Source organism: Protopterus annectens, chromosome 2.part1, assembly GCF_019279795.1.
Source record: "Protopterus annectens isolate FY-2018-M chromosome 2.part1, PAN1.0, whole genome shotgun sequence".
NCBI classification, from domain to species: domain Eukaryota; kingdom Metazoa; phylum Chordata; order Ceratodontiformes; family Protopteridae; genus Protopterus; species Protopterus annectens.
In genome coordinates, this window is record NC_056729.1 from 1,573,397,152 (window position 1) to 1,573,469,240 (window position 72,089).

A 72,089-nucleotide genomic window follows, 5' to 3' on the forward strand; every position below is an offset into this window, starting at 1 on the left:
TATGTTACATTGTCTAGCAATAAATGCAATTTCTGCCCTTATATTGACTCTTCAGGAACATTTAAGCAGCCGGATAGTGGTAAAATGTTTACATTTAAAGTTAGAGCTAATTGTGAGTCATTGAATGTAGTCTATTTGGCTGTCTGCAATAATTGTTCCATATTCTATAAAGGAAAACAAATACAAGATTCAGGGTTAGGATCATGGAGCATGTGAATAAAATCAAGAAATAGTGGCAACACCACTAATGCACTATCTAAGCATGTTATTGCAATTGATTCTACACACACTTTTAGGTTCTTGGCAAATGAAGTAGTTGAGCTGAATGAACGCGGTGGTGACATTGAGAATTTGACTGAAATCTCTGAAATTAGGTGGATTATTAGATTAAGAACAGATGTAGGCAAAGGTTTGAATGGCAAAGTCCCATTAAAACCTATTCTCAGAACCAGGGCACTGCGTAGATAGTATATTTATGTTTATTTATTTAACTTTTTGAGATGGTTTTGTAGTTATATGTTATGTAGATTTTTATGTATATAAATATTACATTACATAGGAGTATGTATACATTATTTATATGTTTTTATATAGAATTACGATATTGTCTCTTTAAATGAGTTTGCATATGTTAAAAATGCAATTTTGTTACCAAGGCATTTAATTATTGTGTTCTATGATTGGATGAGACATTTGATTCTTATATATATTTATTATGTGATTCAATACTGTTTTTAATGTGTAAAGAAGCAGCACTTTGGATGCTGTGAAAGCACTTATGTTCATAGGTTCATAGGTAGGTACTAGGCTATTGGCCCTAGGGCCTATATAAGCCTAGCCAAAAATGTATCCTGGCTTTCGCCACCCAAGAAAATTATTTTCCTGTGCCCCTGTCGAGCAGAGCCACAGAAGTGATCCCCGGGGTGAATTTCCTATCTCCCATCCAATCATCAAGATTTTTCTTGAAGAGTGCTAATGAGGAGCTCTGTTTGACATAGATAGGTAGTCTGTTCCAGAGTATGAGAAGTCTCTGGGACAGGAATCTATCCCTCCAGCATGTACTGTTTATTGTGGTGACAAGATTTAGGTCCCTAGAGTGTGTAGCTCGGAGGGATTGGGATTTCTTTAAGTGGAGCATGTCCAACAGCTCTGGATTTGACATAACTTTGTATGTTAGGCAGAGATCGCCTCTGAGTAGGCAATACGCAACGGAGTAAAGCTGGAGTTTTTTGAGACGGTTCATGAGGGCATCTGTTTGAGGCCAGTAATCCTCTTTGTGAGGTATTTCTGTGGCCTTTCCAGTTGTTGTAGATGTCTTGTGAGGTGCATACCAAAAGGGGTGTTGTACTCTATAATGGGTCTAATGAGTGATGGGTAGAGGGAATGTCTATTAAAAGTTTTTATTTTATGACCTGTGACTATTTTATTGGATTACTGCATTATGTGTTTTTGGAAATTTGTCATCATGCTAAGTGAACCATTCATCCTTTCTGCTACTATTTGTGTTTAAAAATAGCATTTAGCTTTAAGAAAAAACATATATGGAGGAAGACGTCAAAACATCAGCACACACTCAGGAGGTTAATAATACTTTTCTATATGTCATTTTCTCCAACTCATGTGTAAATTTTCAAACAGGAGCATGCATGCAGATTTTATTCTTTAGCCTGTAGTGAAACGTAGGAGAAACTGTTCAGCAACAAAGAAACGGACCACACTGCATTAGTGAAAGTGAGTACACATAGGAGATATAGTTTAGTTAAAGTACAAACAGAGAATGGCGGTCACAGTGTGTGTGTGTGTGTGTGTGTGTGTGTGTGTGTGTGTGTGTGTGTGTGTGTGTGTGTATATGTTTTTGTATGTGTATGTGTGTAAACCCCCATTTAGCGGCAATGTCTAGTTAAGTGATTTTGTTCAGACTCAAACCTTAAGCCGTAACTATTGGGAGGCAAGAGCCTTAATCCTCCAAACAACTATCAAGTGTCCTTTAACATTTTATTTTTTTTTTGTAAATCACTGAGGATTACAGTCCGTCAATGTCAGTCACAGAGTTTCTGAGTTGTGATTCACAAAATATATGTTGATATAATCCTTGGCATCCTCGTTCTGTTGAATGTCGACAGCATGTTTATTATTTAATTGTGAATAAGTCTATAAGTTTCATGTTAATATTATAACTATGAATACATTTTTAATTTAGTGTGTTTTGGCAGGCACACGTGTGAAATGCGGTATGTTTGGGCTACAACAGTTTCTTTAGCACTTAATACAGATGAGTATGAGCTGTTAAAGAGCTGCTTTCTGTAGTTCATGGTTTGAGTCCCTCAACCTTTATTTGTCTTCTATGTGACTCTACCAAGTTACGCCACCAGACCAATAATTGAGTACAATGCTTCCTTTGCATGTACTTCACCAGATACCTGTGGCAATTGGAGAGTCCACTGAGGTTTATCACCAAGAAATTACAAGGTACAAAAAACAAGTCTTAAATGGAAAGACAGAAAGCCCTGTCACTGTATTCTGTCTCCTACTGGTTGCTAAAGGGTGACCTGTGTCTGGCTTACAGGGAAGTCTCTGATCCAGACCTGATGGAAATGCTACACATTCGTAAATCAAACTGTACAAGGGTTACTCGCTCCAGGGATCTTAACATGGCCTCTGACATGAACAGGTCATGCTGGAGAGATAGACACATCTCCTAGAAACTGCCACTTCTCTGGAACAAGCTTCCATTTCACATGAAACAGAGCCCTTCCCTGACCCTTTTTTAGGGCGGAGGAATTATCAGAGGAACAACAATCGGAACAGGCCGAAGTAGATACCAATTTCGGACTTCCACTCACAAACTCTGATAAACCTAGAATTTTAAAAAATAAAAAGGGTGACTTTACTGTTTACAATTTTTCTTGTTTGGACATTGAACAAGATTTAATTGAATTACTTGCTCATGGGTTAAATTTTGTACCCGATCAGAAAATATGTTTGTCAAAACTTCTGATCGAATTTAAGTGCTTTGTGAGAAACCTTAACCTTAAAGCAATGTTTAAGGGACTCCCTAATACGCAAAATGCACCGTTTAAACTACTTAGTAGTTTCAATCCACCCCTGCATCCCATCCTTAACACCTTTGAGTATGTGTGTGAATTAGACTTTAGGGAATTGATTGGGAAAATCCAGTGGTTCAACAACTCTAGTAACATTACACTAGAACAAAGAAAAAGTTTGAACAACTTAAGGAACTTACCCATCAGAGTAATGAAACCAGACAAGGGTGGGGGTTTAGTCATTCTTGATAAAGATGACTATCAGGGTAGGATGTTTAAAGTATTGAATTCTCCTGCTTACGAACCATCATCCCTAAATGAAACATCAGGGCAATATACTAAAATCAAAGGGTACTTCAGGGACTTGTTCATTGAGGGAAGGATAAATATTGACACGTTTAACTTTATTAACATTTCGTTCCCAAAAATCCCTGTCATGTTTGGGATTCCCAAAATTCATAAGAACTTGGAGGACCCACCCATGCGTGCCCTTGTTGACGGGAGAAGTTCTATCACCCACCCTTGTTCCAAAGTTGTTGACCATATCCTTGGAAAATATCTGAAGTTACTACCACAAATTTGCAAGGATTCCTGGTCTTTCCTTCAAGCTATAAATGATGTTCCCTACTCACCCTCCAATAACTTCCTTACAATTGATGTGGTTGACTTATATACGTCTATACCACATCAAGAAGCATTGGAATGGGTCGAGCTCATGCTAATACATCTTAATGCTTTGAGGGATGAAATTGAAGTAGTCACCCTATTATTGGACATCATTCTATCCTCAAATTTCTTTATTTTCAATAACTGCTACTACTTGCAGAAAAGGGGAATAGCCATGGGCTCACCCTGTGGTGGCAGTGTAGCCAACTTAGTGGTCGCCTATTGGGAAATGAACGTCCTCTTCAAGAACCCCACATTTAAAAATGTTAACAAATTTTATACTCGGTTCTTGGATGATGTGTTCATCCTTATTCAAGGCGACCACCACATAGCTACCAAGCTGGTTGAAGAGATGAATGAGTCCTGCACCTTCTTAAAATTCACCCATAATTTTTCTACTAGCGAAATAGATTATTTAGATGTTAAACTTAGAAAGGACCCTTCTAACAGTGGCATCTTTTCTAGTATCTATAGGAAGCATACTTATTGCAATGCCTTCCTACATTTCACCAGCAGTCACCCATGGAAACAAAAGAGATCGATTGTTAAAGGGCAACTTGTCAGGGCCACTCGCATGTGTAACACTTCTATGGCTTTCGAGGAGGAGTGTCTTACCCTCAAAAATATGTTTTTAAATAGGGGTTACCCGGGTGAATTGATTGACAGTTTGATTGATGAAGTGTCAACAAAAAGGGCTTCTGGATTTTACAAACCCCTTCTTGAGGGAGTCAACTTGAACACCTCACAGACCCTTGACTTGTCTGACCCACTCTTGGATGTTTCATTAAACAGTGCCCTCCCTTGTAATACTGACGAGCCCTTACAATACTATAATGATAAAGTGGCTAGGTTCATTTTCACATATGGAAACCACGCTAGTTCAGTGTGTTCCATCATTAGAAAAAATTGGCAGTTTATTTCAAATAATGCATACTTACTTGAAGCTTTGGGCACCTACCCTTTATTTGTATATAAAAGGGGCAAAAATCTTAAGGACCTATTACAAACTTGGGATACACAAAATATTACATCTAGACAAATGGGTACTTTTAGTTGTGGCACATGCAACCAATGTAGATTAATGAAGGCAGGGAACTCCTTTACCATCGGAGATGTAAAATACTTTATTAAATATAGAATCTCCTGTGAGACAAGGTCCGTAGTGTATATTGCTTTTTGCAATTGCTGCAAGGCATATTATGTTGGTAAAACTGACCGTAGACTACGTGACAGGGTTTACCAACATGATTATGCCATAAAAAAGCAGAAAGTTGACAATGCCCTTTCTAAACATGTTTTTGACAACCCTGGGCACAGCTTCTGCTTTATGGGTATTGACTTGACACACTTAGGAATAAGAGGTGGCCCCCAACCTTTACTCCTTGAAATAAAAGAGTTGGAATGGCAACTGTTACTGAATGCCTTTGCTCCACCGGGCTTAAATGAAGCATGTAATATTTCGGTAATATTAAAATTTAAAAGTTATCTTAGACCTTGATAGTAAGGTCTTTAGTTGCTTGAAATATACATGTTTTTTATTCTTTGGGTGTAAGATTAATAATTTAACAATTTACTGACCTTGCCTTTGTCTAGATAATTTTAATAATTTTAATAATTTTAATAGTTTTTAAAAAATACTTTTTAAAAAATACTTTTAAAAATTTTCTAAATAAATTCTTTTAGATATGATGGGCTAAACGACGTTATGTTAGTACTGGCTTCTTTTAGTTAGATTGGCTCAACTTATTGTACTATTTAATATGTTTTTGATTATTTGTTCTGTAAATTTTACAACATAGCCATACGACTTGGTTATATTTAGTAGACGGGGTCTTAGTCCTTACTTTGGCTTTGTTCATGTACAGTTTGTTTTCAAAGTGTATAACGCCAGGTAATTTATTTTTATGTTCGGATCCTGGCGGTTCCTTTAATTGAATATATAACAAGCCTCATTTGTAAAGGATATGATGTCATTAGATGCTGTGTTGAATTGTTATAAAGCATTAATTTGCTTTGCTTCATTTTAAATTGTCTGAGGAAGCTACTAGTTCTTAATAGTGGCGAAAACGTTTTGAATAAAGTACGTTTACTTTATTTTGGTGCTCTGTGCTACATTCCTTTTTTTGCGTTTACCAGTTTGTTCATTTCCTTCTGTTATTACTATAAAAAGTAGAGACACAAACTACATCCTTTCTTAAACCAAGAAATATTGTCCCATTCCAACCAGTGATCCTAATATAAGGAAAAGAGTAGTCAAGAAGCCCAGTTTCTTGTTCAAGAACAAAAAAAATCTCTTAAATGTTTGTTATGCTACCCTAGGGAATAGGCTAAAGACTTTACCATTGGACAATGCGTATGTTACATTGTCTAGCAATAAATGCAATTTCTGCCCTTATATTGACTCTTCAGGAACATTTAAGCAGCCGGATAGTGGTAAAATGTTTACATTTAAAGTTAGAGCTAATTGTGAGTCATTGAATGTAGTCTATTTGGCTGTCTGCAATAATTGTTCCATATTCTATAAAGGAAAACAAATACAAGATTCAGGGTTAGGATCATGGAGCATGTGAATAAAATCAAGAAATAGTGGCAACACCACTAATGCACTATCTAAGCATGTTATTGCAATTGATTCTACACACACTTTTAGGTTCTTGGCAAATGAAGTAGTTGAGCTGAATGAACGCGGTGGTGACATTAAGAATTTGACTGAAATCTCTGAAATTAGGTGGATTATTAGATTAAGAACAGATGTAGGCAAAGGTTTGAATGGCAAAGTCCCATTAAAACCTATTCTCAGAACCAGGGCACTGCGTAGATAGTATATTTATGTTTATTTATTTAACTTTTTGAGATGGTTTTTGTAGTTATATGTTATGTAGATTTTTATGTATATAAATATTACATTACATAGGAGTATGTATACATTATTTATATGTTTTTATATAGAATTACGATATTGTCTCTTTAAATGAGTTTGCATATGTTAAAAATGCAATTTTGTTACCAAGGCATTTAATTATTGTGTTCTATGATTGGATGAGACATTTGATTCTTATATATATTTATTATGTGATTCAATACTGTTTTTAATGTGTAAAGAAGCAGCACTTTGGATGCTGTGAAAGCACTTATGTTCATAGGTTCATAGGTAGGTACTAGGCTATTGGCCCTAGGGCCTATATAAGCCTAGCCAAAAATGTACCCTGGCTTTCGCCACCCAAGAAAATTATTTTCCTGTGCCCCTGTCGAGCAGAGCCACAGAAGTGATCCCCGGGGTGAATTTCCTATCTCCCATCCAATCATCAAGATTTTTCTTGAAGAGTGCTAATGAGGAGCTCTGTTTGACATAGATAGGTAGTCTGTTCCAGAGTATGAGAAGTCTCTGGGACAGGAATCTATCCCTCCAGCATGTACTGTTTATTGTGGTGACAAGATTTAGGTCCCTAGAGTGTGTAGCTCGGAGGGATTGGGATTTCTTTAAGTGGAGCATGTCCAACAGCTCTGGATTTGACATAACTTTGTATGTTAGGCAGAGATCGCCTCTGAGTAGGCAATACGCAACGGAGTAAAGCTGGAGTTTTTTGAGACGGTCTGCGTAGGGCATCTGTTTGAGGCCAGTAATCCTCTTTGTGAGGTATTTCTGTGGCCTTTCCAGTTGTTGTAGATGTCTTGTGAGGTGCATACCAAAAGGGGTGTTGTACTCTATAATGGGTCTAATGAGTGATGGGTAGAGGGGAATGTCTATTAAAAGTTTTTATTTTATGACCTGTGACTATTTTATTGGATTACTGCATTATGTGTTTTTGGAAATTTGTCATCATGCTAAGTGAACCATTCATCCTTTCTGCTACTATTTGTGTTTAAAAAAATAGCATTTAGCTTTAAGAAAAAACATATATGGAGGAAGACGTCAAAACATCAGCACACACTCAGGAGGTTAATAATACTTTTCTATATGTCATTTTCTCCAACTCATGTGTAAATTTTCAAACAGGAGCATGCATGCAGATTTTATTCTTTAGCCTGTAGTGAAACGTAGGAGAAACTGTTCAGCAACAAAGAAACGGACCACACTGCATTAGTGAAAGTGAGTACACATAGGAGATATAGTTTAGTTAAAGTACAAACAGAGAATGGCGGTCACAGTGTGTGTGTGTGTGTGTGTGTGTGTGTGTGTGTGTGTGTGTGTGTGTGTGTGTGTGTGTGTGTGTGTGTGTATATGTTTTTGTATGTGTATGTGTGTAAACCCCCATTTAGCGGCAAGGTCTAGTTAAGTGATTTTGTTCAGACTCAAACCTTAAGCCGTAACTATTGGGAGGCAAGAGCCTTAATCCTCCAAACAACTATCAAGTGTCCTTTAACATTTTATTTTTTTTTTGTAAATCACTGAGGATTACAGTCCGTCAATGTCAGTCACAGAGTTTCTGAGTTGTGATTCACAAAATATATGTTGATATAATCCTTGGCATCCTCGTTCTTTTGAATGTCGACAGCATGTTTATTATTTAATTGTGAATAAGTCTATAAGTTTCATGTTAATATTATAACTATGAATACATTTTTAATTTAGTGTGTTTTGGCAGGCACACGTGTGAAATGTGGTATGTTTGGGCTACAACAGTTTCTTTAGCACTTAATACAGATGAGTATGAGCTGTTAAAGAGCTGCTTTCTGTAGTTCATGGTTTGAGTCCCTCAACCTTTATTTGTCTTCTATGTGACTCTACCAAGTTACGCCACCAGACCAATAATTGAGTACAATGCTTCCTTTTGCATGTACTTCACCAGATACCTGTGGCAATTGGAGAGTCCACTGAGGTTTATCACCAAGAAATTACAAGGTACAAAAAACAAGTCTTAAATGGAAAGACAGAAAGCCCTGTCACTGTATTCTGTCTCCTACTGGTTGCTAAAGGGTGACCTGTGTCTGGCTTACAGGGAAGTCTCTGATCCAGACCTGATGGAAATGCTACACATTCGTAAATCAAACTGTACAAGGGTTACTCGCTCCAGGGATCTTAACATGGCCTCTGACATGAACAGGTCATGCTGGAGAGATAGACACATCTCCTAGAAACTGCCACTTCTCTGGAACAAGCTTCCATTTCACATGAAACAGAGCCCTTCCCTGACCCTCTTCAAATGGAAGCTAGATCAATGGATGGGTGACCACAAATTCACTGCTGGGGTGGCACCTATGCCCCTGCTGGACAGGGTAAATCATTATTAACTATCATAGACTCTTACCTCTGTGAACTTTACTCACCTAACCACCAACAACTGGGGCAACTCTGGAAAATATGGCCAGGTTTATAAGGGCCTTAGGGCCTTTAGCCTACTAACCTTCTATGAACCTGTGAATCTATGAGCGACAGGAGAAAGGCAAGAGGAATTGAGGATATCCAGCAAAGATCATGCCTTACTGTCAGAGAAAGTAAAAGAGTGTCATTGAATCAACGGAGTTGGCAACAGATGACATGACACCCCAACACCATGTAGAAAATGTGAAAAAGGGAGATGATGATGATGATATACGTCATGATCAGAACATTGGATGAGTTATTAAAAGTATGAGAAAGTGTATATGGGTATTGAGGCAGACCATATATGAAAAGAGTAAAGTATCAGAATTTAGCTGGAGAGATATGTGATAAATTGGAACAACAAGATTCATAATATTTGAAGAATGAAAGGGAAAGGTATGGAAATAAGGTGGAAATTCAGCAAGCAAGCAAGCAGCAAAATTTTAAAATACAAAAAGTATTCCCTTTTTTGTCAAAATTGTAAAAAAAAGAAGTAATGAGAAAGTTGGTGAACAGAATGGAAGAGAAGTTGCTGAAGCAAGATAAAGTGAAGGGGGAAGCAGAAGAAGATGTTAAGTTGCATGGAATGAAGAGAAGAATGGTTGAAAATAAATGTTAAACGTGATGATTCAGATTTCATTTTGGGAATGGATATTGCACTGGATGAATTATAGGTACTGATGGCAATGGCAAAATGTAAACCAATACCTAAAGTAGGCGTGTGGGTTACAGTGAATATACAAATATGACAATGGATAAAAAGAAAGTTTCATTTCAAATATTGAGCAAATGGAGGCAAAAAGGTATAACAGAGAAGGAAATCAACTGTCCAGATTTTCACACAATGTCCATATTTTTGCCTTATATTTTTGGCCTATTTTTCATAAAATCTTTGGTTTTCTGGAAAATTATTGACGATTGAAGTCACTAAATAATGAGAAACATTTGAGTTTTAGACTTCACTGTGGCAGGGCTAGCCACCCGGCAGTGTAAACTTTGGCTCTAGATAATTGTCACTGTTGAAGTGACACATTGACCCCATGTGCAGAAATGGGAAAAGGGGGTTGTGGATGGATGGATCAATGCATGGATGGATGGATGGATGGATGGATGGATGGATGGATAATGATGTTATGGGGTGGACACCTAACTAGTTCTATGACAGAACCCATGCAGTTACAGTCTCATATGCCACTTCTGAAAGCAAAAAAAAAGTTACTAGTGTGTACCAAAGTGCTCAGTGTTGTTCCTGCTCTATTTGGTAGCTACTTCTCAGACCTCCAGTCCAACTCTCCTGACCTATGGTTATCTATATTTGTAGAAGACTGAAAAGTGGGAATTATTATTCATGCTTCCACTGACCCACAATTGCTCCAACAAGGTTTAAAATGTGTCAACTTTTGGTGCAAAGCCAAAGTTCTCAAATAAAATGGTAAAATTTAGTATAATTAATCTGGGGAAAAAATATTTCTCATACCATATAGGTAACACATCAGTTCTGAGATTGTCATAAGGGCTCTGGACACTTTTGTTGATAAATTCCTTCAAAAGTTTGGAAAGCCTTCTGTCTGGCTAATCTCCTTTTCAAAGAAGCCTTAATTCCCCTTTACTCATATATCATCGGAACCATTAATGAATACAATACCGTTCCCCCATTTTTGGGCAAACTTTATTGCACAAAACATATTTCCATATCACTTCTGTAGTGCACATTATCCCCACCAGAGGCTGGCCTGCTTTTGTTTATAGCTTTAACTACAGTCCACATTATTCTTTTTTTCAGTGGACACAGCCCAAAACTGGTGTTTACATTTGACAATTTAAGTTAACTTCATAAAGTATATTACACTCATGTTCAATCCTCATGCATGGCACCATATCTCATCAGCTATTGGTTGCTTCATTTCATATCTATCCCTATGATCCACCCCTCCCTGATTTCCTCTTGGGTTCACTCTCTCCTTCTTCCTGGTATGATTTTCACTTCTGTATTATTCTAACTTTTTCTATTGCCTTTTCATTTTTCCTTCCCCTCATTTCATCATGCTTGTCAGTTTCAGCCATCTTGTGCCCATTTTCAGGAATCTCTGGTGTACTTCTTGCTCTCATATTGTTTTTTTCCACTTCCAGTTTTAAGTGATTATGATTTTACCTTCTATACTCAGTAGACTTACACTGTTCTTTTTTATCATTTCCAGATGTTGTCCTCTTTCTTTATGGCTGATATATGGAATTCCCAAGTATGTTCTGCTTCCTTTTGAAATTTGTCTCCCCAAATCATCTGTGTTTTCTTTTAGGCTTCTTGTGCCTACCCACAGTCCCAGAACATGTGCATCATTCCTGCTTCTTCCTCCTGACACCTTCATTATCTATGATAGTCCTGTTCTCCTTTACCAATCTCTTGGGGTTAGATGCCACCTGTGCAGTATTCTCAGGGTTTGAACTCCCGTTCCAAGTACTTTCTTCTTGTGCCTCACTGCCTGTATTGTCTTCTACAAGTATCCTGCAAGTATTTTCCATCCTTCCTCCCTCACCTATTTCTTATTCTCTCATCTTTGACCTTGTCCCTTCTTTCCCCAAGTCCTTCATAAATATGTTTTGCTCTTAATTCCCTTACCTCTTCTATTTCCTCTAGGATGTTAACCTCTCTCCTTTTCCCCTCCCTTCCTGCTTGTTCCTTTCTCTTGTTGCCCTCTGTGTATTCTTTTTCCAGGTCTCTGTGAATTCCATGTAGTTCCACCATCGGGCCTCTGGTATTCTGTATTTCTGTATTAATTACTCCTTTGTTTTACATCTTTCCCTGACATCTTTTTCTTTGCTTACCAAATCTTTCTCTAGAGCTATTCCTCCAGATTTCTTCCCTTTTCTTCCCCGTCTTTGCCCTCCAACCTTCTGTTGCCCATAGTTGTTTGGGTTCCCTTCATCTCATTTCATGCATATCAGATCTTTTAGTGTGGCTTCATTCATGTCTTTTATTAAGCTTCTCAATGTCTCCCTCTCCCATTCGGTCTTTTGTGTAACCTTCTTCTCATCTGTTTCTATTCAGTAAATGATGTTACGGCAGTGCATATTTTGGGATATGTTGGAGCCCCTACTCACTCTTTTCCTTTTCATTCTCATTTTTGCTGTACTCACTCATTTTCCCTTATTAGAGCCAGTCCACTGTTTCATTTTACATTTATTGTATCCTTTTATCTCTGGGGTCTGTTTGTATGTTGGGTAGTTGGTTGGGGATTATTAGCAGTATTATCATCCTTGCTGCATTAATGTCTCTAGAAATGCATATGTCTTCTCTGCCCCCCTCTGGAGAGTATCTATTACCTTTTTTCCAACTTCTTATAGGTTTTTCCTATTGTCTCTGTCACTGTATTCCCACATGGATCCCTAAGTACTTGGGGACCTTTGCCTCTTTTATCTCACCTATTCCCCATTTCCCATTCCCTTTTCCTAATATTGTTACCACTATCTTTTTGGTAAAAAACACGACCACAAAAAATCCACTATACCAGAACCAAGGGAGGCAACACTAATACACCAGTAACAAAAATAATCTCCTGTGTTGTCCCACGAAGTCAGGGCAAATGACCGCCATACTACAAACGTAAACTTCACTCCAAAACTTGTGCAAACAAGATCCGTTTATATTCAACATCCACTGATAGACTGTTAGCATTAGCAACGGGACTTTTTAAGAACAGCCATAAAAAACTAAAACATTCCTTATATACAAAACCAATCACCTTGTTAATTCAATTAATTAAACTTTTAAAGCGACCAGTGCATACATAATTGAACCAATTTACCAAAAAAATCAAATTTCTTGACATTTTACATAAAAATACTTATCAAACATTAAAATGAATCATAAAACCAGAAAAACTTTATGTAATACTTATCAAACATCAAAATAAATCATAAAACCAGAAAAACGTTATGTAATAAAACCATTAATTATAAAAACATTATGTGACTAAAACCTGTATATATGAATATGCATATATAAATATGTTAATAATCCCAACATTGCCATAAGCACATACTACATAGTATTAACATACTGTGTGACATTATTAAACAAATATATACTACATAAAACACTAAGGTACCGCTCCTGTACCTATGCAGAGCATAAAACACTATCATAATTTTAACACTCACTTTTTATGTATTGGTAGTAGGGACATATTGTCATTAATCCCAGGGACATTAACTGCATTCAACCTAATTTGCCATTGTAATTCCGTCAGCTCTAAGTTCATTTCCCACCACCCACCTCTGGGGTGTTTAGGGACCACCTCCAATATACCAAATTTAAAATCTAGAAAAATTTGGGCATTCAATACTATGTCTAAATAAGGCATTGCTAGTATTTGCTTTCTCTATGACATACACATGCTCATATATTCTTTTTCAAAATTGTCTTTCTTTCTTACCGACTTAATAATACTCACATCCCACACATATTCCAATGTAAACAATGCCTCTAGTATTACAATTGCCCTTTTGTAGTTTTATTTCAAATGGTATGCCTTGTAGAATTAAAGTACTTTCCTTAAGTATGAACTGACATTGATTACAAGCTCCACAGCAAGTTGTCCCCTTAATAGGTGCAATATCTCTTAACTAAATTCTGCTCAAACAATGATTTACAATTTCTGTCTGTTTTGAATATAAATTTTGGTTCACCACCAACATATTTCATAACTTCCACATTCCCCTTAAATATTATCCAATGTTTCTCTATTTCCTTTATATCCTTCCTATTTGAAGCATAAGGGATCACCATCCCCACTTTTCTATACTGTCCTCCATTTTCACCATTGTTCCCCATCCTTAATACTTCTCTAATACCCAAAAGGGGCTAAAACTTTGTCCCCTCAACCACCTTTCAATTCTCTACTTATGTCAGCTATTAATTTCTTCGGGTATCCCCTTTCTATAAACATTGAACTAATTTTACTCATTTCCATTTAAAACAATTCCAACTCAGAGCACATACGTGCCACCCTGACCAACTGCCCCTTATATATGTTTCATTTTGTATACCCAGGGTAACAACTATGGAAATCTAAGAAATTGTTAAAAAATGTCTCCTTTCTATATATTGTTGTTGTAAATTTCTTCCTCTTATTATACTAAGGGTGGTATCCAAATAATGAATAATCTCATCATTGAAATTACCCATAAATTTTAGAAATGATGGAACATTGTTAATATATTCTAAGAATGACTCATTATTCTCTTCATTACTCCTCCAAATTATAAGGATGTCATCCAGGAACCGAAAATAACATCCATTTTTCGGAAAAATCGCACTTAAATATATATTTAGCCTCCTATGCATATAAAACTAAGTTTGCGAATATGGGTGCACAACTTGCACCCATAGCTACTCCCTTTAGTTGTTTAAAATAAACCCCTTCAAAAGTAAAATAGTTATTACTTCCATGGCCAAAATGACAAATTTAATCAAAGTTTCATCCAAACTAGTCAGGTTACGAATTCCTTCTTCAAACAATTGTAGTCCTTCCTGATGGGGGATAGATATAAATAAGTCAATAATATCAAGTGTTGCAAAACCCACTTGTTCACTATACCAACCTTGTTCGATTTTAGACAAAAGGTCCCAAGAGTCCTTAAGCATGTAGTCTATCGGTGCTATGGCATTTTTAACAATCCTATCAATAAAACCCCCCCAATGAATACATAGGACCTTTTTGCGCTGATATCATTACTCTAAAAATGTGGTTGGTCTACATTTTTATGAACCTTAGGTATGCCAAAAGCCACCGGAATTAATATATGTTCACTTTTTAAAAACTCATACAATTCTTCCAAAATTACTTATTGAAACAAAGAATCTTCTAACAATAATTGAATTTTTCTGTCTGCTATATGTATTTTGTTCTTGGAGACTTCATGATATTTATCAGTGTCATAAAAAATCTCCAATAGACAATTTATGTAATCCATTTTATTAAATAATACACCCCCCCCCCTTGTCAGGCTTCATCACTCTTATTTCATTGTTGTTATGAAACATTTTAATAAGATCACTTTCATCTTTAGTTATATTATAATGTTTCTTTAACTTCTTACTATTATTGTTGTTATACATTAAAGAATATAAGTCCAATGAGCATGCCCCTTCAAATGCAGATATTGTTGGGTGCATAGGGGGTTAAAACAACTTTTCTTCTTAAAACTGACCCCAGAATTCAAAATTCTTTCAATATTTTGATCCTTAAAAACACTCTTAAATTTAGTTTCCTAGTGAGCAGCTCCAATGATGTTACGGCAATGCATATTTTGGGATATGTTGGAGCTCCTACCCACTCTTTTCCTGTTCATTCTAATTTTTGCTGTACTCACTTTTTTTCTCTTATTAGAGCCAGTCCACTGTGTCATTTTGCATTTATTGTAGCCTTTTATCTCTAGGGTCTGTTTGTATGTTGGGTAGTTGGTTGGGGATTATTAGCAGTATTATCATTCTTGCTGCATTAATGTCTCTATAAATGCATATGTCTTCTCCTCCCCCCTCTGGAGAGTATCTGTTACCTTTTTAACCAACTTCTTATAAGTTTTTCCTATTGTATCTGTCACTGTATTCCCACATGGAGCCCTAAGTACTTGGGGACCTTTGCCTCTTTTTATCTCACCTATTCTCCATTTCCCATTCCCTTTTCCTAATATTGTTACCACTGTTTTTTTGTTGTTGCACCTGAGTCTTTCTACTTCCTTTAATGTCCTGAATGTCTATCTATAGTTTCCATTGGTGCAACCACATCTTCTGACATTCACATGCAGCCATCTGCAGATAACACAAATTGAGATTGTATCCCCTTCTTTTCTTCAAGTGTTTATAATCTGTATCTGACTTTCACTTCCAGTTCCTCAATCACAGTTTTAACAGGCCTGGGGATAGTGGACACACCTGTTGGGTCTCCCTCTCAACCACTGTCTCCTCAGATAATCCTCCATTTATCAGCATTTCATTTTCTGGTTCTTGGTATATGACCTATATCTATCATATGAAATTTTCCCCTACTTCTCACCTCACCATATCAAATGTCTTCTGCACTTCTGCACGTCAAAGAACATAGTCCCCCCTTCCCTTCATACTTCTTTTCCTCCCTGTATATAAATTCCAGCAGGTCCCACTTTTGTTGCCTTCCTTCTCTTCACAAAGCCAATTTGCCCAGTTTGTATTTTTTTGGCAATAGTTCATTCTAGTCTTCCTACCAATATCTTTGTCAAAATCTTGGTATCTACATTAATCAAAGAGATAGGCCTATAATTTTTCATTTTTCCATTTTCCCTCCACTTTTAGGTATCATGGTTATCTTGGCCTTCTTCATACTTCTACATGTTTTACCCGAGTCATGTATTCTCTTGTATTCCTTCCCCCCACATTTATCGAACTCTAGGGGAGATACAACAGGGCCTCTGCCTTTCCTCTCTTTCATCTTCTATATGGCTTTCCTTATACATCCTCCAGTATATACCCTTCTGCATTCTTTCCCCAGTTCCATTCTGAGACTTCTGTATCTTCTTGTCATTTGTAGTGCACCTATCTGGTTAATTTCCTTGCGCCAACTCTACTATCCAGCAGTAGTCCCTCTAGTACCCTTGCTGAATGTCTTACTTCATGATAATTGCACTCTCCAATTTCATTCTTATTGCTTTTTCTCTGATCTGCAGTGTTTTTGTTCTACTCTCATTTCTTCAGCCTTCCTTTTGTACCATATCTAGCTGTCTCTCACCAGCTCCACAATCACCTTTCCTTTTTTCCTTCTCTTCTTTCTTTCTGCATTCATCAGTTTTCCTTTGATAGGGACCTTAACCTCATCCCACTAATGTTCTTCCAGTTTGTCCCTGTCTTTCATACTGACTCCTTCATGAGTCCTTGATGTGGTTTTGTCCTCTTTCTCCTTCCATTTAGGGCTAGGCCCACCTACACCCCCTTCCCATTGTGTTATCTTCCTGCAAATTCCCTTAAGTCTTGATGCTACATGGTCTGATATGTGACTCTCCTGCATTTGGATCTCTTCCATTATTTTCATTACATTTTACTTCCTTAAAAACCCTGTCCAAACAATTTGTCTGTACCAAAATGTTTCTTAATGCAGGTGTAGTGCTTCTCATTTGGGTACCTTTCCCACCATATCTCCAGCCAACCTCCATCTTTCATTCCTTGGACTAGTTCTTGACTCATCTTTTTGTTATATTTCCCCTTTCTATACAACCTGTCTTCAGCAGTTCTATCTAGACATTGTAGTCCTCCCTTTTATCTCTATTCTGACTTGTCTTCTTTGTGCCCAGTTAGCATAAAAAGTCTGAAAATCCTTCTTCACCCCATTTTGGTGCATATCTGTTTCCTATTGCCCTGTGTATACCTTCCACCCTTCCCTACCAGAAGATCCATCTATCTATCCCACTTTTTATCACTTTTCTGCAGTTGTCTAAAGCCCTCGATAAAATGAATTTCAAAGTCCCCTCTTTCCTCCCTCTGCCTTGCTGTCCAGTCCTCCGCGTGGGTAGGCATTACACAGTATCTTCTTCCCACCTCTGATTTTCAGTTTTGTTTTTTTAACAGAACAATGTTTCCATCCTCCCATACTCTTTAACTTTTTCCTGCATTCTCTTTCTTCTGACAGAATTCAATGAACACTAGTGTTCTACATGATTAATTACTGTATATTCATCTTGATGTTTTTGCCCACTGAATTGCCAGTTGCTGACATTCGGCATATTCCTTTATCTGTGCCTACAATCTCAGCTGGCTATTGTGCTTTTTGACAGCTGCCTATAGTCAGACCTCCTCTCCCCATCTCTGCCTCTTGACCCCTGCCTTTTAGGACTTACATGTGCATGGATATAGCCTAGACATGGGCCTCTTATGACTTCCTTTTGTTCCCTTCCAGTGTCCCTCATGCTAAGATTGCATGCCAAGACAGTACTGATGTCACAATGCTTTTATATTACATCCTTCCCATTCATTGGGTTCCCTTCCCCACTGCTGCTCATCATTCCAATGTGCCAGCTTCATTTGTGTGATAGGCCAATATTGTTATTATCATTATTATTATGATTATTATTATTATTATTATAATTATCTTTTTGCAGTTTTGCAGTTGTTTACTATCCTACCTATATACCATTATTACTTTATTTCACATTTATATCTGGTTCCCTTTCAAGGTGCTCAAATGTTACATCAGTAATTATTATTTATTTTTTCTAAAACTTCGACATTAGGTTTTTGTTTACTGCAGTTTGTTATACATCAAGAAATTATTTACTAAAATATATCACTTACATTGGAGGCTTGCCCATTGCTCCTTTTGACTGTTTTACACATCACAGTCCCAGGAACTGATTCGGTTCAACCCATTGTTTGTAAAGTTTTGATGTTGTGTTCTCTGGGGTGTGTTGCATAAGGTAAGGATCTGTTTCATTTAGGTTCATAGGTTCATAGGTTCATACTAGGCTATCTGCCCTAGGGCATTTATAAGCCTAGCCAGAGTGTGTATGGCTTTCGCCACCCATTTTAAATTAATTTTGCTATGCCCTTTTTTGAGGTTAGTATACTGTGCCTCTGTCTAACAGTGACACAGAAGTGATACCCGGGGTAAATCTACGATCTCCCATCCACTCATCAAGATTCCTCTTGAAGAGAGTCAATGAGGGACTCTGCCTAACCTGGACTGGGATTTTATTCCAGAGTGAAGGGAACCTCTGGGTTATGAATCTGTCCCTCCAGCATGTCCTATTTATTTCAGTGCTGAGGTTCAAGTCTCTCGAGCGCGTAGCTCGATGGGATTTGGATTTTCTGAGGTGCAGCATGTCCATTAATTTCGGGTTGGACATGGCTTTATACGTCAGGCACAGATCGCCTCTGAGCAGGCGGTATGCCACTGAGTAGAGCTGGCGTTTCTTTAACCGGGCAGCATATGGCATCTGTTTGAGCCCTTTGATCCTCTTGGTGAGGTACTTTTGGGGTCTTTCCAGTTGCTGCAGGTGTCTGGTAAGGTACATCCCAAAAGGGGCATTGTACTCAATTATGGGCCTGATGAGGGATGAGTAAAGAGGCACGATGACCTCCCCTGATCTAGATGTGAATCCCTTCATGATTAGGTGGGCTATCTAACCACTTTGTCCACGTGGTTGTCAAATGAGAGATTGCTATCAACTTGGGTCCCCAGGTCCCTAATTACTTCTTCTGTACTTAATGGATAACCACCTATGTGGTAATTTGTGGGCACTTTGTTTTTGCCAAAGGGGATGACTATACACTTTTTGGCGTTTAGCTTGAGGCCATGGCTCTGGCACCAGTTGTCTGTTTCTATGAGGCCCTTTTGGAGGATGTTTGTGTCGGCTGGAGAGTCGATTATGGCACCCAGTTTGCAGTCATCTGCGAACTTGGTCAGCCGCAGTCCTTCCGTGTTGGCCTGTACCTCCGAGAAATATATACCGAACAAGAGAGGTCCCAGGCTGAGCCTTGTGGGATGCCACTTGTAACTGGTTTGGAGTCTGACATGGCTCCAGCAATTCTAACCATGTGGGTTCTGTCCTTGAGCCAGTTTGCAACCCATCTAGTGACATAGGGGTTTATATTTAAGCTGGTGAGCTTATCTATAATGCCCGAGTGGGGTATTGTATCGAAGGCTTTTGCGAGGTCCAGGTAGGCTGTGTGGACCACCTTCCCCTCGTCAATGGCCTTGGTGACTGTTTCAAAGAAATCAACCAGGTTTAAGAGGCAGGATCTGCCCTTAACAAAGCCGAACTGGGTAGGATCCAGTGTCTGTAGGTCCCCAATATCTTTATTTATGAGGTCCATGATGATCCTTTCCATAGCTTTGCAGACCAAGCTAGTCAGGCTTATGGAGCGATAGTTTCCAGGATCCGTTGAGGCACCACTTTTGTGGAGTGGGACCACTGTTGCTGTACGCCACTCTTTGGATACATATCCTGTAGTAAGGCTGAGATTGAACAGTCTGCCACTCTTTAATTCACGTAAAAAATGAAACCACAAACCACGAACAAACTGGATCAAAAACGAACAATACCAATGGCAATACTTGGAGTCTGTCTACTGAGAAAATCTTTATTGTGTTAGCGCTTTCATGCACATCACTGTGTGCACTTCTTCAGACACATATTCTGTTGAAAAAACATATTTTATAAATTAACCAATTAAAGCAAATTGATATCATGTAATTACAATTAAACCATGAAAAAACATTTAAAAGAACATTTAAAAGGACAGCTACTATGTTAAAACATACTTGGAATACAAAATATTAAAATAACTAACCTAGAAAGTCATGTAATATAATATTACAATTCCTATATTAAACCTGTTATTACGTTATGCCTAGATATATTATACTAACATGTTTTCTAAAAAAGAAGAATTATATTATGTATACGTAAATAAATAAATAAATAAATATGTATAGATGCACTAATAAATATACCTTTATATTCTTAAGTATATATATAAATAAATTCATACATCTAGCGCTCCAGTGCTTTAAGTTTTAATAAACATTTGATAGAGCAAGCGTTGTTAATGCCTGGATAAATGTGAGCATTAGTTTTTAACTGCCACATTAATTCTTGTTCCTCTAACTTTAAGTGCCAAGGACCACCTCTAGGGTTTCTTGTTACTGACTGAGCAACAACAAATTTGAAATGATGTGTGTTATACTCTAAAATATGTTTTGCTAAGGCATTGGTGTTTACATTTTTGGAAATAGCATAATTATGCTCATAAATCCGTTGTTTTAACTGGCGCTCGGTCTTGCCAAAATAAAAAGCAGGGCATTTTTGACACAAAGCAACGTAAACTACCCCTTGACTCTCACAATTGTATTTGTTGTGAATGGCATATTTTATGCCATTGACAACAAAAAAATTCCCAGTATGAATATACTGACAATAATGGCATCTACCACATTTGTGCATGCCTTTATGGTGTCTAAATTGTTTTAGTGGTGCTTCAAATAATGATTTTAAATTAATACCTCTTTTAAATACAATTATAGGTCTGTCCCCTAAAACCTTGCTGAGAGACTGCTGTTGCGAAATAATGTTCCAATTATAATTTAAAATGTCTCTAAAACATGCCGACATATCATTAAATTGAGTTATAAAACTGGTAACATACCTATTGTCACTAGTGTTAACCAAAATGGGCTGAACAATGTTGCTAGAATGGGACCTCTCATGATTAATTAATAAAGGGCCTAAGGTACCATTACATCGTTTGGTCATAACTTCCCTTCTAATGCTTTGGAACAACTTAAATGGATATCCACGATTTAAAAACATGATTTTTAAATTATTACATTCCTGTTCAAAATCATTTTCATCTGAACACATCCTAGATGCCCTGACCAATTGACCTTTGATAATGCCTTTTTTCTGAAAAAAAGGATGGTTACTAGAAAAATGGAGAAATGAATTACTATAAAAAGGTTTTCTATAGATCAGGGATCTAAACCTGTAATTCAACACGTCTTTATACAAGTGAATGTCCAAAAAACGGATATTGTCTTCATCGTATTGAAATGTGAATTCCAGGAATGAAGTAAAAGTAGTCATGGTATTCACTAAAGTATACGCATCCTGTTTAGATCCTTTTAGGATGATAAATATATCATCTTGGTAACGAGTATACCAAATCACCATATCGTGAAACAGTGAATGAGGGAACAAGAAAGTACGCTCCCAATATGCCATTATGGCGTTGGCAAAGCTTCCTCCACAGGGGGAGCCCATCGCCACGCCTGATGTTTGTAAAAAGTACTCGCCTTTAAACATAAAATAATTATTCTTTAATACCACATCTAATAAAGAAATAATTAAATCAATATCTGTCCCAAGAACATGTTTTGTATGTAAAAATTCCCTAATCCATTCCATACCCAAGTTTTGGGGAATAACAGTATACAGGTCCTTGATGTCAATCGTTAAAAATCCATAATTGGCATCAAACTGGATGGAATTTAAATGGTTCAACACATGCCATGAATCATGGCATATTTGGGGCTCAGTTTTTAAAATTTCTTTTAACTTGCCATCTATCCATTTAGCGCATGCATAGGTTATAGATTTACGCCCATCAATTATGGGTCTGAATGGAGGGTCCGACATACTCTTGTGCAATTTCGGAACTCCGAAAAACACCGGAGTAAGAGGTGCTGGCATAGTTAAATAATGGTACAATTCCAAAGAAATACTGCCCTCTATAAATAAATCACTTAAATGGTTCTTAATGTGCTGATATGCTTGGTTTAACTCGTTCAATGAAACTTTGTTATAATTCAAAGTTAAAAGCATGCTATTCATCCTATCTGTGTATTCACTTTCTGTCATGAAAATGGCCCCCCCCCCACCTTTGTCAGGCTGCATAACACGAATCTTGTGAACTTTTATATATTCAATAAATTGCCTTTCGTCAAAAGTAAAGTTACTACCAATTCTAGATGTATTATGAAAATAATCCACAGATGCAGCCCTGAAATGGATCAAAGACATACGCTGAAACAATGCTAAAGTGTTGTCTAAGGGAGGGTTGAAAATATTTGCAACTCGCTCATCAGTAAGCGTATTATTAATCTGACCAAACATTGCCCTTAAATTTAACTTACGAATATAGACCATCAGGTCACATAATGTCCGAGCCAAATTTGGTTTAGAATGTGGAACAAAGTTGAAACCTTTTGCTAAAAACTCAACTTGCTCTTGTGAAATCGGCAGCATAGTATAATTATAAACATTAAAATCCCGATTGTTACTTTGTAAAATACAAAATTGTTTTGTCTGTCCAGCAACAATCACCTCCTGCGTCGGTTGTTCTTCTTGCGCTGTAGACGTTGGTTCCATCCTGTATTCGTTGAAGAGGTGGATGCTTTGTAATTGTTCTTGTAAAAACCCTGCTGGTTGTCTTGATAATTAGAGTGTTGATTATTTTGGTTTTGTTTGGAAATACGCTCACTGCGGCGTATCTCTCCATTGGTCGCACTATTGTTAGTAACCACAGGGTTAATGATGTCATCAACTGGAGCGTTACTATTCCCATTGGTAACCATAGTAACTGGTGCCAACCCCGTGTTAGGAATAGGCTCAGCATACCTTGAAGGTGGATCTGGGTATGCCCGATTCTGTTGATATGCCACTTGGTCTCGATTCATTTTACGCTTCTTGGTTTCGGAAATCTTTTCAATCAGGGCATCAATACTAGAATATATTCGCCTATAATCAAATTCATATTTGACAAACTCAGGGTTGGTAACAATGTCATTATCTAGATGGTCCAGCTGCTGTTTTAATTCTACCATTTGTTTATTATACTGATTGATCAAAAGAGCCAAGAAATCCAAACCTTGTTTGTTAAAAAACTGAATTAATTGTAAATGAAAATCTGAGCCCTTAATTACGCCAGATGGAAACTTCCATTGGCGTAACCCTTTAGGGACAATAACAAGCCTAATGCACTCTTTGAAGTATAAAATTTTGATTTGTAATTTTTTATACTTCAGTAAACACTGATCGAATTGTTTTAACTTAAAAACAATATTATTGTCATTGTCATTGCTATTGTCATGATTTGCACTGGAACCGGGAACAGTGTTAGTATCAGGGCCTTGAAAAATAATTGGCGTAGACATAAAATCATTCAAGTTTGGTAGTCCATGTCTACGATTATTATCAGCACCTGTATTATTTATAATGTTAACACTGCTACTCGGAGAATTGTTGGAAAAAATACCTGCTTGGTTTCCCGGCAATAATGAAAGAACTGACTCGCCGTTATTTGGTAAATCAGATGTAGAAGTCGGTAATGGAACAAAAGAGTTTCCTAAGTCAATGGGAGAAGTATTAAAAACAACTCCAGGTCTAGGTCTCACAACGACTTCGCTGTCCTTGGTCTGGTTGGACATTCTCCTCGCCAGATCATCCACGCGTTGTGTCAGTTGTTGGATTAATAATGTTAAATTCCCATTAGAGTCTTTCTCATGGTTACTCGTGTTGGAATCATTGGAACTAGATTCAAACAAAGACTGAGACTCCATATTGCCGGTACCAACAGCCATAAAAAATGAAACCACAAACCACGAACAAACTGGATCAAAAACGAACAATACCAATGGCAATACTTGGAGTCTGTCTACTGAGAAAATCTTTATTGTGTTAGCGCTTTCATGCACATCACTGAGTGCACTTCTTCAGACACATATTCTGTTGAAAAAACATATTTTATAAATTAACCAATTAAAGCAAATTGATATCACGTAATTACAATTAAACCATGAAAAAACATTTAAAAGAACATTTAAAAGGACAGCTACTATGTTAAAACATACTTGAAATACAAAATATTAAAATAACTAACCTAGAAAGTCATGTAATATAATATTACAATTCCTATATTAAACCTGTTATTAAGTTATGCCTAGATATATTATACTAACATGTTTTCTAAAAAAGAAGAATTATATTATGTATACGTACATAAATAAATAAATAAATATGTATAGATGCACTAATAAATATACCTTTATATTCTTAAGTACATATATAAATAAATTCATACATCTAGCACTCCAGTGCTTTAAGTTTTAATAAACATTTGATAGAGCAAGCGTCGTTAATGCCTGGATAAATGTGAGCATTAGTTTTTAACTGCCACATTAATTCTTGTTCCTCTAACTTTAATTGCCAAGGACCACCTCTAGGGTTTCTTGTTACTGACTGAGCAACAACAAATTTGAAATGATGTGTGTTATACTTTAAAATATGTTTTGCTAAGGCATTGGTGTTTCCATTCTTGGAAATAGCATAATTATGCTCATAAATCCGTTGTTTTAACTGGCACTCGGTCTTGCCAAAATAAAAAGCAGGACAAAAAGGAAAGTTATGACCAAACGATGTAATGGTACCTTAGGCCCTTTATTAATTAATCATGAGAGGTCCCATTCTAGCAACATTGTTCAGCCCATTTTGGTTAACACTAGTGACAATAGGTATGTTACCAGTTTTATAACTCAATTTAATGATATGTCGGCATGTTTTAGAGACATTTTAAATTATAATTGGAACATTATTTCGCAACAGCAGTCTCTCAGCAAGGTTTTAGGGGACAGACCTATAATTGTATTTAAAAGAGGTATTAATTTAAAATCATTATTTGAAGCACCACTAAAACAGTTTAGACACCATAAAGGCATGCACAAATGTGGTAGATGCCATTATTGTCAGTATATTCATACTGGGAATTTTTTTGTTGTCAATGGCATAAAATATGCCATTCACAACAAATACAATTGTGAGAGTCAAGGGGTAGTTTACGTTGCTTTGTGTCAAAAATGCCCTGCTTTTTATTTTGGCAAGACCGAGCACCAGTTAAAACAACGGATTTATGAGCATAATTATGCTATTTCCAAGAATGTAAACACCAATGCCTTAGCAAAACATATTTTAGAGTATAACACACATCATTCCAAATTTGTTGTTGCTCAGTCAGTAACAAGAAACCCTAGAGGTGGTCCTTGGCACTTAAAGTTAGAGGAACAAGAATTAATGTGGCAGTTAAAAACTAATGCTCACATTTATCCAGGCATTAACGACGCTTGCTCTATCAAATGTTTATTAAAACTTAAAGCACTGAGCTTAGATGTATGAATTTATTTATATATGTACTTAAGAATATAAAGGTATATTTATTAGTGCATCTATACATATTTATTTATTTATTTATTTACGTATACATAATATAATTCTTCTTTTTTAGAAAACATGTTAGTATAATATATCTAGGCATAACTTAATAACAGGTTTAATATAGGACTTGTAATATTATATTACATGACTTTCTAGGTTAGTTATTTTAATATTTTGTATTTCAAGTATGTTTTAACATAGTAGCTGTCCTTTTAAATGTTCTTTTAAATGTTTTTTCATGGTTTAATTGTAATTACGTGATATCAATTTGCTTTAATTGGTTAATTTATAAAATATGGTTTTTCAACAGAATATGTGTCTGAAGAAGTGCACTCAGTGATGTGCATGAAAGCGCTAACACAATAAAGATTTTCTCAGTAGACAGACTCCAAGTATTGCCATTGGTATTGTTCACTCTTTAATTCACACCATTTAATACATCCTTCCTGCACTGTCCACAGTGCCTTGCTTTGAGTGTCCATTCTTTCCGCTTATTTGTTGATTCTTTCTTTCTGTGATCCTTTCAGTCCTTCTACAGTCCTGTCTTCCATCTCTTTGGCTCTGTCATCCATCACAAATGCTTCTATCAAGCTTGTTTAGTCCCTCATTTGTTCAGCAGTTCATCTCTGTGTCATCAGAGCCATTGAATGCACCATACTCACATTGCCGTAGAGATCTCCTTTGTCCATCTCTGCTTCTGCTTCTTTCTCTGTGTTTGTGTCTAAATCTTCATTGGGAGATGATTCCTTTCCACCATCTTGTCCCTTTTCTCATCTCTTTGTGGTTGTTTTTGTGATGTATTTCCTGTTAATCTCTTTTACTGTGAAGGCCCTCCTATTAGAATATTAATGAGTGAGTTAGCCTCTGTTTCACATCATCCCACTCACTTAGTACACACTGCAATATTTGAAGTATTGATCTCTTCTTCTATCTTACTTTTAAAATCTCTAGCATCTGAGACTAGATTAGCAATCACTGGATAGTCTAGGAAATGCTTCTCATGAATTGGCTTGGGAGTAGTGCTTCTTTTTTGTTCTTGAAGTGAGAGAAGGACAGAGGAACATTATTACCTAGCCTTTCTAAAGATTGCCAACACCCAGAAAGTCTACAAATTACTTTTTAGGAACCCTCTTGGGATTAATGCTACTTCATTGTTTCTGGTGAGAAAAGAAACATAGTAGCATTGATTCCTGCAGGTCCCCGATTGGGCACACTACATGTTCTGAATGCAGTTTTAGTGAGAACCTCTTGAGGGCCTTTGTGCAGTGCCAGCTTGGGTGTCTCTTGTGTCCAGCTGCTGTAAGTTCTGTCCAGGATACCTACCAAAAAAAGACTATAGCAAGTGTACTGAATACACCAGATACATAGCTATCCATTTAAGACCAAAGTATCGAACAGCATGTATCGTCGCACATGCTGTTCATTGCTGAAGACTGCCATTCTGACAAAGACTACATTACAGTAGAGATAAGGAAATTTGCCCTTTCCTCGTTGTAGTGTGATCTCAGAGTTGGTATATAAATAAGTGGGGGGTGTGGGAGAGCTGCTCCCCCCACATGAGGAGGTTTCGATGAATGGCATTTACAATGTAATGCCATTTGCTGCTTTTACCCTTCAATGAATAACTATAGACCTGAATAAACCAACATCTGGGTTAACACTACTTCACAGGAAACAGTTTAGGATTAATGCTACTCTTTTGCGTCTGGTGAGAGAAGAAGCTAAGGATTATTGATTCCTATCTGAATGCATCTGTGTTGAGACCAGCACTATCTCCACTATCAGACAGGTATTACCTCCATTAACCAACTGCAAATCTCATAAGTGCTACTCCCCCTTCAGACAACATTAGTAAGTACCTGGAACCATAGAGTTACACTTTTCAATCTTGCTCAGTTGAAATAAGCATCCAGACAACCACCTACTGCTTAATAAATAAACTGACACAGTGTGTGAGAGATGCAGTTGTTTAATGATCTTGAAGGCAATTAAAAAGGGAAAAACATGCATGTCTACAGCTACTGTTGTTTGAACCTGAATGATGTACCCATAAAAACCTAAGAAGTTAAAAAAGTCACGGCCATTCAAAAACCATGTAGCTGAAACACTGTATGCCATTAAGGAGTCACTTGCATGTCCCATGGGCCTCTGCTACAGGAGGTTTAAGCCATCACAAGTGAAGACTCCAGCTTAGCTGGATTTGTCTTGCAGTTTTTACTAAATGGTTTGTCTGTGTGACATTTTTAACCTTTGTTTTAGAGATGTATAAGCAACATTATATATTTATATTTATATACATATATATATCTATAGCTCCCTATCATATCGCCAAAGTTTCAGAACTCTGAAGACCATATGGCCGAGACCATATCTCCAAAGTTTTGCTAGAACTAGAAGTCAGATGACCAGAAATTATGTCATTCTGCAAGCTATCTCAGCAGTAATATTTTAGAGATTATTTTGAGAAGTCTCTTAGTGAGACAGAGCAGACTGCATTCTGTCTTGGACCTGACAACAACAAGAACCATTCACCACACATCTGCCTTGCTCTATAAGTAAGTTATTAGGGTATAATAACTCTCTTATATACAATCAGGAATATAGTGAAGCTTAGTTTTCATTTTGTTTTTCTTTATTTGTGTGAGCCTGTACTGCAATGTTATTTTAAATATTTCCTGTGATTTTGAACTCTGATGTCACTTTGAATATATATATATTTAGTATCATCCTGTTATTTTATTATTTATTATTAAACATATTTAAACCTTTCATTATGGCTGATCTGTGTAGAGATATTTAAGTTCTGAGAGTACTTGCATATTTATTTGGTGGCACCGTTTGGGCCACTCCTAATAGCATTGCTCTTGGTCAAAGTACCATTTGTATTAGTATTAATATTACACAGTAAAACTGGGCACCCTTTGTTACTGGCCCTAAAGTAGCTGATAAGGAGGAACTGGTGGCAGTGGTAACTACCTTATAGTCTGGGCAGAAGGGAGCATAGCTAGTAAACCTATGCCAGCCTTTCCCAAGTGTGTGTGTGTGTGTGTGTGTGTGTGTGTGTGTGTGTGTGTGTGTGTGTGTGTGTGTGTGTGTGTGTAGGGACAGATAAGGGGCTGGACTTCTTGGCTTGGTCACTTAGTTGAGATCTCAACTCTATAGCTGTGCCAGTGGGGAGTCTTATTGGGGATCTGGAGAGAAAGGAAGAAATGAGCCACAGATTGACTGTGGTGTCTGAGTGCTCTTAAGGGAAACTGCACTTGATGCAGAGAGCTGCATCAGGAAATAGTGTGTGTGTACCTGTTATCCTCCGAGCGAATGTCCCCCACTATTGCCAGTGGTGAGGATTGAGGCTCCTTGATGGCTGGTTGGCAGTGGTGGCTCATCACAAGGCCATATACAATTCTATAACACTACTATGAAATGGAGTGCAGAATAAATAAATTGATTTGATTACATAACCATACCAGCTGATACTGTAATGGATGGATGCCTACATCAGTGGTGTGCACATTCAAAGTAAAGCTAGAAATAGTATCTGTCAGCACGACATTGTCCTGTTAAATAGGACCTTCGCTAATCAATGACTAGTCACCCTGATCTCTCTCTTCCTACTTCTTCTCAGAGTTTCATTTGAGAAATAGCATATTTTTTGGCATTGTTTAGTTCTGTACTAAATCCATCTTGTTGTAGTTCCCCTATCACCCCCCCCTCCACTAAGCCCTCTGACCAGCTGTGTCATACTTCCATCCAAGCTTCTCATCACAGCACATTTAAGGGATAAATGAATAAATAAATATTATTATATGTTGCCACACCTTAGTTAAACTGTTACTGTACTGTCCTTACTCCACTATAAGAATGTTATATATTATAAGGGTGAACAACAATGGACTACTAGCTGGCAACTGTGCAAAATAATTATAATGGCTATGGGACCAAAGTTAAATTAAATATAAATACTCTATCAGAACTAAAAATATATAATTTCACCTTAAATACTTTCAAGAAACTGAGTGTGCATTCTATACTGAGACTATTCCACAATAATTAGTGAACAAAATAGTTAAACCTAAAGAAGGAAATGAGAAATGATTACAAGGAAAATAAGAATCAGTTACTCAAATCAAAACGAGTTTGGGGCACTTTAAAAAAAAACAATAAATAAATAAAAGATAATACAGTGCAAAATTAATTCCTCTGGATCGTGACAACTAATCCAATATGCCCCCGATCTGTAAAAGGCAGACAAAAGCTCCACTCTTCACTAAACATATAAACAACATATAAAGAGGCAAAATATATACAGCAATTCCAGACAGTGTAGTGAACTGACTCCTTAGTCTTTTAGTCCAGCATCTAGCCTCTCTGTGCAGAAAAAGATAGTGCAAGATAAAGTGTGCACAGCTCACTACTTACAGCACTGCCATGTTAACGGATTATGATATCAGTGACTTAAGTCTGACATCTTAATGTCTTTTTATGTTTTCTAAGTACCAATGTCCACTTATGTCCAATGGACAAGTCATGGTCTGATAAGTAACCACACAGGAAAATTTCTGTTGTGACTCTTTTTTATGTACTTTTGAGGAGGAATAGTAATGCATTGCACTTTTATGGACAGAAGGGGTTGATAGTTTATCCTGAGTGAAACATATTACACTCTATCAGGTTTGATTGTCTGTAACTGCATTTGGTTATAGCTTGTAGAGTGTTTAGTTTGGGGACTTGTGAGAGAACAGAATGCCACAAATGGCTTCTTTGTAAAGGCCTGTAAATATCTAGGGACTTCAATCTCCCCTGCGACATCAATAAGACATGCTGGAGTATGTGCTTTAGAGACTGCCCCTTCACTGAGACAGGCTTCCCATTCAGGTGAAGCAGGGTTTTTCCCCTACACTTATTCAAGCACAACATGGATCAGTGGATGGGGAATCATAAATTTACCGCCTTGGCACCTATATCCCTGTTCGAAACAGGGAGCTTGTGAACGCTCAACCACCCATGCTCAAGTCATATGTACCCATCACAAAACCTATGGGATCTAAACCAATCAATTACATTTGGATAATATAGCTAGACTTAAAAAGACCCTTTAGGGTTGTTAGCCTAGTAATCACTGTAACTCTATAGTGGTCATATGTCTGTATCATAAATGCTGACCTTTGTTAGCAGAATCCTTCTCTCTTTCTCTGTAACTCTTAGTCATTTAAAGCAATTTTTATAGGTAAGTAAAGCATTTATCTCCACAGTTCTACACATGGCATTTTACTTCCCCTGTTTGTGGTCACAACTGGAAGTAAAAAAAAAAAACTGGGTCAAAGTATGTGATGCGTTTACATATGACACTGATTAAGCAGCAATATATACATGAGGCTTTAGCAGAAATAAATAAGACAGGTTGTAATTGCTCTGCTTTCCAGAGGACGTACTGCAGGACATTATTCTATCTGACCATTGAATGCCTGAATCTAGCTAATGTTGTAAATGAATGCCTGCACAACAAGACATCCCATGGCATGTGAAAAAAGGCCCTCCTGTTGTGATGTGTTTGTTCAAAGTGGGTTAAATATAGTATCACTTTATTTCCTCTAAAGATGTGATCTAACTGGTATGTCTGAAAAAGCAATGGAAAAATTGCAACAGTTGTCCAATTCTTTTTATTAGGATAATTTAGTTTTACTGCCCAGTGAGCTGCTGTGAATATAAACACTATCCACAGTATCAGGAAGGTACCATTACAAAGCTAAGATGTAAAGTGCTCATACATAGTCATGCAAAGAGAGTTTAAACCAGCTCAACATGTATGCCCAGGAGGAAGAGAGAGGGAGGGGGTGAGCGCAGGCACAACTGCTGCATTAAAATACTTTGTAAGAAGAAATGTAGTAACAAATGCAGTAAAGAGTTTCCAAAATAAAAGTGGTCAGCAATAAGAAATCTTGATTTGAAACAGGAATGGCACAGATGGGGAATTTTCCTTCCAGGAGCTGAGGCAGGAAATTACAAAAGAATACCAAAATGAGCATAGCCTGAAATCAAAAACGTTTTCTTATATGAAGTTACATGTGTCAGTCTGGTGCCCAGAGTTAGGAAGACGCATCAGCTTGTTATCTATTTATTTATTTTATTTGTTTACCTGTTTTGCTTAATTTCTATTTGTTTATCAGTCACAACTCGGGAAGCTAAATTAAGTAAGTAGAATGGTGCAGTAATGTATACATACAATACAATTAAACATTAATTAACACACAATAAGCATTTACAGGTGTGACTAGTACATAGATGTTAGTAGCAATGTTATTTACAGTAATTCATAATTTTTATAATTGTTAAGAATTCAGTTCACAAAAAGTTTGCCCACTTGCAAAGATGAGTATAATCCTAGAAAGTGTACAATGCAGCTGATGTAGTGTATTAGCCAGGATCTTTGAAGCATGTGAAAGTGACCTCATTTCTAAGGTGTTCTGTTAATATTTTATTTAAAATGTTGTATAGACTCTTGATTTTTAAGTTCACTTGATAGATGCTTCCATTTATCAAGGCCAAGTTTGGGTGGAGCTTTTTCCCCACAGGGAGTATTAAACATTTGGGGAAGGGCACTGGAGCATACTGAAAACAGAATTTCTAGCTATACAGCTAGATGAAGTGGAGAATTTATTTTACAGAAATTAGAGGGATGGTAGAGATACAACTGAGGAATATAAACAACTACATATAATCAAATGCCTTATGTTAAAATTGGGATATGCTGTGGGAATGAACAGACCTTTAGAGATGGAATAATCAGAAAGGAACTGAATGAGAATTTCTTTATTTAGAGGGTGGTGAAATTCTAGCATATGATCAAACAGAATGTAGTTTCCAATACAATAGTGTAGCATAGATACTCAAATAGAAATAAGAAAGGAAAGTACAAATGCATCAAATAGAGAAATACAGACATGGCAGAATCCATGTGATAAATGTTTTGCCCACCTTCACCCTCACTACCCTACCACTTATGTGTTCTAACTCTACAATTGCTATACCATGGAGTTATATGATACAGCAATATTGGACTTAGGGAATAGCCACCATATTTACAGTCTCAGTCTCACAGTTCCAAAGATCAGAATGGTGCTCTTTAGTGGTTCAGTGTGTAGATGACTCTACTTTAATCCGGCAAATGCCCAGTCAGCTCTGTTTGTTTTGTACACATATAATGGCCTAATTTCAAAAGTGTTTCAGCTTCTTTCAAACTGGATTAGCAATGTCTAGCCATAATCTCAGAACAAAGTATAATATTCATTTCAGATGCACCGTCTTCTCCGCCATGCTCCGGCATTCGAAAATATACCCCGAGATAACTATATCACACAATCATTCTGACTTTCTAAGCTCCTTGGCCTTGTCTTTGACAAAAAGCTCATATTTGGTATTATCCTCAAAGCAGTAAACTCCCAAACTCTTCAAAAATCAGAATGCAATACCAAGCAAAAGCCTTTGTAATTAGCCATACTTGAGATGAATCTGCATATACTTCCTGGTGCCTACCCTCCTTTATGACACACATATTTAAATACGTATTCAATCCATTTTCTCTCTCGCTTTAAGCTTGAACAAACTTTTAACAAAATTGCATGGTTCACTACTGGACTACCTGCTAGACCTTATTATCTTGAGGCCTGGTCGACACTCATTTAGTTGAAGTTACTAAACCTTGTTACTTAAAGCCAGCCCAGACTGTTACTTAGACATGTGAACTAGTGTTTTTCCTCAAATATACTTGCAAAAGATATCTCCTCTTTGTTAATGCTTCTCTTATGCAAAATAAGTCCTCTAACAGCAGGCATTAACATTGACATATAATAGTGTTTTTTGTTGTTGTTAATGTGGGTGTTTTAAGAAGGGGATGTGACATGTGATTCAGAGCACTCTGTCAGTTTGCTACAGCAAAGCTTAGTAAGTATATCCACCTGTATATCTTACTGTTTTATTTTACAGCCTAGGCTCACCAGAAACTCAGGGAAACTGATTTACAATGATTTAGAAATGGCAAATTCTATTTTACAAATTTGAAACATCAGAGTTTCAGGGGTAATCACTGGCCAAGTTAATTTTTTTCCCAGTGTTTTCAATAAATCCTCAAGATTTGACCAATTTTACTCATGAACAATGTGTTTTACTTCCTTGAATCACTACTATGACACAGCAGACTTTGCATTCGATCACAATTTTGCCTCGTATATGTGCAGTATTAACACCAAAATAAATTGTATTGTACATTTTAAAAAATATAACCATAGACCTGAGCAAGAAAGTAATTTATTGAATTAAGTGAAAGCATACAAGCAAGTATTCACAAAAAACTGAGCACAGAAGTCACATAAACAAACAAAGCAGTAGCATCAGTCAAGGAGCTAACTCAATCAGGATCACAAGATCCTAACTTTATGAATCCAAGAGCAACACAGCTAACAATAATCCAGCAGTGTATATTAGTACCCACACAAATTTTCTTGACAATCAAATGGTATCTAGCTCTAGTAATGTTGTGTTAAGATAATACACTCAGAACACCATATAAAGTCTTAAAAATATCCTGTTTTCCTCCCACATTCCAAATACATGCTGTAGGTGGTTTGGAAACTCTAAATTTGCCAAATCTTTCAGTGTGCATGTGTATGTGGTATGAAAGAACAACCATGGCAGGACTAGCCTCCTGACAATGTAAACACTGGCTCTAGATGATTGTCACTGTTTAAGTGACACCCCAAGCCCATTGCAAAAATGGGAAAAAGGGGTTGTGGATGGATGGAGGGATATATAACCTTGTCTGGCATACATACCAATATATCAGTACAGTGAAATATTAATAATTCAGCACATCTTTCTGTATGTCTCTACACTCTTACTCTGCAGGATACAATATTGTGACTTACACTTGCTATCAAACAGAGATATAATTTCATCTTGTCAAGTTTAGATTTGCAAATAGCGCATTTATAGCCAGAGTAGGATTGTTTGAGACCTAAATATGGTGACCCTCCTAATGCTGCCCAGTCAGAAAGATCTCAGTGTATGACAGTGATCAAAGAGAAGGACCTCTAAATAAAGTAGTGCTAAAAGTGACTATTAATTAACTAGAGGCGTATATCCTGGGCAATAGCACTGCGGGATGTATCCATCAGGACAAGAAGTTCTCCAACTCTTCAGACAATAGATGATTTGACAGCAGGAATGAAAGAATGAGAATTACTGCTTCTTTGAATAGTTTGGATTATATTTGCGTTCAGAAATCATATGCAGAGTATGTATGTGCATACAATATGAGATACAAGTTAATAGATTACTGAATATGATTTGTTCCTCGGGGTGTTTCCTACACATAAATATAGTTTTATTTTAGATTCAAAAGAAGCCTGTTTTGAATTTCTATAAGGTATCCCATTACTTTAAGTGAAGGTGCAGTAAAGTTCAGGCTTTAGGTGCTGGACTGAAGAAGGCATTACCTCCCTTTTGCAACTTACTTGTCAGTGGCCAGTAATTATACTACGAGATCTGACTGGACAGTGTAGCTGGAGTTAAATGTATTTGGTCTACTTGCCAGTGTGAACCAGTGACTTCATTGTTTAAGCTTATACAATAGTGTGGAAAGGAGTTGACCATCAGATTCCTTGTCAGAAGGATATTTAGTTTTGTCAATGTGAGGCAGTAATGTTCTCTCTCTCTGGGTCGAAAGTGTCCTAAAGTGCTGGAAGACATATGTTCAGCTCTCTGGCATCAAAAAATAAAGCACATTGAGCATCTGAGGACCCTGCAATGGAGGGTGGGAGTATGTAGCAAATGCCGGCTCACCCCGCCCTGGAGGAAGGAGCAGACTCATTACCACTGATGTAGATATTGTAGTGGTATCCCATATCATCAGGCACCAATATGCAACTCTGTGGTCAGGGGTATGTATTTGGCTTTGCTAAGCTGCATGCAGTAGCCCCAAATGCACATGTGCAGAGGGACTCATGCACATTTGGGAGATATCATCCCATCATCATGGGAGACTTCAATATTGACTGGCTCCTATGCTCCTCACAAAATCTTACTATTCATATGAACCTTTAGGGCTTCACCCAAACCATTACAGCTCCCACTCGAACCGACAAGGACTCTAAGCATGTGTCCATACTAGACTGGATTCTAGTAAACTCACCCCACCTAGTATCCCACTCAGGCCATCTCCCTGACAATCTGAGTGACCACAGCCCTACTTTTCTCCTTCAAAATCATATCCATCCAACACATCAAACTACCTACCGTACAATCAGAAATAAAAAAAGGTTTAATCCTGACAACTTTATCTCTTCCCTAAAGAACTGCCACTGGGAACATCTCAAACAAACACCCTTAGATAAGGCTGTCCACTGTTTTAATAATACCTTTCTGGATATTCTCAACTCCCTTGCACCACCTAGAAATGTTAGAGTCAAGGCCAACTATGCACCATGGCTATCCAAAGAAACCAGATCCCTACTTAAAGCTAGAGATAAAGTCTGGTCACTGTTCCCAAACAATAAAATGAGTACCAATAAACAAAACTTCCATGAACTTTGAAATAAAGCCAAGAAACAAATTAAAAACGACAAATCCAAATACTACCTAAATATCCAAACCAAGCATCAGAAAAATCCTCAAGTATTCTGGGCCGCAGTCAAAAACCTATTACAACCAGGAAATATATCCCACTCCTCAAACACCTAATAGTAATGAAAACATAGATACCCAGTTCAATAACTTCTTTATAGAATCCATTCAAACTCTAGCCAACAACCAATCTAAGACCAACCATACTCCCCCCAAAACAATCAATAGTTCACCCCTCACAAGACACCTCCAGCCAATTCAAACTACATCCAGTATCTACCAACTACATTAAAAAACTACTTCTAATAAAACTCAAACCTACAACATTAGCTGCCGATAACCTTCTCACAGACGATCTCAAAATCGCAGCAGATGCCATCTCCTATCCCACAGCCATACTCATAAACAGATCTATAACTAAAGCACACATGCCCTCTATCTGGAAAATATCTCACATACTACCCCTTCACAAAGGCGTCACCTCATATGAACTTACAACCTCCTGCCCCATTCCCATTCTTTCACCCCTATCCAAGATCCTAGAAAGAATAGTTCACTCTCAGCTCATAAAACACCTTATCTAACAAAACCTGCTATCTAATACTCAGCATGGTTTTTGACCTTCACACAGTACAACAACTGCCCTACTGACCTTCAGTAACAAAGTTAACCAACATAGGAACAACTCCCAATTTCTATCAGCCTTATTCCTTGACCTCTCGAAAGCCTTTGACATGGTTGATCATAACAAACTCATAAATGTCTTTTTCTCCCTCAACTTTAACATCACAGCTATTAATTGGTTTCAGAGCTACCTAACAAATAGGCAACAAACTGTCCAGTGGCAACAATCCATCTCTCACCTTCTCCCAGTTACCATAGGAGTCCGTCAAAACTCCATCCTTGGACCCCTCCTATTCTCCCTCTTTACCAACCAACTACACTCTGCAACCCCTCATGCCACCTTAATTCAATATGCAGATGACTGAACCCTGATCTGCTCAGCCCCTTCCCTCAAAATACTCCAAACCATCACCCAAGATGCCTTTTTATCTGTGGAAACCTAGCTAACCAATTCCCAGCTGATACTTAACCCAAACAAAACTAGCCTCTTACTCTTTTGCCCCACTAATAATGCATGCCCCCAACCTTCAACATTTACTCCAAAAACAATACCATAATAACTCCAACTGCCCATACCAAGCTACTTGGAGTAGTAATTGACAACAATCTGAAATCTGACCTCCATATAGATCACACCATCAAAAAAGTCCTCAAGAAACTAGGCCTCCTATATAGAAACACCCAGTTTCTCACAAATGCTACAAGAATCACCATTGGTAAAACCCACCTACTATTTACACTCCTATACTCATCCCTTATCCTAACCAACGTTCGCAAATCAGAACTTACCAAACTTGAAGCCTGCTACAATAAAATAGCAAAATTTGCTACAAAATCGCCATATAGGTCACATCATTGCTTATCCCTCAAACAACTTGATTGGCTGGAACTCCCACAACTCCATTAAACCTAGCCCATAAAATTCTCCACCACCCTAACAAAACCCCAGCCCTCAAAGATCTAATCCAGCCATACTCTGCTCCTAGATCCCTCTAGTCCCACAGTAAACACCTACTACAAGTTACAAAAGCTAAAAATTCAACTGGAGAAGGCCTTTTCTCCAACTATAGTACTAAACTGTGGAACACCCTACCTACTTCTGTAGTAAGCATTACCTCACCAAAACAATTCAAAACATTCCTAAAAAATCACCTAGCAAGCTCCTGGCTCTGCCCCTGCATTCTCCCAGGATAGACCACTCCCAAATACTAACTCACTTTCGTATCCCTCTACTAACTCATTTTTCTAAACCTCCTGCATATCTGAGTGTTACCTTCTCTAAACTATGTTAGAGACCTTATCTCATGATAACAACTAAGAACATACGAATTGTTTGATGTAAATTGTTCAGCTTTTTACAAATGATATACTACCAAATGTCTTGTAATATGATGTATTGTATTCTATTTGTCTGATGTATTGTAAAATACTTGTCTGAATTCCTTCTATGTTATTATATGACTTGGAGCTTATCTCCCCAGGCCTCCACTGAAAAAGGATACATGTCCAGTTGGACTTTCCCAGTAAACAAATGTAAAATAAATAAATAAATATCACAAGCTACCCCTCCGATGTGGATACACACGTCAGACACTGTGAGAGGAGTGAGGTCTTACAACAAATACTCCGCATCATGTATGATGTGGCCTTGTGGATAAGGCACTGCATTGTAGTTCTGCAGTCTGGGGATAATTAGATCAGTGGTACAATCTATCCTAAAATACTCAGATGACCCAAACTGGTCTGAGTGGGTTAAGCCAAACCCTCAGGTCACTAAGAAGGTTGCTCCTATCCTCTGACTCAGCTGAAGAATGAATGTAGAGCAGGGTGGGTGATGGCTCTATGCTGGTGTCCTTTGCATAATTCAGAAGGAAATGACCCACTGGATAAGAATTCAATGTGTAAGTGTAGTCATGATATAGTGGTTGTGCACTTGACTTCCAAAGAGGTTTGTGAGTTTGAGACCTGCAAACTGCAGACCTTAAACAAGTTCTAAACCATTTACTGATGCTTTGTTTGAGCAGTAGGTTGTGTTTCACGCACATAATCTGAAGGTCATGAGTCTGACACTCACATGGGGCTTCTACTTAGACAGGTAGTTAGTGTCCTGGATTAAAGCTATGAGCTAAGGATTTGCCTTCTGTAGTTCAAGGTTTGATTCCCCAGCTTCCATCTACCTACTGAGCAAGTCACCTAAATTAAAACCTATGTGATGTGGAATATCACACCTTGAGCAATCCTACACACATCCTTATAATACAAAGCATTTTCTGGAAAAATCAACTTAAAAAGCATAATGAATAATAAACATTATTACAATGGTTCAAACAGAAATTTTATGACTAAAAAGTCTTCTTTGCATTGATGATAGTCAGTAAAGTCACAGTCTTTATATGAATATTTTAATAAAGAAGTTATGTACTCACAATAATGTTCCATGTCTGTTGTCCATCTCGGCGTTCATTCTTACAATGATGATTTCGGAGCTGATTCTCATCTCCAACTCGGCCGAATACATGGGTCTATATAATTTCATCGAAAACACATATTCACTGAAAGCTCACTTCACTGAAAACCCAATTCACTGAAAGCTCACCTCACCTCACTGAAAACCCATTTCGCTGAAACTCATTTAGTTGAAAGGTATATATATGGCCTTTTCTCCACTGTTGTGCAATCCTGGAGTTAGTATATAAAGTAAGGGGGTGGTGTGGGGGGCACAGCCCCCCACATTGGGGGGTGTGGGGGGCGTATCCCCCGCATATTGTAAATATTTTAAAGCACATAGATAGATACTTACAAGTGTAACGAATAAATTCTTCCAGAAGATAACATATAACCAATTTATGTGGGGGGCTTCACCCCCCACACCCCCCGAATGTGGGGGGCTGTGCCCCCCACCCCTCTTAGTTTATATACTAACTCCAGGATCACACAACAGTGGGGAATAGGGCATATATACCTTTCAACGAAATGAGTTTCAGTGAAATGGGTTTTCAGTGAAGTGAGCTTTCAGTGAATTGGCTTTTCACTGAAGTGAGCTTTCAGTGAATATGTGTCAATGAATTAAGCTTCAATGAAATGAGTTTTCAATGAAATGATATAGACCCGAATACATAGATGAAAGTCTCAAACTTGGCTTGTGGCAAGTAGGTATCCCACAATGCAGTGGTGTAATTCTCCAGATCTTGTTTGCTGCTACTACTGAATGAAATGTAAACTATACACACACACACACACACACACACACACACACATATATATATATATATATATATATATATATATATATATATATATATATATGGGTCTACCTGAAAATGCCGAAAGTCCACAACGCCGACAATGAGAACACCGACACCAGAAGATCGACAACGGAGATGATCGAAAGTTGAGAATCCCGACGCTGAGAACACCAACATGTTAAGGTAAGTGTGCAATAGGGACGGATGTTAGGGTCAGGGTGCGGGTCAGGTAAGTGTGCGATAGTGATGGACTTTAGGTTTGGGGCGGGTTAAGTGAGTTAGGGTTAGAGTGCGGGTAAGGTAAGTGTGCAATAGTGATGGACTTGAGGGTTAGGGGCAGATTAAGTGAGTTATGGTTAGGGTGTAGGTAAGGTAAGTGTGCGACAGTGACAGACTTAAGGGTTAGGGGCGGATTAAGTGAGTTAGGGTTAGGGTGCGGGTAAGGTAAGTGTACGATAGTGACGTACCTTAGGGTTAGGGTTTGGGTTAAGGATAGTGCATAGATAGTTGTGTATGTAAGGCTTAGTGTAGGTTTGTAAGGTTTTTGGTGTGCTTGTGTTGTGTGTGTGTTTTTCGGGAAAGGTATTTGTTTTGTTGATTGTCAGGATTATGGTTTGTCGGGCATGTGAAACGTGTTTTTGAACTTTCGGTTTTTTTCGGTATTGTCGTGTCGGTTATTTCGTTGTCGGTGTTTTGGCGTGTCGGTGTTATCAGGTAGACCCATATATATATATATATATATATTTATATATATATATATATATATATATATATATATATATATATATATATATATATATATAAAATGTAAATGTTCGTTTGTTCAAAATCTTAAATCTCCGAAAGTTCTTTACCGATTGCTTTGAAATTTTCACACAATGTTGCATTCGAATAAGCGTGTGTTTTTATATACCTACTATTATATAGATGTCACACGTTGCATTCGAATACACGTGTGTTTTTATATACCTACTATGGATTCTATATATTTGTATACAAATATGCAGTTTTATATGTTTTTGTTATAACTTTCTTTCTTCTTTTTCAGTGCAATCGATCTGCTTTAGTTCATCCAAATAATGCCTCACAGAAGACCAAACTTAGGTCGTCGTACTCACGGAGTGGAAGCAATGCGATGAGTAATTGCAAATCAAACTGAGGAAGAACGGGCATCAGCAAACGAGCAAAACAGACAAAGAATGGCTCAAATACGTGCCGAGGAAGCAGCAGAGTGATGTGCAGCCAGACATGAGGATGCACGGTTGCGAGCACGGCGATCGCGTACTGCAGCTTCAGATCTGCTTTGTTCTCAACAGAATAAATGCGACAGTCTGAGAGTGGCTGAAAGACGTCAACGAGAAACAGCAGATCAGCGTCAAATATGACTCCATGCTCAGCAATCATGCGATTACAATCGCCTTGCATTCCGGTACAACCCAGCTGAAGATTATAGTTTGAGCCGGTATGTTCTCATCGGCACTATGACTGAAGTGTGTCCTTATTGCAAGGCTCTGAAATTTAATGGAGAAACGAAAGGAATGTGTTGCACCACCAGAAAAATTAAACTGCCTCAACTTGGAGAACTGCCAGAGCCATTAAAAACTTTGCTTGCCAGATATACCGCCGAATCAAAGCATTTCCTATCTAACATCAGGAAATACAACTCATGCTTCCAAATGACGTCGTTCAGCGCAGAAATCGTAACAGCTCAATTCATGCCAACTTTCAAAGTGAAAGGACAAATTTATCATAAAGCCAGCTCCCTGCTTCCGTTCCCAGATGGTCAACATAAATTCCTACAAATGTATTTCATCGGTGATGGCAATGATGAATTGAATGTACGCTGCGGAATTTCTACCGGCATACAAAGGTCCATCATTTCCCAACTGCAAGAGCTTCTTCAAGAAAAAAAATAATTCAGTGCGTTTGTTCAAAACAGCAGTTGACATGATGCCATCTGATACACACAAGATTGTTATTCATGCTGACAGAACACCTGCTGGAGAACATGTGCGAAGATTCAATGCTCCAACTATAGACGAAGTGGCAACTGTTATAGTCGGAGATCAATTCCAACCTAGAGATATTGTTCTTCATCGGAGAAACGATCAATTGACAACAGTTGCAGAAACTCATCGATGCTACGATGCCCTGCCATATCCAATCATTTTTTGGGATGGTGCCGATGGATATCACTTCAATGTTAAGATGATAAATCCAGTCAGTGGAGAAGAAACAAATATGAAATGCAGTGCAATGAACTATTATTCATATCGATTAATGATTCGAGAGAATGAAGACAATCACATTTTGAAACGCCGTCAATTGTTTCCCCAATACATCGTAGATATGTATGCAAAAATCAAAACAGAACATTTGATATTCATCCGTTTGAATCAGACCAAGCTTTGCTCTGAAGAATACGTTCATTTGCAAGATGCAGTTGTAAATGACGGTAATACAACTAACGTTGGAAGACTAACGATTTTGCCATCTTCATATACAGGCAGTCCACATCATATGCATGAGTACGCTCAAGATGAAATTGCATATGTTCGTCACTACAGGCATCCAGAACTATTCATTACATTCACATGCAATCCAGCTTGGGACGATATACAACAGCTCTTACTTCCTGGGCAATCGCCGGTGGATAGGCATGACATCACAGCACATGTTTTCAGACAGAAGCTGAAATTGCTGATGGATTTCATGGTAAAACATGAAGTGATTGGCTCTGTGTGCTGCTGGATGTACTCAGTGGAATGGCAAAAGAGAGGATTGCCACATGCACATATACTAATCTGGCTCTATAACAAAATCACTTCAAACAAAATCAACGATGTAATATGCGCTGAAATACCCAATGCCGGCATCGATAAGGATTTGCATGAAGTTGTGACGAAAAATATGATACATGGACCTTGCGGTACATTGAATCCAAATTCACCATGCATGGTAGACAGAAAATGCTCTAAGCGATATCCTCGAGCATTAGTATCCAACACAGTTACAGGAAACGATGGATATCCTTTATACAGAAGAAGATCAGCAGAAGATGGCGGTAAATTAGCAACCATACAAATGCGAAACGTTGACATCGAAGTAGATAACCGGTGGGTTGTTTCATATTCGCCTTTGCTATCAAAAACATGCAAAGCGCACATAAACATGGAATGCTGTAACTCCGTTAAATCGGTCAAATACATTTGTAAGTATGTGAATAAAGGCAGCAACATGGCAGTTTTTGGCGTGCAAACACAAAGAAGTGATAGCAATGCAGTCATACATATCGATGAAATCGCACAGTATCAGGCTGGAAGATACATAAGCAGCAATGAAGCTGTATGGCGAATTCTTTCCTTTCCCATACATGAACGAAGTCCAGCTGTTGTTCACTTAGCAGTACATCTAGAAAATGGACAACGCGTTTATTTCACAGCTGCAAATGTGCAACAAATAGCCCTGAATCCACCGGCTACAACATTAACTGCTTTCTTCACGTTATGTCAAAATGACGCGTTTGCAAAAACACTGCTATATTCGGAAGTGCCTACGTATTACACATGGAATGCGAGTAGAAAATCATTTGAGCGATGCAAATGAGGAGAGCGAGTCGATGGACAACCTGGCATATTCAAAGAAACTACAATAGGCAGACTGTACACCATGCATCCCAATCAAGAAGAATGCTTCTTTCTTCGCATGCTGTTGGTAAATGTGCCCGGTCCAACGTCTTTCCAGCAATTGAGAATTGTCAACGGCGTTACACATGCCACTTTCCGCAGTGCATGTCAATCTCTGAATTTATTGGAGAACGACCGACACTGGGATGTATGCATTAATGACATGTGCAATATGTCACATCCAAATCAAATTTGTGCATTGTTTGCAATCATTTTGATCGCCTGCTCTCCTTCATCTCCAACAGAGTTATGGGAGAAATATAAATCGCACATAGCTGAAGATATTTTCCGTCGAATACGCAAAGAAAATTCAAATATGAACATGGATTTCACAGCAGAAATCTACAACGAAGCATTGATAATGATTGAAGATTTGTGCTTAGAAATCGTGAACAAAGTTCTCAATCAATTGGGAATGCCATCACCGAATCGATCTGCTGCTGCTTCGTTCGATGTAGAATTGCGTCATGAACAAAATTACAACACGGGTGATCTTTTGTCGTATGTGCAATCAAATATTCCTAAGCTAACACTTGAGCAAAAAGGCATTTACGATCAAATAATGCAAACTGTCAATAACGGGGTTGGAGAAATCTTCTTCTTAGATGCGCCAGGAGGAACTGGTAAAACGTTCCTAATTACATTGATTCTGGCAGCAATTCAATCCCAAAATGGCATAGCCTTAGCTCTTGCTACCAGGTGGAAGAACTGCTCATTCCACTTTGAAATTGCCATTGAACATGCAATTCATTGAAACTCCCACGTGCAACATTTCCAAAGCATCTGGCATGGGAAAAGTATTGCAGAAATGCAAACTTATTGTTTGGGATGAATGCACAATGGCGCACAAAAAATCGCTCGAGGCTCTTGATCGATCATTGCAAGATTTGCGTGGAAATATCAGATCATTTGGGAACACATTAATATTGCTTGCAGGAGATTTCAGGCAAACATTACCTGTACTTCCTCGATCGACACCAGCGGACGAAATAAATGCTTGCCTGAAATACTCTACTTTGTGGCGACACATAAAGAATTAAAAAAAACTACAAATATGCGTGTCCTGCTGCAAAACGATCGATCAGCTGAGATATTCTCACATCAATTGCTGGAAATTGGGAACGGAAAGGTGCCAGTTGATCTGACCTCAGAACGAATTTTATTGCCTCATAACTTCTGCAATTTAGTGACGTCAAAAGAAGAATTGGTTGAAAAAGTATTTCCCAATATTCAAACCAATTATAAGAATCACGATTGGCTGACTGAACGAGCTATTCTTGCGGCCAAGAACAAAGACGTCTACAAACTTAACAATATTATTCAGTCTAACATTCAAAGTTAGGCAGTCAAATACAAGTCCGTTGACACTGTTGTGGAAGCAGATGAAGCGGTTAATTATCCAAAAGAATTTTTGAATTCACTCAATCTGCCAGGGATGCCACCGCACGTACTGCAGTTGAAAATCGGCTTGCCAATTATCATGTTGCGAAATATCAACCAGCCAAAGCTTTGCAACGGCACGCGGCTTGCAGTAAAAAAATTAATGAGCAACGTCATAGAAGCAACAATCTTGACAGGACCTTTCAAAGGTGAAGATGTCCTCATTCCTCGCATTCCTATGATTCCAACGGATATGTAATTTCAATTTAAGAGATTGCAATTCCCAATTCGATTGGCGTTTGCAATCACCATCAACAAAGCTCAGGGCCAATCTTTAGAATTGTGCGGTTTAGATCTACACACGGATTGCTTCTCCCATGGACAATTATAGTTCTAGAGTCTGCAAACCAGACAATCTCTGTATCTACACAGACAATGGAACAACAAAAAATATTGTATACCCACAAGCATTGTGAAATTAAACATATTAGAAACGTGCTCTTTCTCTTTTCTTTCTTTTCCATATATATATATATATATATATATATATATATATATATATATATATATATATACTATACCCAACAGAAGGAGAAACAAACTGAAACAAGAACTACTGAAAGTAGTAAAAACATCCACCAGGTCCACAAGGAGTCTTTGGCAGGGGGAAGGAGGGAGGGTTCGTAAGAATGAACGGCAAGATGGACAACAAACATGGAACATTATGGTGAGTACATAACTTCTTTATGTTATGTTGTCCTATCTCACCTTCATTCTTACAATGATGGGACAGCATCCCTAGCACCTCTTCCCTGGGTGGCTCATGAGAGTACACCTTTAAGCACCGTGGAACCAAAGGAGGCCTTGTCCCTGGAGGCCAAATCCACTTTGTAATGCATGATAAAAGTATGAGGAGTGGTCCAAGTAGCTGCTGCACAAATATTATCCATAGGAATTCTGGCTTGAAAGGCAGATAATGTAGCCATTGCTCTAGTGGAATGAGCCTTCACTTTGAAAAGTAAATCTCTGTGATTTGTGGTATAGATGAATGTAATACAGTTAGAGAGCCAATTAGAAAGAGTAGTTTTAGAAACTGAGCTACCCTTTTTTGCATCAGAGAAGGATTCGAATAATTGGTCAGATTTTCTAAAATCTTTGGTCCTATGCAAATAGAATCTGAGTTGTCTATGCATGTCTAGTTGATGTAATTTGTATTCTGCCTTGTTGCTATGATTAGGAAAGAACACTGGGAGCTGTATAGATTGATTTATGTTATTTGGAGAAGAGACTTTGGGTAGGAAAGATGGATTAGTTCGTAAGGATACCCTATCCTTATGAAAAATCAAATATGGTGGTTTAATAGAAAGAGCTTGCAAGTCTGATACTCTTCTAGCAGATGTTATAACCACCAGAAACAAGGTCTTCCAGGAAAGGAACTTGAGGTCTGAAGAAGATGAGGGCTCAAAAGGTGGTAAAGTTAGGTAAGACAAAACAAAATTTAAATTCCAAAGAGAAAGGGGCTCCTTAAAGGGAGGTCTTAACGAGGAGGCACCTTTCAAGAGGGCTGTACACAACCTCTGTGACATTAAGTTGGAGGTAGAGTCACCAATGTGGAAATTAGATATTGCAGCGAGTTGAACCCTGATGGTTGCTGCAGCTGAACCTTGCTGGAAGAGTTCCGCCAAAAATTCCAAAATAGAATAGATGGATGCAGAAAAGGGATCAATGTTCCTGTTTTGAGCCCAAAAGGAAAACCTTTTCCATTTGCTAGAATACAGTTTTCTAGTGGAAGCTTTATGAGATGACATTAGGATATGTTTAACTGTATGAGTAAAATTGTGAAGCCTAACTAAGTTGGGAAGTGGAGCAGCCAAGCTGTCAATTTCAGGGTGTGGACAGAAGGATGAAGTGCCCCTGACATATGTGTCAGCAGGTCTGGAACTGGGTCCTGAGTCCAAGGCTTCTCCTGAAGATGAGGCCAAAGGAAGGGGAACCAAACTTGGCGAGGCCAGTAAGGAGCAATGAGAAATATCCTGCTTCCCAAGTACTGTGCCTTCTGAATGACTCTGGGTATGAGAGGAAATGGAGGAAAAGCATACAGAAGTCCCGAGGGCCAATTGTGTGCAAGTGCGTCTCTCTGTGTCTCCCCTAGAGGGGGGATTAGGGTAAAGTAGTTGCTACACTTGGCATTCATGGGAGTGGCAAACAGATCACAGCAAGGCAAACCCCATATTTAGAAAATCATTTCTGCTATATTCTGATTGACAGGCCACTTGTGAGGCATTAAAATTGCCCTGATTAGCCTGTCTGCCATCACATTGGATTTCCCCGGAATGTGCGTTGCTATTAGAAAACACTGGGGAAGATACTGCCCATTGCCAACCTCTCAGGGCCTCTCAACAAAGGGGGTAAGATCTGGTTCCCCCCTGCTTGTTTATGTACCAAACCACAGACATATTGTCTGACTGTATCGCAATAGTCCCTAGAGGGAGATAGTCATGAAGTGCTTGCAACACAAGAAGCACTGCTCTCATCTCTAGGACATTTACATGCAAGTGAGCCTCACGTTCTTGCCACGTACCTTGGACTGTTCTTCCCAGATAATCCCCCCCACCCTATCTGAGAAGCGTCCGTGGTCACCGTAGCTATGGGTTGTTGTGGAACAAAGGGTCTCCCTATGGTCACATGAGTGGAGTGTATCTACCATCTTAAGTCTTTTTTTTGCATGATTCCGTTATTCTGATTAGGTGAGACATCGGAAGCTCTTGAAGTGACCATTGGGAGAATAACAGCCATTGAAGGATCCTCATGTGCATTCTGGCAAGAGGAATCAGTGTTATTGGGGAAGCCATTGTTCCTAGTAATCTTACAATTATCTTTCCTTTCACTTTGGTCTTGGGAAGGAGATGAAGTATCTGCTGTCTGAGTGTTACAACTCTTTCTGTTGGAAGACGTGCTACCATCGTGGTGGTGTCAAGATCTGCGTCTATAAATGTAATATGTTGACAGGGCAACAAGGAAGATTTTTGAAAGTTGACTGTAATACCCAGTTGATTGCAAATGTCCAAAGTTAGACCCCTGGCTTGTTGGAGTAGATGCTTGGTGGTAGCAGATAGGAGCCAGTCATCTAGAAAGGGAAACACTTGGAATCCTAGACGCCTCAGGTGAGCCGTAACTACTGCCATGCATTTGGTGAACATTCTGGGGGCTGTAGTGAGACCAAATAGCAGAGCTCGGAACTGGTAATGACTGGCTCCCAGCCAGAAGCGTAAGTACCTTCTTGATGTTCTGTCCATTTTTATGTGGTAGTAAGCATGTTGAAGGTCTGTCGAGCACATCCAATCGTCTTTCCCTAAAAAGGGAAGTATAGACTGCAGTGTCACCATTCGGAACATTGACTTCTTGACAGATTTGTTTAATTTGCTTAGGTCTAATATGGGCCTCCAGTCCCCTGTTCTTTTTGGCACCAAAAAGAATCTTGAGTAAGTTCCGAATCCTATTTGGTCTGCAAGGACTTCTTGGATGACTCTTTTGTGCAGCAACTTTTGAATCTCTATAGTTGCTTGCTCCCTTAGATTGGGTGGAACATCTGGGATTGTTCTGGTCTGTGGAACAGGATTGGAAAATGGGATGGAGTTTCCTCTGGATATTATTTTTAGTACCCATTTGCCTTTTGTGATAGAATGCCAGGCTTCTGGGTACATGGATAAACATACACGAAAACGTTCGCTGTAGAGAACCAAATAAGGGTCCAGACCGAGACATGGATAAACATCCCCCAGCTGCATCCAGAGTAGAGCAGTCGGGCCTCCTTTCAGGAGCACTGATAAAGGCATCCATGAAAGGAATCATGGTCACCCTGGTTCTGCGGGCCCCCTCTGCCTCTGGGATGATGTCTACCATTACTGCCTCCCCCTCTGCCCCTGGGGACAGAATCACCACATGCATCCTTGAAAAATCTCTGGGATCTTTTGAACCACATTTTTCCACTCTTCTGGCCTTTGGGATAATGTCTTGAAGTTACAGAAAAAATGTACTCCAACGGCAGAGAGAGTTTTTCCTTCATGTTCGCACTGGGTTAGAGTGTCTTTTACTTTGGGTCCAAAGAGTGAGGAACCATCAAAAGGGATGTTAGTAAAAGTAGACTTAAAGGGCTCCACAAAATTGCATGCGCACATCCAGGAGTGTCTCCTAAGAGAAACTCCGGAACCCACTGCCCTGCTTGCTCCATCTGCTGCGTAGGATATCAGCCTCATGGAGTTGATGATGGAATTTAAGGTGGACAGCTGGGAGGAGACCTTCTCATCTCCCCCCCCCCCCCACAGCTACTGTACCTTGTAGAGTATCTCCTAGCTCTTTCAGGAGATCCCTTTGTAGCCTTGTAAAGTGAGATAGGTAATTCAGCGATCCTAGTGAAAATGTCGCTGACGAAAAGACATGCTTCCCTTATCTGTCCATCATTCATGAGTCTTTATTCGGAGGATGGACAGATGAGGAAGTCTTTGAAAGTTCCTTCTTTGTGGCTGCTGCCACCTCCATAGCATCTATGGGTACCCCCTTAGTAAGGAAATCCTTTCTGGAAGGAGCTGACAAGAATTTGTTTGGCCTCCGAGGGACTAGTTCCATTGTGTCAGGTGACTCCCACACCTTTTGACTGACCATGTCCATTAGCTCATCGAAAGGCGGAGACACCCAGGAAGCTGAAGGTTGAGACCCAAAAGCCTTTAGGTACACTGGCTCCTCATCAGAAGGGGTGGTGGCCTGCCAGCCACCTCTCTGCTTCAGGATCTCTAGCATATCTGCAAATGAGATATTATCAGAGGACGACCATGAGGACCCTTCTGACTCATCGAGGTCAGTGTTTGAAGTGATGAACTCATCTGGGGAGTCTACGTGCTTCCTCTTGCAAGTTCTCTTCCAAGGTGGCTCCCCAGAAGGATATTCTGTGAAGGCCTCAGAGGAGAGGGGTTCACCCATTGGGGGATCCTGAGGCTTTGGATCTCTGCTGTCCTGTGGAATGGGTGGTGCCGAGACAGAAGCCGGTGCCTTAGGGGGGTGAGTGCTAGTATCCCTCTGTGGTGCTGAATGGGTAGGCAACACACTCCTCATCAGCTCAAAGGCGGATCCCACCAGCTCAAAAGACTCCCTCGGCTCCGAGAAGACAGAGGAAGGCACCGGGACCAATGAGATCGGACCCAAGGCTGATGTAAGACCCAAGCTAACCCAGGCCAATACTCTGAGGGGTAGACTTGGCACCGAAGAAGATCAGGGCTAAGAATCCCCCCGGGGCCAAGCGGGGAACCCTGGCTCCCAGACTCCCCAGACGGCACCGAGAGAGTTGGAGCAGAAGTCGGCTCTGTGAACACCAAAGGGGGTCTTGGAACCGATGGATCCACAGTAAGTGGTACCAAGCACTCAGGCTCTGAAGGTCCAGCTTGGCTCGTAGGAGGAACAGCAGTGGGTATAATTGGTATAGTAGGCTCAGAGACCAAATGGGTGGGAGCAGAGAATAATTTAGTCAGCGCCAGCGACTTGAGGAGTCTGCGCACCACCTATTCCACGTCATTGTCTGATAAGCTCCTGGTGGACCTGGAAGATATGGATGGAGAGCGAGACCTGTGTAGAATTGGAGATCTCAGTGTTGGAGAAACCGGTGAAATATCCATGGACCTGCTCTGAGTAGAGGTATCTTGCAGCTCAGAGGACTTTGGAGCCGAAGTACCAGGGTTGTCAGCTAGAATGACCTCTGATGGCTCAGAAGACTGTGGAGCTGAGGAGGTAGTGGCCTTAGAGATTTTTAGTAGCTTGACTTGCGGCTCTGACTGAGCCGATGTTGCAGGTGAATGTCTCTTCTGGGATTTTTCCTTTTTGGAAGAATGAGAAGAAGAAGAGGAAGAACTATGTATAGCTTCCTCAAAAGTTGGCTTTAAGAGCCCTTTCAGGATCATTTTATTTCTCCTTTCTTGAAGTACCCTTGCACTGAAAGAATGACGAAAAGTACAATCTTCTTGTAGGTGAATTGCACAGTGTGAAAACTAAGCTATCTATAATAAAATAGAACAGTATACAGGAAAAATATAAGAAATTTGTCACAACCGAGCCATGGCCAAGATGAGCGCATCCAACCTCGTAAAGCGGCAAATGAGATCTGGAGAATTACACCACTGCATTGTGGGATACCTACTTGCCACGAGCCAAGTTTGAGACTTTCAGCTATGTAGTCCGCCGAGTCGAGCCGAGAATCGGCTCCAAACCTATCATTGTAAGAATGAAGGTGAGATAGGACAACATAACATATATTATTATGCATAAAAACCCAGAATGATATTTTACTTGAATGTTTCACAAACAAATTATCATAGCTTGAAAATTGTATGATGTATATGGATTTTATCAACTTACTTTGGTTAGCCACACAAAAGCTTTCACATAGCAGCAACAAGTTCCTTTCTGTGTGCATGCTTACTAAGATATTTACAGAAATATGAAGAATTATGATGATTTATATGATAAACGATACTAATAACTATGAATACCTCTCAAGATATGAAATGCAGAGTGCAAATGTCAATCAAACTTTTCTTCAACATCATCTAAGGTTTCATCTGATGTCAAGTAATAGTCTGTAAGTCACCCAGGTTTAGAAATATTAAGTAAATAAGGAATATTTCATATTTTCATTAATTACTGGCAAATAACTACCAAGCTCTCCAGCATAGTGTAGTGTAATTGCACATTGACAATGTACTTTTCTTTCTTCCATCAGGGGATTTCACTCTGTGCCCCTAAATAACATGAAAGTCTCCCAGTTATGAAAATATGAATGCAAATATGGAAATATGAATAATAAGGGAAAATCAGTGGCTAATTTCTCAACTACAGAACATCTAAGAAAAACAGTCTTTGTATCATTTTGTTAACTACACATTATACTTTCTAATACTGCCTATTATTAATTGATGACTCACTTTGTTAAGGAAGACAGACCCAAAAATACCTGTATGCCACAAGTAGCTCTACAGAAAATGAGTTTTAGGATTGGGTTGAATAAGTTAAGCAGTGTTCTGTGACAACAGGATTAGTCCTCTGAGTGGTGTCCTGGACAGAATTCCTAGCAACTACCTACAAGTTGAAAGGGGGAGCTGAAGATGAGTAGTCAGGAAGGCAAAAAGAATAAAAAAAGTTGGCAGAGATCACATCGGTCCGCTGTTTAACTGTTTTACATCAGTCATTTCTTTCATTATTTGATTACATCTATTTCATATTTGTGAATGTTGGTTTAAACCTATTTTACTTTTTTTAACTGCATTTCAAATAATGGTCTGATATTTGCATTGTACATCTGTATGCTGCTTTAAAAGGGTCTTCAGATCAGCATACTTACCCAGTTAACAAATGGATAAATAAATGTATTCATTTAATTGGGCGGCGCAGTGGTGCAGCAGTTAACGCTGTCACCTCACAGCAAGAGGTTCTCTGGTTCGATTCTCGACTGAGGTGCCTTCTGTGTGTAGTTTGCATGTTCTCCCTGCGTTCGCGTGGGTTTCCTCCGGGTACTCCGGTTTCCTCCCACATTCTAAAGACATGCTTCTGGAGCATTTCTCCCCGGGCCTCTGCTGAAAACAGGATTTGTGGAACCTAGTCGGACTTTCCCGGTCAACAAATGTTAATTAAATATTTCATCTGTAACAGTTTGGTGCCTTTACCCATTGACTCAGGTCATGACTGAAAATGGTGTTTGGACCAATTCAACCCAGTAAACAAACAAAAACAAATAGATAAATAAACATTGACAATTTTTTTGTTATGTTATGACCCTGTGGTACTTATCTATTGTGCTCATGTCCTGTGCTAATGGTCTTAGACTTTGTTTCAGCAGGCTGGCCGGGAAGGACACCCCTGTTATAAGCTGCTTGTAAGTGAAAAAAATATTAAGATAGCTTACCTCCACATGAAATTAGGAAAATCTCAACAAAGTTAATGGGGAAAACAAGACTGGTAAGTAATGTATAGTTCCTTTCATGGCATTCTGTCGAAGACCTTATTTTTCTAAAGGATAAGGAACAAGTTCAGTTTCTAAGAAATAATTTCAGTTGCCTCTCTAAAATTGTATTGTGACTGATGCTCAGTAATGGATTCCACCTGAATGAAACAGCTAAAAAACAAGTTCAGTGTTTTTCAGCTTTGTATACACACATAGGTTGATAATCTATGTTATAAAACAAAGCAGGATTTTATGAGAAGTAAGCAAGGCAGTCTCCACAAGGCTTCATAGTCAGAGTGATTTCAGTGAGAAAGACATATAAATAAAGCCAAACTACAAGTTTCTGTTAACTAACTGTAGGGCTAAGTCTTCTGTCATTTTTAACAGAATTGTTGTATTGATCATGACACAGACCCTTCGCTTTTTTTAAGATTCTGAATGACTTTATCAACATTTTGCATTCTAAAGGCCAGACTAGAGCTTGTTCTAACTATCTAGCTCTATCCTAACTCTATCCCCCCAACTATCTAATAATAACCATACACATTTGGCTACAAAATGCCCAGATAACATCCCCTCCTTCATTCTTTCACCCGTTCCCACTTCCACAATTAAAAAACTCTTCCTAAAACTGAAACCAACCATCCTTGCAGCAGACAATCTACCTGCAAACGTCCTACAAATTGCTGCCGAATCCCTATTCTACCCAGTCTCTATTCTCATCAACTACTTCATAAAGAAAGCATACATCCCCCAACTCTGGGAAGTTTCTTACATTATTCCTTTTCATAAAGGTGGCACTTCTTACAACTTCTCAAATTACCGTCCTATTGCCATTCTACCCCTCTTATCTAAACTGCTTGAAAAATGTATTCACTCTCAAGTTATGAAATTCCTAAATTCACACAATCTTCTCTTCTCCACACAACATGGCTTCTGGCAAAATCATAGTACATAGTACAAGAATGACCTGAGATATACCTCCCTGGACTACATGAAAAGAGACATGAAGGAGCTCTCTGATCTTGTAGCCCAGGCCGGTATGACCCTAGCCCTGAGTAGCATCCTGCCATCACCCAGAATAACACCACAGTACAAGAACAAAATGATTGACTTTAACAATTGGCTAAGCTTCTGGTGTCATTCTAAGGGAATCCAGCGTCTGTATGCCTGGGATGACATGATCGACAGACCACACTGCTTTGCTAGAGATGGCCTGCACCTGTTGCCCTTGGGATTCCGGATACTGGCAAAGGCTCTTGCCACCCCTATAGTGCCTTTTTTAGGCAAGGTTCAAATGACAAATTCACGAGCGTAACAGGTACAAGCAAGCAAAATCTGAGGGTAATGCTACTCAATGCTAGAAGTCTAAACCACAAAATGCACTCACTCGAGGCACTCCTTAAAATGGAGAACATTGACATCTGTGCAGTGACAGAGACCTGGTTCAAAGCTCCAGAGAGTACCCCTGCACTACCAGGCTATAATTCATACCACACCTTTTGGCCACCAAACCCGGACCGAAACACTAAAGGTGGAGGCGAGTCCATATTCATTAAGGATATCCACACCTCCAAGCTAGTTGCTCAGTATAATGCATCCGAGATTATCTAAGTTCAACTAACTCTGGGCAAAACCGCAATCCAGATTGTAGCTTGCTACAGACTCCCCCCCCCTCCCCCACCATGTCCCAAGATTCCCACTCCTCTTTTCTTGATACACTGGAAAATATTAAGGTATAACCCAACACTCTAATAATGGGTGATTTCAACTACCCTACCATTAACTGGGAAAACTACTCATGCACCAACTCTTTTGCTCAATGTTTTCTGGAAATCATCAATTCCAATGCTTTGGATCAACTTATCCACACCCCCACCAGAGGCAGCAATATCCTAGACCTGGTCATCACCAACATGGGTGACCAGTATTCCACATCAGAGGTCAGCTCCTCGTTGGTCAGATCCGACCACAAGCTAATCACCCTAGACATCCACATCCCGCTCCCACCCCCCATTAGGAAAACAACCGTAAAAAATTTCTCCAAAGCCAACTTCACGCTTCTTAAGACAGAAGTGGCAAACTTCATGACACCCATGCAGATGGACAATAGAGGTACGACTGCTGAATCCTACACAAATGCACTTTATAAGCAGTTACACGGGTGCATGGAATGTGCTATCCCTAACAGAACCAAGATGCTATCCTCCAAAAAAAGGAAGCCAATCTGGTGGTCTTCTGCCATAAACAAACTCTACAACAGAAGAAACAAACTGTTGCAAAAAAGAGTAAAATCCCATGATTGGAGGAACTCCTTGGTCAGCCTCAGTAAGAAGCTGAGATCCCTCATAAAATCCTCCAAAGCTAGTTATGAAAACAAAATTGCCACTGATTCTAAAGACAACCACAAAGCATTCTATAGCTATGTCAAAAATCTCAATGGCAACACTCAGATCTGCTCTGAGTTACAGCACAATGACACTAAATATACAGAACCAACTGATATTGCCAACATCCTGGCAAATAGGTTCAGTGCTAACTTTACCCCCCCCCACCCCCTAAAGGCCCCATCTTTATACTGGAAGAATGCAAAGTTCCTGTAATCATGGCTGCACAGGTACAAACTTCACTCTCCAAAGCCAAAAACACAGCATCCATGGGACCTGACAACATCCCAGGCTGCCTTCTACATGAACTACAGAATGAACTGGCACCCCACCTAAGTACCATGTTCAATCATAGCCTCACCTCAGGCTTTGTGGCCATTGAATGGTGCACCGTGACAGTTATCCCACTCCACAAAGGGGGGCCACAACAGACCCCGGGAATTACCGCCCCATTAGCCTGACAAGCCTAGTCTGCAAGACCATGGAACATATCATCATGGAACTCATAAACAAAGACATTGGAGATCTCCAAACCCTGGACCCCACACAGTTTGGGTTTGTAAAAGGCAGATCATGTCTCCTAAACCTGATAGACTTCTTTGAGGTAGTCACCAAAGCCATAGATGAGGGTAAGGTGGTTCACACAGCCTATCTAGATCTCGCCAAGGTGTTCGACACCATCCCCCACTCTGGAATTATAGATAAACTCACTAAACTAGGTATAAATCCCTATGTCACAAGATGGGTTGCCATCTTGAAAGAACCCACACTGTGAAAGTAGCAGACTCCAAATCAGACTTCAGACCAGCGACAAGTGGAGTACCACAGGGTTCAGTCCTGGGTCCTCTCCTGTTTGGTATCTACTTCTCTGAAGTACAGGCTAACACAGAAGGTCTTTGGCTAACTAAATTCACAGATGACTGCAAACTAGGAGCCATAATTGAAACTCCTAACGATGTGGGCATCCTACAAAAGGGCCTCACTGAGACAGATGCCTGGTGTCAAAGACATGGTCTCAAGCTCAATGCCAAAAAGTGCATTGTCATCCCCTTTGGTAAAAATTCTGTACCCATGAACTACCACATAGGCAGTAGTCTACTTAACACCGAAAGTGTGATAAGAGATCTTGGGACACAGGTGGACAGTAGTCTCTCCTTTGATAATCACATCGCCAATGTGGTCAGGAAATCCTTCTACGTGGCACACCTCATCACAAAAGGTTTCTCGTCCAGAAAAAAGAGGTCATTGTTCCCCTCTACTCATCACTCATTAGACCCATTATAGAGTACAACGCCCCTTTTGGTATGTACCTCACAAGGCATATACAATAACTGGAAAGGCCGCAAAAATACCTCACAAAGAGGATTATTGGCCTCAAACAGATGCCTTATGCAGACCGTCTCAAAAAACTCCAGCTTTACTCCGTCGCATATCGCCTACTCAGAGGCGATCTCTGCCTAACATACAAAGCTATGTCAAACCCAGAGCTGTTGGACATGCTCCACTTAAAGAAATCCCAATCCCTCTGAGCTACACGCTCTAGGGACCTACACCTTGTCACCACAATAAACAGAACATGCTGGAGGGATAGATTCCTGTCCCAGAGACTTTCCATACTCTGGAACAGACTACCTATCTATGTCAAACAGAGCTCCTCATTAGCACTCTTCAAGAAAAATCTTGATGATTGGATGGATAATAGGAAATTCACCCCAGGGATCACTTCTGTGGTTCTGCTTGACAGGGGCACAGGAAAATAATTTTCTTGGGTGGCAAAAGCCAGGGTACATTTTTGGTTAGGCTTGTATAGGCCCTAGGGCCAATAGCCTAGTACCTACCTATGAACCTATGAACCTATGAACAACAACTGCCCTTCTGTCTTTCACCAACTTAGTCAACCTACATAGAAATAATAATAATTTTGTATCCGCAATATTTTTAGATCTCTCCAAAGCATTTGACATGGTCTCACACTCCAAACTACTAGACTCCTTAGCCTCCCTATCTTTTGCCCCTTCTACTATTGACTGGTTTAAAACCTATCTGTCACACAGGCAGCAATCGTCCAATGGCAAGGCACACAATTTCCTTTACTCCTAGCTACAATAGGCATACCACAAGGCTCGATATTAGGTCTCTTCTTTTCTCCATATTTACAAACAATCTACACACCTCTACCCAGCATGCTTCACTTACACAGTATGCTGATGATTCGACTCTCATCTTCTCTGCTCTATCCCTTTCCACTCTTCAACAACTCACTCAAGATTCTTTCAGTTCTGTGGAAAGTTGGATAACTGATATCCAACTATCCTTAACCACAACAAGACCAAATTGATATTTTTCACTCCCAGCAAATCTTTAACTACCCCCTATCCTTTACAATCTCATCCAAAAATGGCACCATCATATCTTCCTATGAACACACCAAACTCCTCAATGTCAAAATGGACAATAACCTCCTCTTTGATGTCCATATCTCACAAACTGTAAAAAAGTTCCATAAAAAATGTGAGCCCTGTACAGGCATAAGCAATTCCTCTCACAGCAGGCACGAATCACCCTAGCCCAAACTCATCTATTGTCCACCCTAATGTATGCCACACCAATTCTCACCCTAATCAGAAAACATGATCTTGCCAGGCTGGAATTATGCTATAATAAAATTTCCAGGTTTGCTCATAACTCCACTTTCTGAACCCATCACTGTGGATCTCTAAGGGGGCTAAAATGGTTAGAACTTCCCCAGCTACTCAATTTCCATCAATTAGTCATTGCCTATAATATAGTCAGATATCCTAAGAAAACACCAGCACTAAGCCAGTTACTTTCTCTCTACAGAACAAATTGTCCTCTCCGCTCTACTGATAAATCACTCCTCTCCATCTCTAAGGCCATTAACAATGCAGGGAAAGCTCTATATTTCCATACCATAGCTTGAACCTGGAACAACCTCCCCCCTCTCTTACTTCTACCCCCACTAACACGCATTTCAGAAACACACTCAAATCACATCTTATGAATAAGTGGATATGTCCATGCATTACATACATTTCACAGCCTCAGTATACTATAGACATCATATCTGCTGTAAACATTTTACAGTTAAGTATCTTACTGTTGACTAATACAAATGTTTTACCATGTGATTTTATTTTTTGTATCCCATCTCATAGATTGCTGTTATAAGTGTGATTGTATGTATTATATCTCACTCGTTGCAAAAATATTTGTTGTTTAAGTAGGATTGCATGTGACTTCTTATCTATGTACATTACTTCACTAATCATTGATATATGTGGTTTGTACTATCTTTTTGATTGTAATCTCACTGTGGAGCTTTTCTCCCTGGCCTCTCCTGTGTCCAGCCGGACCATCTCGGTGAATAAATGTAAAATAAATAAAATAAAATAATAATTGAGTTCTGATAGAGAGTGCTACTGAAACAACTCGAATTATAAACTGAAAAGTATATTTTTTTTGGCACTTCTTTTCAGAGTTCTACAGTATCCTAATTGCTTTTGCTTGATTGATTTAGATATATAATATTTGCTGTCTTCTGATCTGTGATGAAAGTGCTATTTTTTCTGAGTTGAAAGTGCTATTTTTCCCCCACCGTTAATCCTGCTGTGTTAAATACAGGCCAAACAACTTGTGTGTTGTATCTGATTGTCTCAAGGCTTGCTAGTATAATTAATATTCCCTGTTTGTTACCTCTGCATTCATTGCTTGAATCTAATTGAGCTCTGACTGAGAGTGCTACTGAAACAACTTGAATTATAAATTGATAAGTATATTTTTTGGCACTTCTTTCCAAATTCTACAGTATCCTAATTACTTTTGCTTGATTGATTTAGATATATAATATTTGCTGGCTTCTGATCTGTGTTGAAAGTGCTATTTTTCCCCCACCCTGCCCTCTCTGTTAGTGTTTTCTTTTTATACTTGGTAGCTTTGCAATTTCCGCCCCTACTGTATATTTGATCTGTGACACTCCTCCCAGTCTAGTGTCTTTAGCACATTCTACCTAATACAGAGAAAAAAAAAATTGCACTTTATTCAATCTGCTTTTACTGTGTTTGTGTTTCTTCCTACTTTATTACTTATTTTGCTCTTGCTGACTGTTCTTAAAAGTATTTAATAGCATTTATTCTGCTGCATTTATTACTGCTTGTTAGTAGCCGATTAAATTGTAACTGTTATTCTAAGCTGCTGGATTACGCACTTGGGCTTCAGACCAGTTGTTTCACATTAGGAAGGTTTGTGGTCTGTACTGTTGTGGCAAGACAGGTAGCTTATATCCTTCTGAGTTGGGAGTTGCTGATTGAAGGCTTAGTGTCTGTTATTCTAAATTGTATTAGCTCTGGCTTAAGCACTTGGCCTTTGGGCCAGTTTTTTTCCATTAAGAAGGTGTGGTCTGCATTCTTGTGGGAGGCTGGATTCTGCCCTTCTGAGCTGGGAATTTCTGGTCACAGGCTTATTGCGCCTGCTTATTTGAACTGTTTCTTTCTGAAACTGGTGCACCTTTTTACTGTAGCATAGACCAGATTCAGTCCTGCTGAATCTAGCTTTGTTTGTATAACTTGAGCACTGATCCAAGCCATCTTTTTTTGGAGAAGGTTCCCCTGCACCCTAGCAGCAGGAGTCTGCAGTTAGAACTTGTCTGATTGAAGACTGCTGGTTTTGAGCTTTTTTTTTTCAGGTTAATTGGGTAACTTGTTTAAATCAATTTGTTTGTTTTCTATTTATTTATTTATGTATATAAAAAAATTGCACTTTATTCATCTGCTTTTACTGTATTTGTGTTTCTTCCTACTTTATTACTAGGGGCATTGACTACAACTCTGATCTGAGATATATAACAATAAGTATCCTTCTCTGTGCATTTAAAGTGTTTTTTTGATTGTATCTGCTTTATTTTCTTAATATATATATATATACTTGTTTCCCGCCTTTCTAAGCTAGTATAGTCCAGTTTTTAGGTTAAGTGCTGAATTCAGGGCTGGGTTACAAATCTCTGTGTTTGCCCATACCTTACTTGGATAGAAGGAAGTTTCTCTGTTCACCTGTGAGAGAGGGGAGCTTTGAGCAGCCTATCTGTCCCTGGAGGAGTGGTTTCAGCCCAGAAATTAGTAGTTTATTGGCCATTTTGGGCTAATTTCTATCTCTTTCATTTCCCTGCTAAAAATACCACATTTGCCCGGTTTTGCATGCCAGGCAGCGCCGGCTAGCTAGGGTATAACTATTCCTGGCTCCACAAAGTCTCCTCTTCAATTTTTCCCTTGGAATTAGACAAACTTTCAATTTAAGCACTCAAGCCATTCATTTCTCAGCCTGGTACTCATAGCAAGCACTTATAAACCCTAGCACTAGACCCTCCTATACCGTACAGAAGGACAAGGCTCTCTATTCAACCTTACCAGCCATTCAATAAAACAGTTCATTGTACCTATCCAGGCATGTCCAAAGGGCAGTTTCAGACATACTCTCCAGTCCAACTGTTGAATCTGGGCATTTTGAGGCAATGTTACAACTGCCTCATGTATACAGACAACCCTCTCCTCCTACCACCAAACATGTGAGAGATGCAATTATACTGCCAAACTGGAGGCTAAGCTCTCTCAACCCAAGGCTGGATCAGACAGTTAAGAGGAGAAGGGAAATACTTGCATCACACCACCAGTCTCAAATAGACCCATTAAACCAGCACCGGCAAAAAACCACATAAATACACGAAAACATACTCGGAGGCTCTAAATAAAAATCTGCAAAAGCAACAGAGACTTCCAAAGCAGACATCCAAGCAACCTCCACTCCCCAACACAAATCATGAAACACATACTTCACAAAACCAGTGTACCATACAATCACAGCCCTTAAGGCAAAATAACATACCCAACATACTAGTAATAGGTGACTCTATAGTCAGGCACACTGATGTCCCACTCACTAGGCTGAATAAGGAGAAGGTTACTGTTAGCTGCCTGTCAGGTGCCAGGATCTGCCACATAACACAAGCACTCAGGTCGCTCCAGAACAAGTACAAATATGACTCTGTCATTGTCCATGTTGGTGTGAATGACCTGAGCCGTACCTCCCTGGACTACATGAAAAGAGACATGGAAGAGCTCTCTGATCTTGTAGCCCAGGCCGGTATGACCCTGACCCTGAGTAGCATCCTGCCCTCACCAAGAATGATACCACGGTATAAAGAAAAAATTATCAATTTCAACAATTGGCTGTTTCTGGTGTAATTCAAAGGGGATCCAGTGTCTGTCCGCCTGGGAAGACATGCTCAACAAGCCACGCTGCTTCGCTAGAGATGGCTTGCACTTGTCACCCTTATGCTTTCGAATACTGGCCAAGGCTCTTGCCACCCCCATAGTGCCTTTTTTAGGCAAGGCTCAAAAGACAAACCCACCACCATAAATAGCACAAGTATCAAAAAACTGAGGGTAATGCTACTCAATGCCAGAAGTCTAAACCTCAAAATGCACACACTCAAGGCACTCCTCAGTATGGAGAAAATCTATATATGTGCAATATTAGAAACCTGGTTTAAGGCTCCAGAGAGCACACCAGCACTACCAGGCAACAACTCATATCATACATATCGGCCACAGAACCCAGACCAAAATACAAATGGCGGGGGTGTATCCATATTCATCAAGGATACCCACACCTCCAGGTTAGTGACACAGCACGATGCTTCAGAGATCATCCACGTGCAACTAACAATGGGCAAAACTGCAATTCAAATTGTAGCTTGCTACAGATCACCCACTATGTCCCAGGACCCCCATTCCGGATTTCTGGAAACACTGGGAAATATAAAGGTCCTACCAAACACCCTAATATTGGGTGATTTCAATTACCCAAACATTAACTGGGACAACTACTCAAGTACTAACTCCCTTGCCCAACATTTCAGAGAATTTATAAACTCAAACACCCTGGATCAACTGGTCAACACTCCCACCAGAGGTGACAACATATTGGACCTGGTCATCACCAACATGGGTGACCGGTGCTCCACACCGGAGATCAACCCCTCACTGGTTAGTTCTGACCATAAACAAATCACTTTGGATATCCACATTCCGCCCCCCCACCCCCGGACAAGGAAACCACCATGAAAAACTTTTCAAAAGCAAACTTCACATTACTTAAGACTGAGGTGGAAAGTTTCAAAGCCCCCATACTAAAGGATAATGTTGTCCAAGCTGCAAAATCCTTTACTAATGCATTCTACGGGCATCTACAAGAATGCATGGATCGTGCTATCCCAAGCAAAACCAAGACTCACTCCTCCAAGAAAAAGAAACCAGTCTGGTGGACTCCTGCCATAAACAAGCTATACAACAGAAGGAGGAAACTAGTACAGAAAAGAGTAAAATCTCAAGAAGAGAAGACATCCCTGATCAGTATCAGCAAGAAACTATGATCCCTCATAAAATCATCCAAGGTGAGTTTCCAAAGAAAAATTGCCAAGGACTCCAAAGATAACCACAAGGCATTATTTAGCTATGTTAAGAACCTAAGTGGCAATGCTCAGATCTGCTCGGAGTTAGTGCAGAATGGTACAAAATACACTGAACTGATCGATATTGCCAACATCCTGGGAGACAGGTTCAGCGCAAACTTCCCCCCCCTCTCACCCCCAAAAGGGCCCATAACCATACCAGAAGAATGTAGAGCCCCTGAAATCACAGACATTCAGGTTAAAACAGCCCTCTCCAAAGCCAAAAACACAGCATCAATGGGACTGGACAGTGTCCTACACGAGCTCAAAGATGAACTAACCCCTTTAAACTCAGCCTCTCCACAGGTTGCGTACCCATAGAGTGGCGCACAGCAATGGTTATTCCGCTCCACAAAGCCCCAAAGGTGGAGCCACAACAGACTCCAGGAACTATTGCCCTATAAGCCTGACTAGCTTGGTCTGCAAGGCTATGGAGCGCATCATCATGGAACTCATTAAGAGAGACATTGGGAACCTCTAAACACTGGACCCTACCCAGTTCACCTTTTTTAAGGGCAGAGCATGCCTCCTAAACCTGGTGGACTTCTTTGAGACAGTTACCAATGCTATAGATGAGGGAAAGGTGGTACACACAGCCTTCCTATACCTCGCAAAGGCCTTCAACACCATTCCCCATTCTGGTATTATAGACAAGCTCACCGGCCTGAACATAAACCCCTACGTCACAAGATGGGTTGCCAACTGGCTCATGGACAGAACCCACATGGTAAGAGTTGGGGGAGCTAGGTCTGACTCTAAACCGGTTACAAGTGGTGTTCCCCAGGGCTCAGTCCTAGGACCCCTCCTGTTCGGCATATACTTCTCAGAAGTACAAGCAGCACAGAAGGACTATGGCTGACCAAGTTCGCAGATGACTGCAAACTAGGGGCTATAATTGACTCTCTGGCTGACACAGACATCCTTCAAAAGGGTCTCACTGAGATGGATACCTGGTGTCAAAATCATGACATCATCATTTAAAAATTTTGTAACATTTTGATGACATCATAATTAAGGGCTTTTTATTGGTCACACTTTGTATAAAAGACTTGTATTTCTTAGTTAATGTTGTCTGATGAAGTGGTGTGGTCACCGTGAAAGCGCTTACCACTCTTTTGGATACATCTATTAAAGTTCCTGGATTTTAGCCTGTTGGTTTGGTATTTCTTCATTTATGTTATTCTTATTTTTGTCTTACCAACCTTTATCCTGCTATCATATATATTTTTTGCTTTGCTACTTTGTTATTTGGAGCAGGAACATGGCTGAATCTACTAATTTTGAGTTAATTAATGACATTGAAAATGCTGCAGATATGGGATATGATCGTCTTACATGGATACTGAATATTGCTAATAATCCGCTATTGGATGAGACTTTTATTTCACAACCATCTCTAGACTTCAACACAAATGACCAGACTCTGGAGTTTACAAAAAATTACAGAGACCTGGAAAACAAATTATACAAATACAAACGCCTACAGGGGGCAGCAACTGCACCTGGAGGCTTCTTTGAAACACCAGGTCATTCCTAGAGGTCTTCGGATTTTTAACATGCCCAGCTATGGGGATACTTATCCAGAGCTCCTTAGAATATGGCAGCACTTAAATCTAAAGTTTAGTACTGAGTACATCAATCTTTTACTAGACGTTTTTCTACCAATAGAGAAAGATCTGTCTGCTGACATTTTAGAAATGAAGCATATCACCAGTAAGTTCTCCCTAAATATTATAGCTGACAGACTAGATAAATTGCATGACAACATTGTTTTATATGGAAAACATCTTCAATCTGCAAAAATTAAGAAAATTCAGAGAGATGTTCGTGATTTTCAAAATAATGCAGTCTTTTTCTGGCCACAAGAACAACCAACGCCAGTGGTAGCTTCTGCTGCCACTCAGCTATCCCGGGAGCCAATAAAAGATGACTTGACTAATGTAGCTGCTTCCACTTCCTATGAACAAGTAAACACCCATGTGGATGCATCACAGGAATGGAAAGATGCTTCTGCTTTTAAACAGAGCACAAAAACTTTTTCCAGTATCCTACAGCAGGATGATACAATATTGAATGCATCTAGTGCTTCTACAAGTAATACTGTTCAAATGGAAACACGCTTTCTTGTTCCACCATATCAGAAGAAGTGAACGGCACAAAATAGAAGAGGGATTTTTTAGACAACAAAATGCCAACAGCTTTTTCTTTACCAAACCCTTTACCCATCAGGAACAGGTTGAGGAGTATGGGTCAGAAAGGGAGGTTACAGCGACAGCAAAGCATCGAAATGACACAGCAAGTAGTGAAGAAATGGAGATTTTAAATGCAGGTTTGGTGCATGACTTCAATTCATTAGAACTTACACAAGCACAGCTTGAACTGTTAAATAAGGGTCTCTCATTTGTACCATCCAAACGTGCAGACCAAGCTGAACTGTTAAAAGACTTAAGGTTACTAGGTAGGTTGTTAACTTTAAAAACTTTATACTCTGATGGTAACAATGATATTTTTGAATCTTTTAAGAAACCTAGCATTTTTATACCTCTACCTCACCCTACTATACAAACGTTTATTGATATGTGTGAAACTGAGTTTAGGGACTTGTTTCAACATGACACTAGGGCTAACTTTTCTAATATGTCTTCAGAAGACTATATAGCCTTACAAGAACTTAAATACACACATGCCTTGGAAATTAGACCATCCGACAAAGGTGGTGGCATTGTGGCTTTGGATAGAGAAATGTACTTGAATCAAATGAAAGCACTTCTATATGATATCAATACTTATAAATGTATTCCTAAACATGTAGTACATGGGATAACCGAAAAGGTTTATTTTATGATATTTGATTTACTGATGACTGGTTTGATTAATGAAGACCTTTTTAAGTTCTTGAATGTTGATCATCCTTTAACCCCCACAGTTTATGACCGCCCCAAAATTCACAAAAATTGTGTTATTCCACCTATGAGGCAAATAGTATCAGGAGCTGAATGGTGCACTGAACCATTGTCTATTTGTATAGAGAAGACATTACACCCTCTATTAGAATTGTGTGACAGTGTTTTGAAGGATAGAAAAACTTTCCTTGAGAGGTTGTATGATAGAATCCTGACGATCGATGGTAACTATATGTTTGTTGCACTTGACATAGAGTCATTATTTATGGTCATCCCCAATGATTGGGGCATAAATAATGTAAGGGAATTCTTACATGGTAAGGAAGGCTTTTCTGATGAGAACATAAAAGTTATATGTTCCCTATTAGAGATTGTGTTAGAGAATAATATTGTTCTATTTGAGCATGAATTTTTTCTGTAAAAGATTGGTGTGGCCATGGGCGCTGCCTGTGCCAATAGCTATGCTAACCTTGTTTTGGTGCAATGGGAACAACATCATTTATTGTCAAACAGTAATGTATTTGCAGAGCACCTTCTTTGGTATGTACGTTTTGTTGATGATATTTTTATATTATGGGGTGGCACAGTTGATGATTTGAACAATTTCATGAGGTACATGCATAGTTCTACCTCCTTTCTGAATTTACATGTGTACACTCTTTTAAACATTTAGAATTTATAGATGTCAAAATAGACAAAGCAGACTTTGATTCTGTCCATACCAGCTTATATAGAAAACCTACACACCGGAATGCACTTTTACACAATAATAGTATGCATCCAAGGCATATAATGAGAAATATGCTTAAAGGACAGGTATATAGAATAATTAGGCTTCATAATGATGATACAGTTGCATGCAAAGCTCTTGAATCTTTGAAAAATGATTTTTTAGAAAGGGACTATCAAGAAATAGAAATAGATACCTGCATCTCTGAAGCTTGGAAGCAGAGATTAGATAGATGCAGGCCTTATTTTAAATCAACTACAAGCACACATGCAGTAGGACGGCAACATGACTCTACTAGTAATATTTTTAGAGTGCCTCTACAATATTCTAGTGATATAAGTCAATACTGTGACAATTTAAAGAATAACTGGAAGATACTGAACAGTGTACCTGAGTTAAAATACAAGATAGGAAGTACTCCACATTTTTCTTTCAGAAACAACAAATCCCTCAAGCAACATCTTTGTTATAAGTCCAATATGCTAGAGAAAGGGAACCCATTATCTGACAGGATTGGTACATTTCCTTGCAGAAGTTGTTCAGCCTGTAAATTTATTTTTACCTGTCTGTCATACACACACCCAGTTTTAAGATTCACAATTAATGTTGATTTTTATGCTGACTGCAAAACGTCTAACCTTGTATATTTTTCTTTCTGTTAACTATGTCATGCATTTTATGTTGGCAAGAGAAATAGACCCTTTAAGGATAGGATCCTTGAACGTCAGAGAGACATAAAGAATAAAAAAGATAGTAATGCCTTAGCAACACATATTATGAGCCATGGTACCACACACTCATTTAGTTTCTTTGTATTGCAAGTTTTAGACACTAATTTAAGAGGAGGTGATTTTAAAAAAACTGAAACTATAGCACGGAAGTGGATTTTATTGTTGAATGGAGAAAAAACACCTGGTCTAAGTGGGTTTTTTTCACTGAAACCCTTCCTGAAAGGACGTAGACTTAGACATAAATAATATGTTTTATTTTTATATATATTTTTATAAGTGCAATATGCTTGCATACATTTTTATAGCTGTTTTTATTCATGATATATGAATGTGTTTTCTGCAGTATGTGTTCTTTTAAAAATTTTGTAACTTTTTGATGACATCATAATTAAGGGCTTTTTATTGGTCACACTTTGTATAAAATACTTGTATTTCTTAGTTAATGTCTGATGAAGCGGTGTGGTCACCGTGAAAGCGCTTACCACTCTTTTGGATACATCTATTAAAGTTCCTGGATTTTAGCCTGTTGATTTGGTATTTCTTCTTTTATTTTATACTTTATGAATTACTATGCTGTAGAGCTAGACTGGATGGGGAAGGTTGCATCTGTTTCATCAGTTCACTAGAAACTTGATCAGAAAGGATAGTCTGCTACATAAATATCTGTTTCCCATATATCTATGTCTATATCTACAAAAGTTCACAGGTTCATAGGTGTTTAATAGGCTAATGACCCCAAGGGTCTTTTTAAGCCTAAGCATGCATCCCAAGTCAAGTTCTGACACCCTTGATAAGTGTAAGCAGGGATTTGGAAAATGAAACATTTACAAGCAGGGTCCTGGCAGATGAACCATTTACAGGTTGCCTGTATCCATTAGACACATAGGTGCCAAACCAGGGATGTATTTCCTGTTCCCCATCCAGTTGTGTAAGTTGCATTTGAATTGGGTTAGGGAGAACTCTGCTTCAAATGGATGAGGAGCCTTTGGGATACATACCTGTCTCTCCAGCAGGTCCTATTTATATCACAGACAAGGTTTAAGTCTTTAGAATGGGTAATTCTAGTGGTGTTTGCATTTTGGATATGCAGGAGGTCCATCAGAGTGGAGTCTGCCAATACCCTGTATGCCAGGCATAGATTTCTTCTCAAAAGTCTGTAGGAGACAGAATGCAGGGATAGAGCCTTGAAGCAGGCTGCACAGGACATTTTACTTACGCCCTTTATTATTTTAGTGAGGAACCTCTGTAGACATTTCAGTTATTGGATATGCCTGGTTAGGTACATACCAAATGGGGCATTGTACTCAATGATAGGTCTGATGAATGCCAAATACAGTGGAACAATGGCTTCCTTGGACTTAGATACCATACCTTTGTTTATATTTGTTTATATATACACACACACACACACACACACACACACACACACACACATATATATATATATATATATATAGACTCACTTCAGAATCTCGAAATTCCGAAACATTGAATTTCATATGATCAAGACCATATGACAGGAAGAAATGGAAACAGTGGTGACTCCTAACAGAAACAGCCAAAAGAGAAGAAGAAGAAGAAGAGCCCATATGACTGATGTTTCGGAATATGGAAATTCTGAAATAAATCCCAAAAAAAAAAAAAAAAAACATTTTAAATGTTTCTGCAGGTGGACAAGCCTCCCTGCACCCCCCCCCCCACACCCTCGCTACTTAAATATTCCAACTCTGAGATTGCACTACAGCAAGGAAAAGGGAACTCTCCCATTCTGCCCCGTATGCAGATCTCTGTTCACAATGTTGGGATTCTGAAAGTTTGATCATGTGGTCTCGTTCATATGAAACTTGATCTTTCAGGATTTCAGCATTGTGAAGTGTTCCCATATATATATATATATATATATATATATATATATATATATATATATATATATATATATATATATATATGAGTGTGTGTGTGTGTGTGTGCGCGTGTGTGTGTGTGTGTGTGTGTGTGTGTGTGTGTGTGTGTGTGTGTGTGTGTGTGTGTGTGTGTGTGTGTGTGTGTGTGTGTGTGTGTGTGTGAGACTCCACTGGAATCGTAGGTCTATCAGCCATGAATTTTTCTTTTTGTTTGTACAGAAGAAATGATATCTGAATAGCTGTCTCATTCATGAACCCCTTATGGATACATTGAAGTACGGTAGTGTTGGCAAAGTGAGGTGTCCAAAAGTGGGAGGAATAAAAGGACCCTGTGATAGACAGAGCTACTTGATATGCTTTGAAGCTCCTGGCAACATACTACCAAATATGGTACTCAAATTAAATAAACTCTACCCATAAAAATGTCAAGGAAAGCAATCAATGTGATGGAAAAGGTGGACTAAGTCCCAGCACTACTGTTGGGCTTCTCATATCAAATGTGATGGCACCAAATAGGAGGAGTAGCTGAACAAAAAGTGGGCATTGTTGTAATACAAACTTAAAGGAAACAAAGTATTGCAAGAGCTTGGGTGTGTGATAAAAATAGAATAGGAAAGGAATTCAAGTTTTGAAGCAAGAAGCAGAATTCATTCGAGTCAAAAGGAACAACACTGAAAAATAGAGCAGACATATTAACATGCAAGCTGTACATCTGAAGGAAGGTGAAGAAAATGAGAATAAAAGGGCGTTCACAGGTGCATTCTACGGAAGATCTTTTCAAGATTAAACAGAGCACACCGAGTGTGATGTGCAAACAGGCCAAAAAGCAAATGTTGAGTCATGTTAAGACATTTTTAATAATTGAAATAAGACTAAAATAAATTTATCATGGAAGGACTTACTTGAAAGAGGTTGTAATGATTGGGGATACACAAGAAGTTTTGTAGAATTAGTAATACAAAGGCATATGCCAAAATAATTCCCTTAGCTTTCATGTTTTTAGTATGTGGAACACAGGGGTTCTCTAGAGTAGGATAAGGCCTTCTATTTAGCAATCTTTCCAAATAAACCTAGATCACTCCCTTCAGCTAGTACCCCACCCCTCAATTTCTGTCATGGTGCCATATTTATTTCCATTAACTCTCAAACACCTCTGTTTCATTTCCATTTTACCCAATGCAGACCAGCATGTTTTATGCTCATATGTGAGGATTTAAAACAAACACTATTTACTATGAAGGGATGGGCTTTGCATAATGGTTAAGGTGTTCACTTAGACACAAGGACACAAGGCACAGGGTTTGATTAGGACCTAGGGTTACTGGCTAGGCTTAAAATGGCTCTTCATGACAGTTAGCCTAGCATTCACCTATGACCCTATTAGTCAGTCAGGTCTGAGTCATATATTACAATGCCACATTGTGTATATCTTCATGTCTTGTCTTTCAGGAATACTTGTAGTCTTTATGCACTATTGTATTTTATTCCTGTCCACCTTGGCACCTGTACCTTCAGAAAGAAAAAGAAAAAGAAACATACAGTATGAGATCTGTTTTTCAGCATTAATTGCTCTCAGGCTTATAAGGTGTGCTGTCGAGTTGCCTTGTTTTTGTTTATTAATCCACTGACTCTTTCTGGATTTGATAAAACAGCAGAGTAGTGTCATAGGTTCATAGGTTCATTCTAGGCTATCTGCCCTAGGGCATTTATAAGCCTAGCCAGAGTGTGGTTTGGCTTTCGCCACCCATTTTAAATTAATTTTGCTATGCCCTTTTTCGAGGTTAGTATACTGTGCCTCTGTCTAACAGTGATACAGAAGTGATACCCGGGGTAAACCTACTATCTCCCATCCACTCATCAAGATTCCTCTTGAAGAGAGTCAATGAGGGACTCTGCCTAACCTGGACTGGGATTTTATTCCAGAGTGAAGGGAGCCTCTGGGTTATGAATCTGTCCCTCCAGCATGTCCTATTTATTTCAGTGCTGAGGTTCAAGTCTCTCAAGCGCATAGCTTGATGGGATTTGGATTTTCTGAGGTGCAGCATGTCCATTAATTCCGGGTTGGACATGGCTTTATATGTCAGGCACAGATCGCCTCTGAGCAGGCGGTATGCCACTGAGTAGAGCTGGAGTTTCTTTAACCGGGCAGCATATGGCATCTGTTTGAGCCCTTTGATCCTCTTGGTGAGGTACTTTTGGGGTCTTTCCAGTTGCTGCAGGTGTCTGGTAAGGTACATCCCAAAAGGGGCATTGTACTCAATTATGGGCCTGATGAGAGATGAGTAAAGAGGCACGATGACCTCCCCTGATCTAGATGTGAATCCCTTCATGATTAGGTGGGCTATATAAAATGTTTTTCCAACCACTTTGGCCACGTGGTTGTCAAATGAGAGATTGCTATCAACTTGGGTCCCCAGGTCCCTAATTACTTCTTCCGTACTTAATGGATTACCACCTATGTGGTAATTTGTGGGCACTTTGTTTTTGCCAAAGGGGATGACTATACACTTCTTGGCGTTTAGCTTGAGGCCATGGCTCTGGCACCAGTTCTATCTATGAGGCCCTTTTGGAGGATGCTTGTGTCGGCTGGAGAGTCGATTATAGTGCCCAGTTTGCAGTCATCTACGAGC